The sequence below is a fragment of the Aethalodelphis obliquidens genome, unplaced genomic scaffold, assembly GCF_003676395.1.
Source record: "Aethalodelphis obliquidens isolate GAN/ISIS:26980383/991018 unplaced genomic scaffold, ASM367639v1 scaffold25, whole genome shotgun sequence".
NCBI lineage: Eukaryota > Metazoa > Chordata > Mammalia > Artiodactyla > Delphinidae > Aethalodelphis > Aethalodelphis obliquidens.
Genome location: NW_020837969.1, coordinates 29074690 through 29144591, shown reverse-complemented (window position 1 = coordinate 29144591; position 69902 = coordinate 29074690). Strand labels below are relative to the sequence as shown.

At 48.1% G+C, this 69902-nt stretch overlaps 2 protein-coding genes across 7 annotated transcripts; both read right to left on the bottom strand.

Moving 5' to 3' along the window:
* Positions 1 to 14024: 14024 nt before the first annotated feature.
* Positions 14025 to 25131, bottom strand: PLPBP (pyridoxal phosphate binding protein). 2 transcript variants are annotated; one of them, XM_027122822.1, is made up of 9 exons: positions 24986 to 25125; positions 24540 to 24686; positions 22908 to 23015; positions 22794 to 22829; positions 22220 to 22295; positions 18958 to 19092; positions 17161 to 17303; positions 16272 to 16370; positions 14025 to 15414 (listed from the first exon to the last, which is right to left on the bottom strand). In XM_027122822.1, the coding sequence occupies exons 1-9, from the start codon at positions 25082 to 25084 to the stop codon at positions 15280 to 15282; spliced, it is 978 nt and encodes a 325-aa protein (XP_026978623.1). In that variant the 5' UTR covers positions 25085 to 25125; the 3' UTR covers positions 14025 to 15279. The 2 variants fall into 2 exon arrangements, with proteins under 2 accessions (XP_026978623.1, XP_026978625.1); XM_027122824.1 differs by lacking the exon at positions 24540 to 24686 and having other exon boundaries at positions 24986 to 25131.
* Positions 25132 to 26318: 1187 nt separating this feature from the next.
* Positions 26319 to 47290, bottom strand: ERLIN2 (ER lipid raft associated 2). Of its 5 annotated transcripts, none has more exons than XR_003436281.1 (13): positions 46395 to 47168; positions 45830 to 45951; positions 44462 to 44543; positions 43336 to 43382; positions 41556 to 41617; positions 41245 to 41370; positions 37612 to 37685; positions 37386 to 37444; positions 36766 to 36857; positions 35939 to 36028; positions 34173 to 34252; positions 33381 to 33771; positions 26319 to 26499 (listed from the first exon to the last, which is right to left on the bottom strand). XR_003436281.1 is itself a non-coding variant. In XM_027122819.1 (12 exons), the coding sequence occupies exons 1-12, from the start codon at positions 46464 to 46466 to the stop codon at positions 33571 to 33573; spliced, it is 1107 nt and encodes a 368-aa protein (XP_026978620.1). In that variant the 5' UTR covers positions 46467 to 47168; the 3' UTR covers positions 30265 to 33570. The 5 variants fall into 5 exon arrangements, 3 of the variants coding, with proteins under 3 accessions (XP_026978620.1, XP_026978622.1, XP_026978621.1); XR_003436280.1 differs by lacking the exon at positions 26319 to 26499 and adding an exon at positions 30265 to 32816; XM_027122819.1 differs by lacking the exon at positions 26319 to 26499 and having other exon boundaries at positions 30265 to 33771.
* Positions 47291 to 69902: the final 22612 nt, after the last annotated feature.

The following is a 69902-nucleotide window of genomic DNA, read 5'->3' as shown; positions in this document are numbered from 1 at the left end:
AGATCATGTTGGGTACTGAAGACCACAGGAAGGATGTGGATTTTATTCTGAATGAGAAGAGAAGCCTAGAGGGTTTGAAAAGAGAAGTGGTCCGATCTGAATTGGACTTCTACATCTCCTCTCTGCCTCCTGGGTGGAGGATGATTCTGGCGGGAGGAGCACGGCGACTGGGAGACCACGTCCGAGGCCAGTGCGACAGTGCAGTGGACGAGGAGGTGAAAGGGGAGCAGGGGAGGCTGGGTCCTGGATGTGGGTGGAAAGTGAGTCCGGCGGGATCCCTGACACAGAGAGCGGGGTGAGAAAAATTTGTCCAGAATGACCCCTAGGTGTGTGGCTTGGGCTGTGGGAATGGAATCCCCACTAAGGAGGCTGGAGAGGACTCAGGAAGGATCAGATCTGGGGAACGAATCAAGAGTTCGGCCCATCACTGTGCTCGGGGCTGGGGGTCCAGCTTGCTGGGTCATGGAGTTGATAGTCCAGCAGGAGAGGCCGGGATGGAACAAAGCAGGACACAGATGAGTCTATAATGACACACCGTGATGAGAGCCGTGAAGGGAAGGGGGCCGCTAGGGGGAATAATGGGGGTGGAAGGCCCTTAGTGTCCACTGGCGATCAGGACAGGCCTCTGAGGAGGTAGTGGCTAAGCTGCCCAGAGGATAATCAGGCCTCGGCCAGGCCGGGAGGGAGGCTGGGAGACGACAGGCCTCTGTCACTGGAGGGAGTCGGAGGGAGGCTGGGAGGGGTGAGGGTGCGCCTTCTGCCCCTGCCTCTCCCTGGCCAGCCCCTGAAGCCCCGCGGTGAGCTGCCTGGCTGCTCTGAGCTCAGGACGGTTGCGTCTCTCTTGCTCCGGGTCTCCCAGGTGGATCAGGACCCAGAAGGCCTCTCGTCAGGGCATGGAGGGAGGGGCTCTTCTGTTGGGCTGGGGCGGCCGTGCCCATCATGACCTGGCTTCCCATCTGGCTCCAGGGCTCCTTGGGGTCTGTGATCTGTTCTTCTAGGACCTCCCCCCGCGACCCAGGGGCTGCTCCATCCTTTTTTTTTTTTTGTCCCTGCCATCAGGAAACTTATATTCTTTTAAAAACAGAAGTTATACATATGCATGGCTTAAAGAAATAACAAGTATTATAAGGTTTTTTATGAAAACAGAAGGCAGTCCACTACCTTTTCCCCCATTTCTGCTTTCGCAGAGGCATCTATTTTCAACTCTTTTAGCTGACTGTATTTTAGATTTATCTCCATTATCTCTAAGTAATCTTTTTTTTTGCTTTGAATTTTAATTTATTTTTTTATATAGCAGGTTCTTACTAGTTATCTATTATATACATATCAGTGTATACATGTCAATCCCAATCTCCCAATTCATCCCAGCACCACCAACCCCCTCTCCACTTTCCCCCTTGGTGTCCATGTGTTTGTTCTCTACATCTGTGTCTCTATTTCTGCCCTGCAAACCGATTCATCTGTACCATTTTTCTAGGCACCACATATATGCGTTAATATACGATGTTTCTTTTTCTGTTTCTGACTTAGTTCAGTCTGTATGACAGTCTCTAGATCCATCCATGTCTCTACAAATGCCCCAATTTCATTCCTTTTTACGGCTGAGTAATATTCCATTGTATATATGTACCACATCTTCTTTATCCATTCATCTGTCAATGGACACTTAGGTTGCTTCCATGTCCTGGCTATTGTAAATAGAGCTTCAATGAACATTGTAGTACATGACTCTATTTGAGTTATGGTTTTCTCAGGGTATGTGCCCAGTAGTGGGATTGCTGGGTCTTATGGTAATTCTATTTTTAGTTTTTTAAGGAACCTCCATACTGTTCTCCATAGTGGCTGTATCAATTTACATTCCGACCAACAGTGCAAGAGGGTTCCCTTTTCTCCACACCCTCTCCAGCATTTGTTGTTTGTAGATTTTCTGATGATGTCCATTCTAACTGGTGTGAGGTGATACCTCATTGTAGTTTTGATTTGCATTTCTCTAATAATTAGTGATGTTGAGCAGCTTTTCATGTGCTTCTTGGCCATCTGTATGTCTTCTTTGGAGAAATGTCTATTTAGGTCTTCTGCCCATTTTTGGATTGGGTTGTTTTTTTAAATATTGAGCTGCATGAACTGTTTATATATTTTGGAGATTAATCTTTTATCTGTTGATTCGTTTGCAAATATTTTCTCCCATTCTGAGGGTTGTCTTTTCGTCTTGTTTGTAGTTTCCTTTGCTTTGCAAAAGCTTCTAAGTTTCATTAGGTCCCATTTGTTAATTTTTGTTTTTATTTCCATTACTCTAGGAGGTGGATCAAAAAAGATCTTGCTGTGATTTATGTCAAAGAGTGTTCTTCCTATATTTTCCTCTAAGAGTTTTATAGTGTCTGGACTTACATTTAGGTCTCTAATCCATTTTGAGTTTATTTTCATGTATGGTGTTAGGGAATGTTTTTTTTAAATTTAATTTTATTAACTTTTTTATACAGCATGTTCTTATTAGTCATCAATTTTATACACATCAGTGTATACATGTCAATCCCAATCGCCCAATTTAGGGAGTGTTCTAATTTCATTCTTTTACATGTAGCTGTCCAGTTTTCCCAGCACCACTTATTGAAGAGGCTGTCTTTTCTCCATTGTACATCCTTGCCTCCTTTGTCATAGTTTAGTTGACCATAGGTGAATGGGTTTATCTCTGGGGTTTCTATCCTCTTCCACTGATCTATATTTCTGTTTTTGTGCCAGTATCATATTGTCTTGATTACTGTAGCTTTGTAGTATAGTCCGAAGTTAGTGGGTCTGATTCTTCCAGCTCCGTTTTTTTCCCTCAAGACTGCTTTGGCTATTCGGGGTCTTTTGTGTCTCCATACAAATTTTAAGATTTTTTGTTCTAGTTTTGTAAAAGATGCCACTGGTAATTTGATAGGGATTGCACTGAATCTGTAGATTGCTTTGGGTAGTATAGTTATTTTCACAATATTGATTCTTCCAATCAAAGAACATGGTATTTCTCTCCATCTGTTTGTGTCATCTTTGATTTCTTTCATCAGTGTCTTATAGTTTTCTGAGTACAGGTCTTTTGTCTCCCTAGGTAGGTTTATTCCTAGGTATTTTATTCTTTTTGTTGCAATGGTGAATGGGATTGTTTCCTTAATTTCTCTTTCTGATTTTTGGTGTTAGTGTATAGGAATGCAAGAGATTTCTGTGCATTAATTTTGTATCCTGCAACTTTACCAAATTCATTGATTAGCTCTAGTAGTTTTCTGGTGGCATCTTTAGGATTCTCTATGTATAGTATAATGTTATCTGCAAACAGTGACAGTTTTACTTCTTCTTTTCCAATTTGTATTTCTTTTATTTCTTTTTCTTCTCTGATTGCCGTGGCTAGGACTTCCAAAACTATGTTGAATAATAGTGGCAAGAGTGGACACCCTTGTCTTGTTCCTGATCTTAGAGGAAATGCTTTCAGTTTTCCACCATTGAGAATGATGTTTGCTGTGGGTTTGTCATATATGGCCTTTATTATGTTGAGGTAGGTTCCCTTTATGCCCACTTTCTATAGAGTTTTTATCATAAGTTGGTGTTGAATTTTGTCAAAAGCTTTTTCTGTATCTATTGAGAAGATCATATGGTTTTTATTCTTCAATTTGTTAATATGGTGTATCACATTGATTGATTTGCGTATATTGAAGAATCCTTGCATCCCTGGGATAAATCTCACTTGATCACGGTGTATGATTCTTTTAATGTGTTGTTGGATTCTGTTTGCTAGTATTTTGTTGAGGATTTTTGCATCTATATTCATCAGTGATATTGGTCTGTCATCTTTTTTTGTAGTATCTTTCTCTGGTTTTGGTATCAGGGCAATGGTGGTCTCATAGAATGAGTTTGGGAGTGTTCCTTCCTCTGCAATTTTTTGGAAGAATTTGGGAAGGATGGGTGTTAGCTCTTCTCTAAATGTTTGATAAAATTCACCTGTGAAGCCATTTGGTCCTGGACTTTTGTTTGTTGGAAGATTTTTTTAAAATTATTTATTTATTTATTTATTTTTGGGTGCGTTGGGTCTTCGCTGCTGCTTGCGAGCTTTCTCTAGTTGTGGTGGGCAGGATCTACTCTTCATTGCAGTGCACGGGCTTCTCATTGCGGTGGCTTCCCTTGTTTTGGAACACGGGCTCTAGGCATGCAGGCTTCAGTAGTTGCAGCACACGGGCTCAGTAGTTGTGGCTCAAGGACTCTAGAGCACAGACTCAGTAGTTGTGGCACACAGGCTTAGTTGCTCTGCGGCATGTGGGATCTTCCAGGACCAGGGCTTGAACCCGTGTCCCCTGCATTGGCAGGCGGATATTTAACCACTGCGCCACCAGGAAGCCCTGGAAGATTTTTAATTAGTTTCAATTTCATTACTTGTGATTGGTCAGTTCATATTTTCTTTTTCTTCCTGGTTCAGTCTTGGAAGGTTATGCCTTTTTTAGCATTTGTCCATTTCTTCCAGGTTGTCCATTATTGGCATAGAGTTGCTTGTAGTAGTCTCTTAGGATGCTTTGTATTTTTGCGGTGTCTGTTGTAACTTCTCCTTTCTCATTTCTAATTTTATTGATTTGAGTCCTCTCCCTCTTTTTCTTGATGAGCCTGGCTAAAGTTTTATCAATTTTGTTTATCTTCTCAAAGAAGCAGCTTTTAGTTTTATTGATCTTTGCTATTTCTTTGTTTCTATTTTTTGTTTGTTTCTATTATTTGTTTCTATTTGTTTCTATTTCATTTATTTTTGCTCTGATCTTTATGATTTCTTTCCTTCTACTAACTTTGGGTTTTGTTTCTTCTTCTTTCTCTAGTTCCTTTAGGTGTAAGGTTAGATTGTTTACTTGAGATTTTTCTTGTTTCTTGAGGTAGGCTTGTATTGATATAAACTTCCCTCTTAGAACTGCTTCTGCTGCATCCCATAGGTTTTGGATCGTCGTGTTTTTGTTATCTATTTGTCTCTAGGTATTTTTTGATTTCCTCTTTGATTTCTTCAGTTATCTCTTGGTTATTTAGTAATGTATTGTCTAGCCTCCATGTGTTTGTATTTTTTACGTTTTTTTCCCTGTAATTGATTTATTATCTCATAGCGTCATGGTTGGAAAAGATGCTTGATATGATTTCCATTTTCTTAAATTTACTGAGGCTTGATTTGTGACCCAAGATGTGATCTATCCTGGAGAATGTTCCATGTGCACTTGAGAAAAAAGTGTAACCTGTTGTTTTTGGATGGAATGTCCTATAAATATCAATTAAATCTATCTGGTCTATTGTGTCATTTAAAGCTTGTGTTTCCTATTAATTTTCTGTTTGGATGATCTGTCCATTGGTGTAAGTGAGGTGTTAAAGTCCTCCACTATTATTGTGTTACTGTGGATTTCCTCTTTTATAGCTGTTAGCAGTTGCCTTATGTACTCAGGTGCTCCTATGTTGGGTGCATATGTATTTATAATTGTTTTATCTTCTTCTTGGATTGTCCCTTGATCATTATGTAGTGTCCTTCCTTGTCTCTTGTAACATTTTTTAGTTTAAAGTCTATTTTATCTGATATGAGTATTGCTACTCCAGCTTTCTTTTGATTTCCATTTGCATGGGATATCTTTTTCCATTCCCTCACTTTCAGTCTGCATGTGTCCGTAGGTCTGAAGTGGGTCTCTTGTAGACAGCATATATATGGGTCTTGTTTTTGTATCCATTCAGCGAGCCTGTGTCTTTTGGTTGGAGCATTTAATCCATTCACGTTTAAGGTAATTATCGATATGTATGTTCCTATTACCATTTTCTTAATTGTTATGGGTTTGTTTTTGTATGTCCTTTTCTTCTCTTGTGTTTCCCACTTAGAGAAGTTCCTTTAGCATTTGTTGTAGAGCTGGTTTGGTGGTGCTGAATTCTCTTAGCTTTTGCTTGTCTGTAAAGCTTTTGATTTGTCCGTCAAATCTGAATGAGATCCTTGTCGGGTAATCTTGGTTGTAGGTTCTTCCCTTTCATCACTTTAAGTATATCATGCCACTCCCTTCTGGCTTGTAGAGTTTCTGCTGAGAAATCAGCTGTTAACCTTATGGGAGTTCTCTTTTATGTTATTTGTTGTTTTTCTCTTGTGGCTTTCAATAATTTTTCTTTGTCTTTAATTGTTGTCAGTTTGATTACTATGTGTCTCAGTGTGTTTCTCCTTGGATTTATCCTGCCTGGGGCTCTGCACTTCCTAGATTTGGGTGGCTATTTCCTTTCCCATGTTAGGGAAGTTTTCAACTATAATCTCTTCAAATATTTTCTCGGGTCCTTTCTCTCTCTCTTCTCCTTCTGGGACCCCTATAATGCAAATGTTATTGCATTTAATGTTGTCCCAGAGGTCTCTTAGGCTGTCTTCATTTCTTTTCATTCTTTTTTTTTCTTTATTCTGTTCTGCGGCAGTGAATTCCACCATTCTGTCTTCCAGGTCACTTATCCGTTCTTCTGCCTCAGTTATTCTGCTATTGATTCCTTCTAGTGTATTTTTCATTTCAGTTACTGTATTGCTCACCTGTTTGTTTGTTCTTTAATTCTTCTAGGTGTTTGTTCTTTAATTCTTCTAGGTGTTTGTTAAACATTTCTTGCATCTTCTCAATCTTTGCCTCCATTCTTTTTCTGAGGTCCTGGATCATCTTCACCATCATTATTCTGAATTCTTTTTCTGGAAGGTTTCCTATCTCCACTTCATTTAGTTGTTTTTCTGGGGTTTTATCTTGTTCCTTCATCTGGTACATAGTCCTCTGCCTTTTCATTTTGTCTCTCTTTCTGTGAATGTGGTTGTCCTTTCATGGGCTGCAGAATTGTAGTTATTCTTGCTTCTGCTCTGCTCCATCCATAGCCTTTTGTTTCCAGAGGCAGCTGAGAGGATGGGGCCCAGTTGCAGGCCAGCACCCCTCTCCCTGAGCCCCACTGGGGTCAGAGTATTCAGGCCCTGGAGGGAGGAGAAGCAGCTCTGGCCAAAAGAAGAGTTTGTGTGTGTGTGTGTGTGTGTGTGTGTGTGTGTGTGTGTGGCGGGAGGGCTCGCTGGTCTTCTTCCTTTCTGTGCTGTAACAGGGGTGCTCACTGGAGCAGCCTGGCTGGGCCCCAGCTCTCCGGACACCCCTCTCACTGCACCTGCCGCACCTGCCCCCGTGCACTGTGGTGGATGAGTTGCATGGATGTCAGTCTCTGGTCTCCCTGCCCCAGCACCGAGGCTCACACATCTGTGCCCATCACACCCCAGGGAGGCCTGAAGCGGCGCTGAAGAAAACAGAAGAGGAGCCAAAAGCTGCTGGAGGAGGTCGCGGGCATTATTCTGGGTGGCTGGAGAGGTGGAGGACGACCCAGACTAGCCTGGAGTGTTTGGGGTCACCCTGGGGCACTAGGCCAGGTGGAGGCTCTCCCTCTGCAAAGCATGAGGCAGGGAGCCTGAGGTCAAGGCAAACCTCAAGCATTTGTCTAGAGCTGAGCCTGCTTCCAGCCCTCACCACTATTTACAAAAATTATTTTTATCAAAGGGATACACGCATATGGTGAAAAAATGAAATGGCACGGAAGAGCTTATAATGAAAAACAAGGGCCTCTTTCCAGTCCTGCTGCCAGAGGCAGCTGTTACCCAGTCCTGCTTTTAGTTCTCTGCTCTTTGTAGGAGCAGCTGGGGCAGGAGGCCTCAGACCTGGGAGAGCATCCTTGCGTGACCGTGGGTTTGCAAATCCAGTTTCAGGAGCTTCCCCACCCAGTGTCTGATGCTCTGGGCCACTGTTGCCCTCTCCCAAAACTACTGCTCCCTTCCCATGGGTCACTCCCCACCGCTTGCAGCACGGGGGAAGCCCCTCCAGTCACAGGGGAGCCTCAGAGAAACGTTACTCACACACAGCCTGGCAGAGTGGATTTCCAGTTTGCTGGAAAAGTCAGTCTTTGCGTGGAACCCCAGTTCCCTGCGGCAGCTGTCCTCTTGGCGCCTGGCTGGCCCGTGGTGGGGCAGGGCCTGGGGGTTCTGGAGCTGGCCCTTTGCCGTTTGTCTTGTCACCTCCCTCTGCTTCTTTCCCCCTCTCTGTGCTTTTCTTTCTCCTTTCCTCTCCTGTCCTCTTGTACATCCAATCTCTCTTTCTCTCTGGAAGGCCAAGGTCAGGCTTCTTTGCAGGAGGTGGGCTCTATTCCCTAAGACCTGTCAGGCTGCCTTGGGGCCCCGCAAGGCCCATGGGAGGGGTGGAGGGGAGAAATGCAGTAGCAGGACCCTCGCTCTGGGCCTCCTGTCCAGGGGCTGCACTCAGAGAGCAAGGGTGTGTGGCTAGAGCCTTGACGCCCAGAGTGTGTGAGCCAGTGTCTAGTTTTGGTTTCACTCTGGGCTGATTTTGCTGTTTTTGTGCCCCAGTCTCCAGCTGGGCCTTTCCTTTCAAGCTAGGGGGACTGGAAGGGAGGCTTGGGTTTCCGTGCTCGGCCAGCCTGTGAAGGGGAAGCTGCCCTTTCCACTGCCCCCATCCAGCCTCCTATGTCAGCAGGACTTGGTGAGAGACCCACGAGGGAAGCTTGCCGGGCACTCCGAGCTTTAATTGCCTGTCAGAGGGTCCCCCTCCTCCTCGGCCTCAGAGGCTCGTGTTTCATTTCTGAAGGAAGGAGGCAGTTTTCCCGACAGTCCTTATCTGCTCCGTCCATCAGCGCTCTGCCCCGATGCTCCGTGGAGATTGCAACAGACTGCAAAGCCCAGCCGGCTGGGTCCAGTGCTGGTCCCTGATGCTTCCTGAGCGCCTACGATGTGCCAGGTTCGGTCACAAGGACACCGTGAGGCCCTATTTACAGATGAGGGAACCAAGGCACCAAGGGGGTTAGTCTTTGGCCCACGGGAATTTGGCTGGCGAGGACCAGATTTGGGATTCAGACACAGACAGATGGGTGTCAGTCTTGGAGCAAGCCTCGTGGCCATGCGTGTGCGTGCGTGTGCGTGTGCGTGCGCCCACAGCTCTCCGGCCCCAGCGTGGTTCCTCTGCACGTCTTCCCGCAGCTCCTCTCCCTGGGCGTATGTTCCCAAACTCACTGCATAAAATCCTTTTGATGCCCGGGTTCCTTGCAGCGGACACAGTGAGAGCCCTGTTCCCGCTTCCCCAGCCCTGCCAGAGGGAGGCTCTGGGCCTCAGTTCAGAGCGCCAGACGGCACAGTGGCTGCCAGCGGGCCTGGACCTCACAGGTGAGCGGAGCACGCCGGGGACGGCGCCCACCTCGGCTGGGCCACGTGCTCAGTGATGGAGACAGGCCCTCGACCCGTCACACAGGCACACACAGATGCTGTGAGGCCCGGGGAGGGGAAGAACGTGGCTCTCCTGTGGACCTTCTGGTCGCAAATCTGGAACGGGAAGCGGGCTGTACCCGGGCAGAAGCCTCTTCCCGCCAGAGGGGCTGCCCTCCACCATCCGCGCGGGCCCCAAAGTCCCGGCACCCGCAGCAGCAGGCTCCTGCCCATGGATGGCTATAGCAGTAAAGCAAAGACACTCAAGAGTCCTCAGTCTCAGGGTCCTTCCCATCACCAGTGGTTTGTGGGGGAAACGTGGGCAGGGGGATCCGAGGGAAAGATAGATGTAGGATGCAGGGAGGAAAAAAGGGAGAGAGTGAACTGGCTGGGCTCACCCAGAGGCCCCCCAATGGAGGAACACCCTCTCTTTCTGCGAGGGAGGAGGTGCCCCCTTTGGAAGGCAGCGGGAGGCAGGAAGCCAGCACTGGAGGGTAGATCAATGTGGCTGGCGCTCCAGACACCAAACGGCTGCTGTCTGGGCACAAAGGTGTCTGTGGAGAGCCCTGGGGGATCGGCAGCAGCCCCGAGGGCCTGTGGCCCAGCTGGCCAGCCCCTCCCCAGAGCCTGCCAGCCCAGCTGAGGAGTGCCGTTGGCAGGGCCCCCTCTGCAGATCTGGCTGTATCTTCTCCACACATTGAAACCATCAGGCCTGGCCCTCCGAGCAGCCTGCCTAGCCTCGTCAGCTAGAGACACTGAGCTTTCATCCAAACCAGACCTTCCCTCCTCCAGGTCCCCACTTGGGGGAAGGGGGGCAGAGAGCACAGCCCTGGAGCCAATTTCAGAACTTTTTAAACCTTTGTCCCCTATTTTGCTCTCTCTTCTGAAATGTCCACGAGGCCACCTTCCACTCTGGGTCCCCCTCACTCCACCCTCGTCCTCCAAAGGGCATTTTTGTTGCTACTGCAGAAACAGGGAGTTCGGGGGACCCCGAAGTACGGAGCAGCTCCACCAAAGCAGCAAGGGCTCTTCTGTGCCTCCAGTTCTGGAGAAGCCAAATCAAAGGCAAAGCCTGAATGCCTCTTGCTCGCGGCCAATAAAAACCTTGCTCCAGTGCCGGCTTCCTCTGCTGAAATCAGATATCCCAGCAATAAACAAGTCCGAAAGGCAGGGGAAAGCTCTTATTTTTTTCTTCTTATTAGTTTTTCTTCCTTATAAAAAAAAAAAAAAAAAAAAGCCCTCTCCTATAACAGGATGCCTGCCCCAGAAACTTGAGTGCAGAACTGTGCTCTCTCCCGCTCTGCACCCCCGACTCCAGAATCCTAACCCCCAGGCTCCTGCAGGCAAGGGCGGGGCTTTGAACACTTGAAGGCTTTGCTCAAAGGCAGGTCAAAGGGGGTTGGGGGGACAGGCCTTGCAGCCTGGGTAGCTGGCTGCCAGCTTACAGGGAGAGCTGGGTTCTCGGCCTTTGGCTGCTGGTGGCAGTCAGAAACGAGACGTGGAGTTAGGACAAATTGGGCCCACTTTTTCCTAAGGTAATCCTTCTGAAGTCCCCTCAATGCAACGCAGGCTGTGCAAAGCCCAGCACCGTGGGGTTTTGTGTTGAGTGCACAGTTGAGAAATCCAGGCAAGGGGGGTCGTGTGGCATCAGAGGGGCTGGGAGGGCAGAGGACTTGGGGTTTTGCTTCCCCACCAGCTCGCTCCTGGGCACTCCCTCCCATGCCTGTCTGTCCCAGGGCGAGTGGTCCTCTGCATGTGGCCTGCTGAGGAGCGCCCTCTCCTAAGAGCTGACATCTCTCCCCCATCCCCACCCCCAAATAGGTTTTTAAGTGACTTTGCTGTCAGAGATGCTATTCTGTTTGTTTTTCCTTCTGACACTATCTCTCTGGAGAGTTTCTGGTCAAGAGAATTATGTCGAGGCTGCAGATTGCAAGAGAATTGCGCCTAATGGGGAACAGACAGACAAGACACCTTTCATGTCCAGCCAAGGTTTTTCTTCCCCCCTCCTCTTTCTCTCTCTCTCTCCCAACTTCTCATCTTCCCTTTTTGGCTTCAAAGTTGGCCCTAGTTTGAGTTAGTTTCTTCGGTACAGCTGGTGAATAAGGTCACACATTGATTTTATTTTGGAGATTGGCAGCTGGGTCAAGCTTAGCTCTGAAGCTGGGGAGCGGCGTGCCTCTGCTGGTGCAGGGGTAGGGGAGCCCCAGCAGGAGCGCAGTAAGCCAGCTCACGGAAAGAACCTTCGAGAAGGCCGTCGGCACTCCAAGGATGCCTTTTGCTCCTTTGTGGTCTCAAATCAGGAGCCGGAGCTTGTGTTCATTTTAAATACAAGAGTGTTGCCGAAAACACCCCTCACCTCTGTCCCCACTGCGTGCCATGTCAGCTCACTGTGCTGCAGTTGATAGAAAAAAAGAGTGTTAGTTCTGAGGTCCCCTGGGACCTTGAGGTGGTTCTAGGAGAACTCTACCTTGTGAATAGCTGCTCAGCCACACGCAGCCCGAGTATCTACAAACTGGGTGCAAGTTGGGTGCTGCTGGGTGTGGTGGGAGCAACGTGGGTGGGAAAGAAGGACCCTCTCTTTACCTCAAACAAGCTTCTTGAGGGGGGAGCAGATTAGCAAAACATCTTGTGGATGGCTGGATTCTTTCGCTCTTAGTCACGAGGCTGATGTAATAGCATTCAACTGATTTCATGGTAAAGACAGCCGCAGTTCCCGGAGCAAATCAGTTCAATTGCACCACTGCACACCCATCCTCATAGAAGCCCTCCAGGGACTGGGGGCGAGGCCTTCCTCCTCCAGTGCTTTGGTGGGAAGCCCAGGGCCATTTCTTGTCTGAAGAACTAGGATGTCTTGGATTTTCAGAATGTCCCATTTGACCTCCTTCCTCCCGGCCCAGCCTTGGGGAACAGAATTCACTGCCCATTTGGCTCTGGGGGCAGGAGGACACAGTCCGGCACACCCTGAGCCCTGCAGCCTGTGGCACAGTTTGAATCTGTTTGGGGGGAAATAGGGTAAAAGAAGGGGAAGGCTGATTTCACTCAGGCTGCGTTTAATTCTCTGTTTCCTTCTCATCCCCTCTACTTGTGGTTTCAAAGTTTGTTCTGCATCAAGATGTGTTAGTTCTCAACAATGACTGCAGGCTGGAAAACATACATTTCTATCATGGTAAGAAGGTTCTCTCTTTTTTTTTTAAGAAGGTTCTCTTAAATGAAGCTTACAGGGAGTTCCCTGGCAATCCAGTGGTGGCCCGGGTTCGATCCCTGGTCAGGGAACTAAGATCCCGCGAGCTGTGTGGCACTGCCGAAAAAAAAAAGCAAAAAAAAAAAAAAAAAACCTAAAACCAAAACCAAAACCAAAAACCAAAAAAACCCTAAACTAAATGAAGCTTATAAATCTAAGAATATGCCGCTTACTAACTATTAAAGCCTGAGACAACAGAAGAGACCAATGTGGTGTGGTGTGGTGACCAAGCTCTGGAACAGGAATCAAAGGTCTTGAGTTTATTTCTTGTCCTGCCACCAACCCACTCTGACCTCAGGCAGGGAGCACACTGAACCTTCTCTGGGCCTCTGAGCCGTCTGCGAAGGGACACCGCCCAACAGCCTAAATCACCCTACCCGCTGCCGTGAGGGCAAAACGAGCGGATGTAGGGGATGGTGCTTTATGTGCCATGAATGATTAAAAAAGCGGGGAGAGGAGTACAGTTGGACTATTAAGAGGTTGCTTTGTTAAGAGGTGCAATGAGTCTGGGAGGAACTTCCAGAGGACAGAGCCTTGATGGGTTACTGGGAGGCTCTGAGTGGCACCAAGCAGAGTGGGGCCCAGGAGGTTGACAGTATCGTCACAGAGACAGGCTGCCTGGGTGGGTCTGACCCAGGACAGCGTGCTCTTGTCACTCCGGAAACCTGCTGTGGATACTGTCACGGCTTTGATGCAAATCTGTGAGTACTCATGCCCGGCCCGTGTAACAAAAGACAAAGTCACAACTTTGCTGTTTTCTCTCTGCAAAAGGTCCCGGCCTGTGGTGGGCACACCAGACAGACATACTTTGGTTTCCTTTCCTGAACTGGGTTTGAGTCCGTCTCTCCGGGCTCCCCTGCTTCGTTGTTCTTGATTTCCAGGCACAGGCCAGAGGGCTCTCTTGCTCAGACCCGTTTCTCACCCAAAGGTTCCACAGCCACCCTCAGGACCCTCAGCTGAGTTCGAAAAGAAACGCTGTATCTGGAAGAACCTTGTGACTCTGCATGAGTCGGCCATATCGCTTGGGAGAATCGTGTCCTCCCTGCCTTCTGTTTCTGCCTTAAAAGAAGGGGTGACGGGCGGCAGCGTCTGACTGGAGAACCGGGAGGGCAGCCTGGAGGAGGTGGCGGATGCTGTGAGCAGTGGGCGGGGCGCACTCTTGGGCTCCCGGGCCCCCTACCCTGTACCCACTCCCAGGCAAATTTGAAAAAAAAAAAAAGGGGTGAGACTTCGGATGACAGCCTCTTCTAGAGTAGTCTGGGGACAGTGGCGCGCCAAAGCTCGCCCCTCAGGTTAGCCAATGTCGCCACCTAGAGGCAGTTTTAAGATTTTCTTACAGCAAGAGGCAACCTCTTTATTCTTGCAGTTCCTGAAATGCCAACATTTCACTTTCTTGCTCTTAGAAGTTCAGAATCCCTCTTTCATCCGCAGTCTGGCTTTGGCTGTATCTGTGACCCACAGGAAGCCCTTCTCCAAAGCTGTACGATGCCAGTGACGGGCACAGTGGCTTCCTATTGGGTCCAAGGCCCCCCTCCTGTTATACTCACTCACTACACCAGATGGAGAAAATAAATCTTTTAATCGCTTTGTAATTGGCATAGATGGCATAATTCAAACTCACATTTTTATTTAATAGACTGAAATATCACACTATAGCTTTGATTGAAACAGTACAGGAATCATAATGGTTTAAGTTTTACAAAATTTCATTTCGGCAGGAGCTTAATGGAAGTTGTTTCATAAAATTAGAGACTGGGGCTTGAATAAGTACGAAAAACCCACCTAGAAAACAAACAACGACCCAGACTACAGTTGTCTGTTGTGACTATCCGAGAATTGTGCTTTCTGGGTTTTGAAGAGCTAGCTACTCCATTAATGTCAAGACTTGCAAAATTCTGCCTTATAAACATGGTTGGGAGGGGAGGCTATAAATATGCCTAAAAAGTGCTCCCAGGAACAGGAACCTCAAAGCCAGGCTTTGTTGAAACTGTGAGCCTGAACTGGCTTTGAGGGAATCTTTCATATCTGGGGAGCTATGAGATAAGAAATCATCATAACGGGGACTATGGTGGCGGAAAAATCGTATCATTTGATGGTCATCACCGTAGGGCCCAGGGCAAAAGCTCAAAGTCCTGTCTCTGGAGGAGGACGTTAGAAAGGCCCAAGGACCGCTTATGTTAGTTGCCCTGTAATTTTCAGGGTCAGCACCGCACGGCGGCTGAGGACACAGCTCTCATCAGCCACAATGTGGGTCTGGAGGACTAACTCAAGGCAGGTCCTGAAGTACCTGTACTGCCATTCCAGAGTGGAGACCAGCGTTTACTGGCTGGGGTGGAGACTGGGGGCAGAAACCACGCTGCTCCAGAGCAGCAGAGATGGCTACTCAGTGGGGTCTGTACGGAGTTGGTAACAGGGAACTTTCTATTGAAGTGGACGACAAGTGAGAATCCCTCTGACTTTGGTGATTATAGGCATCGACAGTCAGCAAGTTTGAACCTGGGAAAGGCATTCATGGGTTGGTTGGTGCTCCTGGGCAATGTTCAAGCCTGAACTCAACTCCTGACTAGTGCCCAGGTACCTGTTCTGCAGAAAAGTCTGGATTCCTCAAATCCAATCCAAAGTCACTGCTTGAAGTGAGCTTCCTGCGTCAGACGCTAAGTCAGATGGTTTCCATCGACGCACATAATGGTCAGCGTGCTCTTTCCAGGTCCCGAGGAGGGTGTGGTCGTGCTGTGACGTGGGGCACGTGGAAGCGAAAGCCCAGAGTAGTGCGTAGTCAGTCTTCCTGGACCCGGCCCTTGGGCTGGGCCGCTGCTCAGTGTGCCCGGGCCACCTCCGCCGCCGGGGCCTTCAGCTCTGCTGCAGCCTTGTCGGGGGCAGCTTTCTTGGAGTAATCTCGCTCTCCAAAAATGGTGCTTCCTATTCGGACATTCGTAGATCCCACTTCAATCTGTGGGAAAGGAGTACCGAGGGCTGAGTTTAACGTAATGAAACGCAGCAGACGCTGAAGCTGCGCCTCATCTGAGGGGCTTCTCGGAAGGACAACGATGACGCAGCTGCAGAGGACTATGGGGCAGTGGTTCACCAGGAGAGGGTGTTTAAGAAATAAGTAAGGGGACTTCCCTGGTGGTCCAGCGGTTAGGACTCCGTGCTTCCACTGCAGGGGGCCGGGTTCGATCCCTGCTCAGGGGACTAAGATGTTGCAAGCTACGGGGCGCGGCTTAGATCCTCCTGAGCACAGGATCTAATTCCATTTTACTTATAAACACAAAGTATTTTTGCATTGCTCTAGTATATTCTATTTTCCACACGAGCTCCTACTGTGTACCTGGAGGAAAGTTTATAGTGTGATTTTTGGAACACTTAATCAAGTTATTCACTGCCCCAGAAGATCACGTATGAGCTGTTAATACAGCACACCTGTCAGAACGTACTTAGAGCTGCTGCCGTCGTGGTGAATCTACACGTATGACGAGGCATCAGACTACTTCGTCATGACTTACTGTCATGTAGCCACGCCCAAGCATGAACACAGTGAAATGCCTTTTTAAGAAGCTGTAGTTTAATTTCTTCTTATTTTCCTTTAGATTCCACTTAGGGAATTAATTTTAAAAATTATGTGTGGGGCTATAATTCCTATACACTTCATTTCAAAAAAGAAGCGGCTGGGGATGCTAGTATAGGTGAGAGCCAGCACTCCTGGGCACCTAACGCTACAACGAGGTTTTTCTATAGCAAAAACACATTCTTGCTGGGGGCCTTTGGACCCGAACTTGAGGCACTGAGGGCGCCGGGGAGGACACTCACCGCATGCTGGAAGTCCATGGACATGCCCATGCTCAGCTCCACCTGGTCGGCAGGAATGCTCAGCTTCCTGCACAGCTCCTCCCGGAGGGACAGTAACACCTGACAGAGAGACGAGCGTGACATCCATTTATCCCTGCCTTCTCCGAGGATGCCTGAAAGCGGCTGAATCTCAACATCTCTGACAGAGATTCTTTATTCCTCATGGTTTCAAGGCCTGTTAAAATTGCTGGAAGTGGACTTCCCTGGCGGCGCAGAGGTTAAGCAACCGCCTGCCAATGCAGGGGACATGGGTTCGATCCCTGGTCTGGGAGGATCCCATGTGCTGCAGAGCAACTAAGCCCGCGCACCACAACTACTGAAGCCCGTGCGCCTAGAGCCCGTGCTCCGCAACAAGAGAAGCCACGGCAATGAGAAGCCCGCGCACCGCAACGAAGAGTAGCCCCCGCTCACCACAACTAGGGAAAGCCCGCACGCAGCAATGAACGCCCCATGCAGCCAAAAATAAATAAATAAAATAAAATTTTTTAAAAAGATAGAAAAAAAATGTTTTAAAAAAATTGCCAGAAGTTACTGAAAGGTTTTTTTTTTTTTTTTTAGCAAATTCTCCTCCTTTTCAAGAAAGCTGTCAGTCGCTGGGGAGGAAGTCAGAGCTCATTTTCTCTAAAGACCGTGTCAGGCAGGTTCACACTGAGCCGAGAAGGGTCTCTGTAGGTTTGGGGACCTGTTCTGTGTCCCGTATGAGGAGAGTTCCAGAAGAGGGTAATCATATGACATGACAGGCAACGCCCGGGATGTCTGTGGAGTTGACGGCAGCGGCCAGCCCTGCTCCAGCACCTCACCGGATGCTTGCTTGGCACGTGAGCAGTGCCCCACCCCGGGCCCCGAGTACCTGGAAGTCTGGGTTCGGTCCTCGACTAAGATCATGCCCTAAGCTCCCGATGGTCATCAGCCCCACGAACTCCAGGCTGGGGCACTTGGCGCTTATGTGTTCCACCACGGCCACCATCTCTGCAGGGGGCAGGCCGTGTTTGCCTTCACAAAAAGAAACAGAAGACACATAGAACATACCAAGATGTTCCAGGAAGCCAGAGGAGAGCCCCCTTCTCACCCCTTCCTTATGACGGAGGAGGTGGCTCTCAGACAAGAGGACTTCTTGGAAGAACTTGTTCTCAAGACCAAAAGAGTGACTTTACATTGAGGTCTCCGTGTGTGTTACTCCCCTTCTGACCTGGTTCTGAGTTTCTCCAGGGAAGAGCTCTAAACTGGATTCTCTTTATTCTATCTCAGCATCTGAGAACAGCTAGAGTAGAAGGAAAAGAAAAAACACTGCTTTTCTTGAGACACCAAGAAGATTCACATCGCCAAAATGCCAGATTAATCCGAGAATTATTTTTCCAAATCTGGTATTTCTACCGTTTTATTAATTTATTAGAATTGTAAAAAAATAAAAAATGAAGTATATATTACATAGTTTTGACTATAACTTGCAAAATTTAACTGAACTCGCTAATTAACAAGCAGAGGAGGAGTCTGCAGCAAATGATTATTTGTTACACAGTTATGAGGATGGATACTGTCCTTCTCTAATTTAACAAATGGAGATGCTAACATCCACCAATCTTTAATTGGGGCAAAGGACAGCCACTGATCAGGAAATGATGTAACAGACTTGATCTGGAGTCAATTTCAGATTTACCCATATTGATAATGTATTGTAGAATCCAGGTACATGTACATATAACGATAATTGTTAAAATTTACTGAACACTTCTGTGCCAGGCACATGTGCCAAGTCCTTAGAGCTTTTCATTTAATGCAGTAACTGGATGAAGTAAGTACTCTTACTTTCTCCATTCTAAAGAGGGGGAGACTGAGGCACCGGGAAACCAAGTACCTTTCCCAAGGTCACACAACCAGGAAATGTGGAACTGGGATGTGGACCCAGGTAGCCTGACTCTAGGCCCCATGCTTGTTCCTTCAGCCTAAGCTTTGTAGGCAAATGACTGGTCTGTAAGCACTTATTCTTAACAAAGAGCTAACAGGTAAGACGCTCAGGGCTCTATAGCAACAGCTTTACCTCCATTTCCACATTCAAGATTCACAACACCCTTGGGAGTACTGCCCTGCTTGCACTGCCAGATAAGGCAGTGGAGTGCGGAGAGGTTAGGTACGTTACTCAAGGTTACAACGCTGCAAGTGGTGGAGCTCAGACTCCAGGTCTGTCTGATTTCAGAGCCCAGGTTCTGTTTACTATTTTACATTGTTAACCCAAGCCCCATAAACATATTCACTGATTGGTACTCAGTGATATTTCTTCGATTTTCTCCTAATGTAACATTAAATAGTTTTGTTAGGTCCTGAGAAGTATTATACATGTAAAACTGCAATCTCTTTCAGGAGGGATGGTGACCTCTGAGAATTTTCAGGATCAAAGTCACAATGCCCTTCTCGATTCCCCTTGCCCACCTCCTCAAAAATTAGGAAATAACAAACCATGATGTATTAAAGAATTACACGTGGACAGGTTTGGATGTCACTGTGCCGAGACCCTACATACAACAGTTTCCTTAAAGGCCTGTGACTTCTTTCTGTAACCTTAGGTATCAGATGCTTAGGCCTGCCATTCTTCCTGAGGTACAACCATCCTAAGGGGAGAAAAGTCTGCAGTCCAGGTCTGATCACTTACTCTCCTCTCCGCTGGTGTTAATCTGGACCATAACCTTTAACCTTTCGGGAGAACCTTTTTTCTGCCACGCACTGTTCACTTTGTCTGCCAGCTTCACAGAATCCACTGTTTCCAGCATGAAGAGATTGGGGACAGCTGTAACGAGAAAGAGGCCAGGTCATTCTTCACTCACCTGACCGCAGCAAGCAACACACCACAAAGCTTTTCTTGGTAGACAGGAAAATAATTTCCCAGGAAAAGGACAGTTAAGTCTCAGTTCTGCTAAGACTTACGCGACAGTTTACTAGATATTAAGTTCGAATGTCAGCCCATTGCTGTCTAATCGGAAAACACGAATAAGGAAAGGGAGGTGATGACGTGCTACAATCAGGCGGCACACTAATAGTTTATAAATTAGGAGTTTGGGAGTAACATATACACACTACTATATATAAAACAGATAACCAACAACGACCTACTGTATAGCACAGGGAACTATACTCAACATTTTGCAAAAACCTATATGGGAAAAGAATCTGAAAAAGAATCTATCTATCTATCTATCTATCTATCTTAATCACTTTGCTTTACATCTGAAACTAACACAACATTGAAAATCAACTATACTTAGGGACTTCCCTCATGGTCCAGTGGTTAAGAATCCACCTTCCAATGCAGGGGACGTGAGTTCGATCCCTGGTTAGGGAACTAAGATACCACATGCCGTGGGGCAACTAAGCCCACACGCCACAACTATTGAGCCCATGCGCCACAACCAGAGAGCTCGTGTGCTGCAACTACAGAGCCCACGTGCTCTGGAGCCTGCACGTCACAACTACAGAGCCCACGTGCCACAACTAGAGAGCCTGCATGCCACAACTAGAGAGAAGCCCACACACTGCAACTAAGACCTGACGCAGCCAAAAATAAATAAATATTAAAAAAAAGAAAATAAACTATACTTCAATAAAAAAAATAAAAATTAAAAAAAACAATAAACAGTGAAAAAAAAAAGAAGCTGATAATTGTAGAGATTCTGAATGGCAGGCTTGATCTGATTAAATCTCAGTTCAAACTGAGAGAAACAGGCCAAGATGACAATAAGGAAAGGTTAAACAGTGAAAGCTAAAGTGCTCCCTGGGCCTGATATCTCCATGTCTTTAAACTTCCTGGGATGGGGATGCTCTTATTCAACAAGGACATTAGAATGACCACTGACAGCTAAGGGAGATACTTAGCTGTCATCAAAACCAACTTCTTTCCCAAAGATGCATTGAGTCTTGCCTCAGATAAAAAACAACAAGACAGAAGCAACATCAGCAGCTTACGTTTATTAAACACTGAAATCCTCCAGGTAATATGCTAATCAACTTATTTGCATTGTTCTTTTTAAATTGAAGTATAGTTGATTTACAATATTGTGTTAGTTTCAGGTATAGAGCAAAGTGATTCAGCTACATATATTCTGATTTTTTTCCCATAAAAGTTATTACAAGATACTGAATATAGTTCCCTGTGCTACGCAGTAGGACCTTGTTGTTTATCTATTTTATACATAGTGGTGTGTATCTGTTAATCTCACACTCCTGATTTACCTCTCCCCCTACCCCTTTCCCTTTTGGTAACCATAAGTTTGTTTCCTGTGAGTCTGATGCTGTTTTGTAAATAAGTTCATTTTGTCCTTTTTTTTTTAGATTCCACATATAAGTGATAGCACATATTTGTCTTTCTCAGCCTTACTTCACTTAGTATGATAATCTCTAGGTCCATCTATGCTGCTGCAAATGGCAGAATTTCATTCATTTTTATGGCTGAGTAATATTCCATTGTGTATATGTACCACATCTTCTTTATCCATTCATCTGTTGATGGACACTCAGGATGCTTCCATGTTCTGGCTATTGTAAACAGTGCTGCTATGAATACTGGGGTGCTTGTATCTTTTCGAATTAGAGTTTTCATCTTTTCTGGATATATGTGCAGGAGTGGGATTGCTGGATCATATGTCAGTTCTATTTTTAGTTTAAGGAACCTCCATCCTGTTCTCCGTAGTAGCTATATCAATTTACATTCCCATCAACAGTGTAGGAGGGTTCCCTTTTCTCCACACCCTCTCCAGCATTTATTATTTGTATAATTTTTGATGATGGCCATTCTGAATATGTTTAAGACCATGATTCTTGTGATGGTTTCATAAGTGCAAACATATGTCAAAACTTATCAAATTAAATATGTGCAATTTATTGTATGTCAATTATACTTCAATAAGGCTGTTTTAAAAAATCAGTACAGGTTACTTTAATTTTGACACCTTGAGAGAAGTAAGTATTCAGTTATTCAGGAAGATTTCCACATGTCATTTTCACACAGTTAAGTCTTTCTATAGTTAATTCTTAATTTTACTTTATTTACTGTATGTTACTGTATATTGTATTTTATTATTATATACTTTACTTGTAGTATTGTATATTATTGCACTTTATTTACTATAGCCTTTCATTTAAAGGGAAAAGGACAAAAGTGTCTCCTTTGCCAGCTGAAAAATTTTATGGGCTTTAATTCCTTATAATTTATTTCAAAGACCACCAAAAAATACCTAATGTGAGGTAGGGTAGGTTTCCAAGTATATATTACCCAGTCAATTGTGAGTTCATTCTTTTCTTACAGGTTTTCCCTTATATTAAGAAGGAAGATTTCCTAATGCCATCTGCAGCAACACAGATGCAACTAGAGATGATTATACTGAGTGAAGTAAGTCAGAAAGACAAATACCATATGATATCACTTATGTGTGGAATCTAAAATATGGCACAAATGAACCTATCTATAAAACAGAAACAGACTCACAGACACAGAGAACAGACTTGTGGTTGCCAAGGGGGGCGGGGGAGGGAGAGGGACAGACTGGGAGTTTGGGGTTAGTAGATGCAAACTACTATATATAGAATGGATAAGCAACAAGGTCCTACTGTACAGCACAGGGAACTATATTCAACATCCTGTAATAAACCATAATGGAAAAGAATATAAAAAGAGAATGCATATATGTGTATAACTGAGTCACTTTGCTGCACAGCAGAGATGGGCACAACATTGTAAATCAGCTATACTTCAATTGAAAAAACAAAATTGAAAAAAGAACTAAGATTTCTTTCCCCAAAGAAACTCCAAAGCACAAATGGTGAATCAGGAATACTCTAAAATCTTCTCTCTTCCACAGAAGGTACCGTAAGTGATACAATGATGAAAAAATTGTGTCTTCATATTTAGAGTTTTATCTTACCCATCAACTTGTTGACATTTTGTTTCTGTAGATGGCCAATGAAGTGCCATTTGATCTCAGGACACGAAGACAGAATCTGAAGAGAAAGAGGTGACCGTGTTTGACTTAGACTGTGCGGAGGCCTTGCCCGCCCACATACCTTGCACGCTGCCTTCTGACCTTTCCCCTCTATGCAATAAACCACTACTGTCATCTTCCGTCAGGCTCCTAAGGATACTTAGAGAAAACCTGAAGCCTTCTGTTCTATTTCTCTTCCTTGTTCCCATCCACTCTCTCCTTCTTTCAGATATTGCCCATTGAGAATGAACTGATTAAAGCTTTCAAATCTCAAAAGGATCCAAGATTACAGCAAGCTCCTAAAAATCACCATTTTCAAAAAGCCACAAAGGAAAAAACTATGATCTTAAGAAAGAAAGAAAATCTAGATGAGAAATGTTTAGGGCTCAAGGTGAACGCAGACATTTCTACCGCCAGCCCGACCTCCAGCTCTAAAACTCAACCACCGACGTGGGTCTAATTTTCAACTGAACAGCCAAGACTGAGATACAAACTAAAGAATTCAGATTCCACTTACTTTAGGATTTGATGCTTTTTCAAGCAGTTCCTGAACCTAGAGGGTAAAAACAGAGCAAGTCAGAAGCCTGGCATACGTGACTCTTCCGAGGGCAGCGTGGAAAAGGGTTCTTACATAGTTCTCCCCGAAAGTGCGCTGCCCGTGACTGTAGGCCTCGATCACCATGTCTGCAGGTTTGGTTTTGCTGACCGCTACTAGCCGGGGCTGGATGGCTGGGAGTTCCTGCCAAGAGGAAAAGACCCAGATGAATCAAAGGTTGGAAATATTATCCCAATAAGCCCTGTAGGACATCCTGTAGAAGAGACTGGCAGAGATCTTTAACTTGGCATTCTGGAAGATCCATTTTTCCAATACTGCAGGGAGATCAGTGTCAAATGATGTTGATCAAATGTCTTTTGTATGCGTGGCATCTAACTCTAATACGCTAGCTACCTTAACATCTAGCAGAAGACCTTTCTCTCTCAGGAGAGCTGGGCAGGTAAGTAAGAGCAGGATTTCTGTAGAGCCTGGTCTTTGACCGACAGTATCAGCATCACCTGGGTCCTGCTCCAGACCCACTGGATCTGAATCTCAGTCTGGAGTCTGCGAATCTCCTTTAAATCAAGCTCTCCGGATGAGTCTCTTGCATGCCAAGGTTGGAGGTTTAAGAATCACTTTGTCAAGAGAAGGCATTGCTCTCTGACTAGAAGGGAGGCCACTTCTGGCTTCTGAAACCCCGAGGTCAACAGTCTTGGAAACTCATCTGGGTCCTGGTGTAATTATCAGTATTGCCCACAGGCACTCTCAAAAGCAGCCTGCTTAGGGCAACTCTGTAACTTATTGTACCATCTAATCAAGAACCAGCGGCAGAACTGAGCCAAGGACACAGAAGGCTCTGGACTCAGGATTAGACCTAGCTGACCTCCCTGTCATGGCCATTACCTAAAGAGTGGCTTCCCTGGACTCTGCTATAACCAAATCCACACAGGGAAGAGATTCACCTATCCCCATATGGCTCAGTTTTCAGGTACCCCATCACCCTCTGGAATTTTTACAGAATCACAGAGTTCTCAAAGGGCCTGAAAAGTTACAATGATTAGCAAAGAGTTTTCCCCTCCTTCTGAGGGCTGCACTGCCAACCTTTTGAGACCATGTCATAACTCCTAGGATTATGCGGATGAATCGACAGTTTCTAGAGAAAAAAGTGGAATAGGCAGCCCATCTGCCTGAGAGTTATACTGGGAGCACCCCCTAGCGTGATTATTTATTAGGGGAATCTCTAGCTTTTTCTTGGAGAATCACAAAAAAATTAATGCTGGAAGGGAGCTTAGAGCTTTCCATTGCCTGTACATATGAGGAAACTGACAGCCCGAGCAGTTAAGTGATTTGTTCAAGGTAACGTCTAAGTAACAGCCAAGTAAAGGCTACACTAATACAGGTCTTCTGTCTCCAGGCCAGCATTCTCAGCTCTAACACCGTAAATGCTTGATCAGAGAAAACTTTGACCTCTCTATTCAAGCCTGTCTTACTCCACACGATTCAGCTTAAACTTGCACTGAGGGGGGAAGATACTGACCTTTGGTTTAGTGAACTTCCAACAGGAGAGGAAATATATATAAGGAAAAAAAAAAATCTCCCCGTAAACTGCTTCGGATTGGAGGTCAATTTCCTCCTGCCCCAAACGCGCAAGTGCAGCTCTGGTGCCTCCCTCCCAAGTCGGGCCAATCCACCCTGTCCTGCGCCAGCGAGGGGGGTGGGGGGACTGACATTTACTGAGCATCTACTAGCTGAGACGCTGCCACACACATCTCCGGCAGACCTGGCCTCCTTTGGCTGCTCTGGTAGTGGTCGTCTTCTCCTGCGGCCTCTGGGCACAGGCCTGGCCCCTCTCCCATCCGCCAAGGCTGCTGACCCCTAACACGAAGCGGGATGGAGAATGATCGCGCTGCCTGGAGACTGGTCATTTTCCCGGGATACCGACACCTTCTGCTCCGACCAAGCCAACCTCCAGAAAACCTGACGTAAGCTGAGGAACCCCTTCGCTAGCCTTTTGGGGGCTCTGCAACCCGCGCCAATGCCAAGGCGGCGAGCAGGTCCCGCCCCTCCGGGAGACCCCTCTGCGTCACTGTGACGACCCATTCACACGCAGGTGTTTCCCCCCCACCCCGCCTCAAAGCGGCCGCCCACCGTCACCGCGCGGTCCCCTTCCTCACCTGCGGCCGCCGCGTCACCGCCTGCTGCACGCGCTCGTTCACCGCCCTCAGGGCGAAGCCGAGCCCCAGCTCTGCGGACATGCCGCCAGCTCTCCACATCCCCCAGGGCCTAATGTCCAGCCCGGACCCCCGCTCCCCAGGCTGAGACCCCTTCCGGTCCCGCCCAGCTCACGTCTTCTTGTGCCCAATCACCGCTCACCACCGAGTCGTCTCAGCCAATCGTCAGCACGGGGCGGGACGGGGACGGTGCGGCTGGCGGCCCCGGCCCCGGCCCCTCGGCGGCGCCATCTTGGGAAGGTCTCCGAGGAAGCCCGGCGGGGCTCCTGGGTGCGGAGTCGCTGCTGGCGTCGTTCCCGGGCCGGGGGGAAAAACGAGGGGCGGGCCTTCTGCGTCCGTCGTCTCTGTCGCCCCCGCGGAACCGAAGGGACGCAGAAAACATGGCCTATGCCCGAGGTCCTCTTCCCGGGGTCCTTTGCTAGCGGATCAGCAGGAGAAGCTGCTGGGGCGGGAGACATGCCTTTTATCTCAGATGATTCTCGGGAGGAACCGTTAAGAGATATAAAAGAAAACTGCAAAGAACATGGCAGGATTCAAATGTACGGTTATTTTCCTCTGGTCATCCTTTAGCCCAGTACTGCCCAGTGTAAGACACATATGTAATTTAAAGTTTTCTAATAGGCACATTAAAAAAATACATTTTATATAGCCCAATATATCCAGAGTAAGGTTTCAATATGTAACCAATAGAAAAACTTAATGAGATCTTTGAATTCTTATTGTATTGATACTTAATTTACAAAACCCGGTGTGTAGTTTGGACAAGCCTCAACTCAGACTGTCCACGCCGCAGTCCCCCCGGTGGCAGGTGCCGCCTTCTGGGAGGAGAGCACAGGCAGCTTTAGACAGTCCAGCCTGGGCTCCCCACACATTCAGCCCAGTTCTTGAGTCTCCTATGTGTGTAGCTCTGGGCCATATGAAGATCACAAACAGGATGAGGGGCGCGGTAGGAGCTTCCCTAGTGGCGCAGTGGTTGGGAATCTGCCTGCCAATGCAGGGGACACGGGTTCGAGCCCTGGTCTGGGAAGATCCCACATGCCGCGGAGCAATTAGGCCCGTGAACCGCAACTACTGAGCCTGTGCGTCTGGAGCCTGGGCTCGGCAATTAGGGAGGCCCGCGCACCGCGATGAAGAGTGGCCCCTGCTTGCCGCAACTAGAGAAAGCCCTCGCGCAGAAACGAAGACCCAAGACAGCCATAAATAAATAAACAAATAAATAAATTAAAAAAGAAGATTAGCGCAGTAAAATACTAAGTTTAATAGTCGGATGGTGAAATGGTAGGTGGTGAGGCAAATAGAGATGGATTTTGCTGCAGAAAACATTCTTGGCTGTACTGCTGTACTGTTGAAAGACTCTCAAGCATTAATTCAGCTTCATGAATGAGATGCTATTACGTTGGGGAAAGGGCTAAAGTTTGCTCTCCATGTTGTCTTGAGGTGACTGGGCTTCGAGCCTTCTGGAAAGAAAGGGCAACGTTCGTACTTTCTTCTCTCACCGTCTTCCCAGACCCTGGGAACTGAGGTAGAATTTCACATGTCTGCCCTGGGAAAATCACTTTGAGCAGAACCTAGGGTCTTTGTCATCAAGGACTTCTTTTGGGGAAGTTTCCATCTACCACGAACACAAAACTGGGTTATCTGTAAACTAGGGTTGCAGTGTGTTCAAGTAAAATGTCTCTGGACTTGATAATTTCTACTCCTGCCAAAGTGATAAAGATTAAAAAATGACTAGACTAGCCCTTCATGGTGTGAATATACTAATAGATGCTTGTGGTAGAGGTGCAAGGTTGGAAGGCGCTAGCGGGCAGTCAGTGGTGGAAGGAACAAAGGGATCATGGTGAAGGGCTGTATAGCGGAAGGATTGGGTGAGCATGACATACTTCAACGGATATGCTATATAGAAAACATTTTAAAGACCATAAATACTTAACAGAACTAAGGGATGTATAATCCAGGTGATAGCTCACTATGACAATAAGTAGAAGTACCTTCATTTAATAAGTCAGGTCATTTCTTTGAATTACAAGGTCAACCTCCCACCCCAATGGTGTGAGTGTGGCTCCCCAAAAAGTATCAGAAGAGTGATTTAAGCGTTCAAGTTAATAAGGATAGTGGCGGCAAGATTGGGTGGTGGTGGGCATAGGACTGACACAAGTTGAATCTTGGTTTCATCACTAAACTGTAACTGAACTTCTCAGTTTTTCATTTATAAAATGGAGTCCGTCAACATCTCCTTCAGACTTGCAGTAAGGATCAATCAAGGTAGCATGTGACACACACTTAGCAGAGTGCTCCCCAAAGCAAGTGTTCAGTGAACACTAGTCCCTCCATTAGTCAACATTTATTGAGACGTTTTCTCTGTAAAGGAACCAGGGGAGACCAAGATGAGTAGGACAGGATTTATTGTGGATTCACTTCTAAGATACTTTTCATCTCTAACATTCTATGACCTTATAAAAACGGAAATAAAGGCAAAAAGATCATGGGGACCCCAGTCTCATTATGATTTCCCATTTTCCAATTTTTTTTTAGCGTCTTAGCTGTACTTTTGAATGAATTTTATTCCACTTTTCCCTCCTTATTTTCATTTTTAGTTTCTTCCTCTTCCTGGGACATCAACCATCTAATTTAACCTTTCATCCTTCCATACTACTTAATCCTTGAAAAATGCAAGTCTGAAATCACCTCATCCCTAGTAATTGTCTTTAAATTGCTCCAACAGTTTGCAAGGACAAAGAAGAAAAGAGATTAGAAAGCCAAATACCCAGAGGAACCGGTTTCATAAACAATTTTATAAAAATCTAGTATACTTACCATAAATGCCATCAAACTTTTAAAATATACACCTCTGTAGTCTAAGGCCCTGAATTATGAGAAAAACATTTATGGATTTAAAAATTATTTCCTTTAGGGAATCCCCTGGCCGTCCAGTGGTTAGGACTCTGCACTTTCACTGCCAAGGGCGTGGGTGTCATCCCTGTTGGGATTAAGATCCCACATGCTGCGCGGTGTGGCCAAAAATAAAAGTTTGCTTTTGAGTTTACTGTGATTCTTTCAGGGGGATTAAAAAAAAAAAGATAAAATAATAAAAAATTACTGTTGCCTGGTTACTTGGCTCTGAAGAGAAATGGAAAAATAATGCCCATGTTCCAGTTTAAATGAATTCAGGTAGAGAAGCCATGTCAGCAATCCCTCAGCAAACATACTGTCACATTTGGCTTTTGAAATGTCAATATAGATTCTAGAACCCTAGACCTGGTGAGGACCTTTAGAGATCATTTGATACTTCATATAGAGAGGATGACATTTAAACCATCCCAAACAGCACAGAATCTCCCCAAGACCATCAGAGAAGAAAATGTTATCTGTGATAATCCCTGGATTTATTTTCTATTTGCAGATAACCACTTCTCCCTATTTCAAATTTTAGCCAGTCTTAAAGTAAAATCTTTCAAAATGCTCTATTCTGCGAGCCCATTTCCTCTTCTTTGGTCTCTGAGGAGCTAGACTATCTAGCTGACCATGATGCAACTTTTTTTTTTTTTGGCTGTGCCATGAGGCGGGCGGGATCTTGGTTCCCTGACCAGGGATCGAACCCGTGCCCGCTGCAGTGGAAGTGTGGAGTCTTAACCACTGGACCACCAGGGAAAACCCGCAACTTTTTAAAAAAATTGAAGTATAGTTGATGGACAATATTATACGTTACAGGTGCACAATATAGTGATTCACAGTTTTTAAAGGTTATGCTCCATTTATGGCTATTTTAAAATAGTGGATATATTCCCTGTGTTGTACGATCATGCAAGTTTTATAAAAGTGAAGTTGCTGAACTCCCCTTCTGCCTTTTCTGGGGTCAACCCATGAGATTTAGCTTTTAACTACTTTTTTTCTTTTGGTTTTAACATTTTTTCTTTCTAGCCTCTACAAGTCTTTTTAAATTTTAATTGGAGCCCAGAAGTGGGCAATTAATTTCAACAGGGCCAAACTGGCTAATTTTCTACCTGTCTACTGCATTGCTGGAAGTACGAATTCTCAATACTGCGTTTGCTGAATTGCAGTGTTGTTCCTTTCTTCCTCTATGTGCTGCTATCCTACCTGTAATCTTATTCCATGTTATCACATCTGTTTGATTTCCCACTTAGTTACCTGTGTGTTTTCTAGCCTGTTTTTCCAGATGACTGAAAATAAGTTATTTTTGAACACTTATGCACCGTGCTAACCCCTTCACATGCGTTTCATTTCACAATGCGTTTTCATTTCATCCACTCAACCCATTTTATAGATGAAGAAACTGAGGCTCAGACAGGTTAAAGAATTTATTCAAGACCATACATCTAAGAAGTGGTAGAGAAGGGATTTGAATCTTGGCAGTCTAACTCTAGAAACTACATTCTTAATTTACCTATTCAGTTGTAAATCCGTAGTATTTGTGTTGGGCTCTCCAACCAACAGAGAAAGTTTGGGAGCACCATTGAAAAACCTGAGAAAGCATGGGCTAGGGTTGCCAGATTTAGCAAATAAAAATACAGTTGATCCTTGAACAATGCAGGTGTTAGAGGCACTGACCCCGGCTGGCATTGACAAAAATCTGCCTATAACTTTATAGCAGGCCCTCGTATCTGTGGTTCTGCACCTGCGAAGGCAACCAACCGCAGATTGAATAGTCCTGTAGTATGCGTTTATTGAAAAAAATCCGTGTAAGAGCGGACCCGTGCTGTTCAAGGGTCAACTGTTCAGGATGCTCAGTTAAATGTGAATTTCATATAAACAACGAATACTTTTTTAGTATGTCTCATGCAATATTTGGGACATACTTATACTAAAAATTACTCGTTATTTATATGAAAATCACATTTAACTGGGCATCCTGTATTTTATTCGGCAACTCTAGGCTGGGCATATTTCCCAGACAGAGACTGCGACTTTCTTACCGAATTGATATCAAATATATTTTGGGTCAGTTGAAAGTACCTCTGCTCTTTTGGAGCAGAATTGCAGCAGTGTTTGGAGTATTTTACGATAAATCTCCGTAGCACCTACCAAGAATTATGCCATTTTCACAAATAAGCTGTTTATTATTTCTACATTGATAATGGGAATAGATATTCATCTGAATATATTTTTGGGGCTCGACTTAACTCACTAGGCAAAAATGTTTTATCTCTTTATATCACCTAATCTAATATTAGCTATTGCTAAATTTCACTGTAATAAAAAAATACAAAGACTCATTTTATTTAGCGAGACTGAAAATAAAACTAAGACATCAAATCACATCTTTAGAGTTGTCTAAAACAGTTCTTCCATCTATCAGCCCAAGGCAATTAATCCAGCATATCATTTGTAGAGTGATTAATATAACAACAATCATTTCTCAGTTTCAAAGGGGGTCATTCAGTCCTCGGGGCTCTTTGCAAGTAGAATTAGTTTTGAGTATTCAATCACCAGCTTGCACAAAAGCAGAAATAGAGAGGAATGGAAATACAAACACAAAATGATTGGCTATTACCTCTTTTAAAAGGAAACACCAGAAATAGTGGCTAGAACCCTACTGAATAGAACTAAAGAAGCAGTGGTTAAGTCCATAGAGGCAGAGTGACCCCTAGTCAGGATACAACGTATCCTCGATCAAACTTAAATAGGTAGTCAGTAAATATGAAGCTCTTACTTTCACTGTTTATAAATGGTGAAGTTATCTGTGTTGAAAGATAGAGACTCATAGAAACTGCAACAGATCATTTATAAAACATCCACTTTTTTCGGATCAATATAGTCGGCCCTTTGTATCTGTGGATGTGGAACCCGCGGATACAGAGGCAGCTATACTAGGCCATTTTATATAAGGGACTTGAGCATCCACGGATTTTGCTATGGGGTCGGGGGGAGTGTCCTGGAACCAGTCCCCTGCAGATGCCGAGGGATGACTATATTGCTAAAATTCTTTCAGTGATTTTTTTCCCCTCTCTCAACTTAATATGATCGCAGATCCCTCCGAATTTATTTTAGTCATATAAAAATTAACAAACTGTGGCTTCCTTTCAAATATTCTGTCCTGATATTAAAAAAAGTGATTAAAAACAGTACTGAATATAGATCACTTCTGCAAAGTTTAATGAGTGAGAGACATTCAACCAAGGTGATTTTTCCTGGGAAAGTCCTACGAAAACTGACTTTTATAAACAGTTCCTTATTTTGATAGAGGTTCCGTTTATCAGTAGCAGCCATGACTTTACTGCCTACAGAATTGCAGGCTGTCACAGTTTACATGTTTAGAATTCAAATGTTTTCAGATCAGGTTTTCTAGTAAGTGTTACAGAAACGAAGTCACACAGACAGACTGGTTAGTTGTCCCAAGCTAAGAAAACAGCCCATTTCCATGATTTTCCTATTCAGGCAGGTACAGACAACATTGGAGTTAAACGAATGGGTACTACAACAGTTATATTTTTGGCTTAAAGAAGAAGTGACATTGACATTGAAGGGGGGCAGGTGTAGCAGGACTTCACCGAGGCTCCTTTGTGATCTAGTGCAAGGGACAAGCCATCACAGGATGCTAGTATTAGAGAGAAGTTCCGGTTAAGAATCTGAGCAAGCTTGCTATTCAGAGAGGCTGAGATGTCCTTGCTGCGTATTCCACTGGAGAGAAGTAGTGTTTTCTGAGGCTTAGGCAGCCGGTCTCAGAGCAGAGGAGCCGACAAATATGTAAATCAGGGATGCTGGCTGTGACGTGGTACTCCTAACAAGTGATTAATGGCACTGAAGTGGGAGGAGGGTGAGTGTATCTTAATGATGGATACCTTATGTTGGTCTTAGACTAATTGCCTTCTGCAAGGCCTTCTGAGCACATTAAAATCCATCACTCCCAGGAACATCTGGCTGCCTGCACAGAGTGTGACCAGGAATGGTGGTTTGAGAATTCTAAGTCCCACAAATTAGAACAGAGAAGGGCAACATTTAAATTAAGAGGGATTAACCCTTTGTGTATTCCTAGGCCGGCTGCATGCTCCCCCAACTCCCAAAGAGCCTGGTGCTACTTAGAAGCAAGGTAGCCCGACTTTTGGGGCCATTCGATTAATCAGAAGTCTGGGTGTGGGATCAAAAATGAGATGGAAATCTGTGCCAGAAAGTATCATTTGTAGTTTCACCGAGAAAAGAGGGGTACAGTGCGAGTTCTTCTTGGAGGGGGGCAGCTAATAACAAATCCTCAGCCAGGGCTTGTCGTGGACGACACCAACAGGCTTGCAAGTTCACTCCAGACAGCTGCCCTCCACTTAGCGACCTGGTACACACTCCTGCCCCCAACTCCAACTTCAGGACACAAGAAAACCTTTTTTTCATGTTTGTGTTCCCCCCCCCCACACCTCCCAATTAGTAATGAAACAACATTTGAGTGGATTCTGATGCAGGCCTGGCCCAGGGACTAGGGCATGGACTCGCACCCACACAGCTGTCTCTGGAGATTTAACACTCGGTGTGGCCCCTGGGGCCCTGGATTTAAAGACACCGGCCGCTTAGCGAACGGGCTCCCCCTTATCACTACATCAGACAGACCCCAGCACAAGTCACAGGCACCGAGATTGGGGAACCTTTGGGACGAGCCCTTCTTCCTCCCCCAGAGGAGGTCTTCAACCGTAGGATCCCCACAGCAATGAAAAGACACTTGACCTCAAGGAACGCGCACAGTTTGCCAAGCAGGTACCACAGTGGCTAACAGCACGGTCCCACTTCAGCAGCTTTGAAGACACCTGAGTTCTTCATTCCTGTCTTCTTGATGCTGAGTGGAACCAACGAACAGGTTAAGAGGAGAAAAAAACCAAATCACAGAATAGGTGAAAAGTTTTAAAAAGAATTGTGTGGTGGCAGCCAAACCCTGACCCTGGAAATGTGGTCGGAAGCCACCACGCTTTCAGCCCTGGGGCAAGGAGGGTGGTGTGTAGAAAAGCCTGCAAAACCTATAGCACCAGCTCTTCCTTACCAGGGCTCCAGAGAGCGGGCCTCGGCAGTAACCCACGGGCTCACGGCCAGGAGTGCCAGGAAAGCCAACATCCATCGCAGCCGTTTCTCCACAGCTCTGCTGGCAAACTTACAAGCACGTATTTGCTCGGTAGCTGGGCCTCACCCACGGGCATCTCCCACCTTGGAGGCAGGTAGAGAACACTGGACTGCCTTTCCCCAAATAAGGGCAGTCCGATCGGAGGCGACACCCTGCATTTCTCCCACTCCTTATTAATAGCATCCCTAATTAAGCCAGCTTCAAAAGGGCGAAAATCAGTGCCTGGAACTCAAAGGTCTAGCCCATGGTTTCCAAATCTTAACAGAAGCCACGTAACCTACTTACCTGAAGAAAACCCCAATTCATCAGTCCCTACCCCCGCTTCCCAGGAAGGGGAATAGGTTTAAGTCCGTTTCTTCTTTTTTCACCACAGTACGTGGAAGAGAGTCAAAGAAGGTAGTGTGGAAGGGAGGGCTGGTTCATCATTAAAAAATAAAGATCTCTTTGAGGGTCATGTGCGGCTGGGGACAAACATTCAGTTCTCCTCCGCGTCTGCCTCCGAGGGCTCCTCTTCCAAGCCAAAGCTCGGCTTGTCAGCTAGCGCCTCCAAGTGCTTGCCCAGGCTGCCCGCAGCGTCCACGAACATGTCAGGGATGTCTTTGCCAAAGTAAATCTTGCTGTTGGAAGCGATGGCCTTGTACTTCATCAGCTGCAAATACTCAGGGGTCAGCTTCAGCTGGAAGAAAAATGAGGAAGGAAGACTCTGATGGGGCCAGATTAGGGAAAGTCTGGGCGGCATTCCTTTACTTTCGCGAGGAGAGGGTCTCCGTGAGAACCACGCCCCCTGCGCCTCTTCCTGGTCTCAATGTTAACGTTAGTAACCGTGAAACCCCTTCTCTGGGAGAGAGTAATCTCAGGTCCTCAAGGTGAGAACTGCGAGAGTTTCTCTGTTTACCAGCAAAATCAAACTTCTCTCAGGGTCCAGCTAAGGGAAAGGGAAAGCGCTGGCCCACACGGCCCAGGAGTCCTCGCTCGCGACCAGGAGGGGCTGGGGCAGACGCCATGTTCTTACAACCACCCGGCTACTCTCAAGCCGGGCGCACGCCCTCTGGCGGCCAGGCGGCGCTGGGCCTTTACCTTATTTGCTTCGGCTATTTTCATGGCAGTGTAGCACTCGGCGTCCGCCTTGGCCTTCTCCCGGGCCAGAAACGCAGCATCTTAAGAGAAGAACGCAGTGAAGTGAAGGGCAGAGGCTATCAGAAGGCTAGTCCCCGCCACTTTCCCCGACTGCCTCCGTGACCCTGGGCACACCGCTCTGGCTTCTCTGTGCTCTGATTTCCTCATTTATGAAACTGGGGAAAAGGCATTTTTCTCCTGTTTCACAAGTGGTTGTGAAAATCGACCAAGATGAAGGAGTGCTCTGACAGCATCTCCCGGTGGTGGGGCCTAGCTAACTCTGAGTAAGTCTGCCGCTGTGCCCGACAGTGTCTTTTCTGATAGCATCGTGGAGACACATCCTCTTTCTAGCCGCTTACTCCTTCTGTGGCCTGTGAGGAGAGGGACGGGACCCGCCTCAACCTCCTGTCTCCGAGCTCTCCACCCCGGCGCTCTCCCCTCCTAGTACACAGCAAGACCAAGGGAAGCCCGAAGAAGGCTCTGGATACGGCCCGAGGTGGATCTGCCCTGAAACCGACTACCATAAACAAAACAGCTCAGCCCCTCTCCAACTTCAGGTCCCTTTTCATTTCCATCAATCATTTCAGAAAGGCTCCAATTAGCAGCGCTTAAGCTGGCACAACTTGAAGGGCATGACATGCCATGGTCTAGACTAACACCTGTTTGGACTAAGACACATTTAAACTTCTACTTTGCAATCTGCTTCCTTAATCTGCTCAGACCAGCTTTCGGTCAAGCTGATGCAAAATTTTTGATATTTACTCCCTGGCCTTGGGAATGAGGCCAGCCTTGCACGAGCAACAGCTGTAGCAAAAGCCTGGGAAGCAAGCGGGGACTGGGGGTGGGTTCTTACTGCACAGCCTCAGCAAGGCCCTGGGTGGTGGAAGCCTGCAGGCTGGCTGGGGTGCATGCGGCCAACTCGACTGGCCTTAGCGCCTGGTGACCTGCGTTTATAATAAAAATGTGCTGTTCGGCTAAGAGCTCCCCAGTGAGGAGCCGCTGATCCGTAAAGGCCTAACTGGCTCCTCCACGGGCACCTGCAAAGCCCGAGAGGCCCCATCGCGGGTACTACTGGACACAGCACTGTGCAGCCTGAAGCTGGGCCCTGAGGTCTTGTTTTTGGCCTAGAATTTCCTTGATATAAAGGCACCACACGGAGGAGAAGGTGGGTGGTGGGAATGAGGTGAGAGCTGAGGGGCAGGGGACTGAAGGTGAGTGAGATTCAGAGAAGCTGGCAAAGACAACACCTCTCTCCAGCTCGTGGTGTCGGTATTGAAAGGTGTCTTCTTCACACCCAGCTTAACATCCACAGGGACCCTGAGAGGCCAAAACGATGGTGTTCACGGGCTTCTGAGGAGGGGGGCGGGTAAGGCAGGGGGGAGAAAGCTGCTGTCTGGACCTAGCTTCTTGGTTTACTTCCAATGCCAGACTGTGAGCCCAAGACAGCAGGGACCACGTGACCTCCCTTTTTCTTAAGCCTGGCAGAAGAGTCCTGGTGGCACCCAACTAAAATCTGATGAATGACTGAAACTCTCTGAAGTGCAAAATTAATGCCAGCCTGGACCGAATCTCCCCAAAACTCAAGTCAGAGCATAGAGAACAAGGGATGTTCCAAAGAAACCATAACATCTGAGCACAGAGATTACAGAGCAGAAGAAATGACCCCCCCCCCCCGACCCGGCCCCAGAGCGGGGTTTGAGGAAAAGGCAGGCGGGAATCTCGCTCACCTTCGATTTCCGAAATTCTCTTCTCCGTCTCCTTCTCCATCACCTTCTGCCCATAGGTGATTTCTGCCACCTGAGCCACTTTCTCTGCCTCTGTATTAATGAAGTTGAGAAAGGCTTAGAGCCCCGACACGTCCAGAGTTTGACGGCATTGCACCTTCCACCTGATCTGAGGCCCTGATGCAGGGCAGCGGGTGGGCTCGGGTGAAGGGCCACTGGCCCAGAGGCAGCCATGGCAGGCTCCCTCTCCCAAGTCACAGGATATTTCTCCCAAAGGAATGTTTTAAGGGTTGAGGTACAGGTTTCCTCCTGCCACTGCACTTTAGGAAGTGGCCAGGGCTGTGGCTGGTCGTCTGGTGCAGTGGTAAAGAAGCCGGGTTCAGGGGCAGAGTCCCTGGATTTGAACCCCGTTTCCATCACTTCTCTGCCATGTGACCGTGGGCAGCAATCTAGCCTCCGTGTGCTTCAGCTCAGTGAGAGGAGGTTAAGGATGCTGCCTTCCTCACCCGGCAGGGGTGGGTGTGTGAGGAGCGAGATGATTCACCCGCGAGCATTTAGAAAAGCCCACGGCTCGTAGTAAGGGCCCAATCGGTGTTATTATTATTGTGAATGAGGAATTTACTGGAAGGGCTCCTTTCATTTAAGAGATGTGTGGAAACTCAGAACTCAGGATCCCTGGCTGTGATCTGACAATTTCAGCTGTCTCCGGGGGATGCAGGCCGACCCCGCGTGTGGCAGGGCTTCGGAGGACCGAGCCCCAGGCTTCCTGAATCTCTCCACCCTCCCCAGCCTGTCTGCTCTGAAAGGGGACCCCACAAGCACAGTCAGACCAATGAGGGCCTTCTTCCGCTCTGTCTCGGCTTCCTTCTCCACCACCTTCTGCTTCTGGGCTGCAATCAGAAGCTTCGTCTTCTCGCTTTCCCTGAAGGGGAGAAAAATGCACAGCTGTGAGGCCGCTGGGGACCAGCTTCTGCGGAGATTCACTGCGCCCTGGAGAAGACAAGCTGCCCCCGCCCCGGGGGACGCAAGCTGTCATTCCTTCCTCTCTCCTGGCAGGCTCTGTAACGTCCCAGGTGAAAGCGGCTCTGCTGCAGGCAGTAACATGGCTTGCCTTCTCCTCCATAACTCATTGGTAGGAAATAAAGCATAACTGACTTCAGTAAAAGGCACCTGCCTGCCCACGCAATCGCCGCTCCCCGTCTTCTTTGGAACGAGCCGTGAAATGCCACACGCCTCCCCCCGCCCCCGCCCCGGCCCTCTGAAGAGCATCCCTGCCCTGTCATTGCGGAGCCCAGGGGAGCGTCCTGACATGCCCGCCCCATCTTCCAGGGCGGTGCGCTGTGACAAATACTCAAGAGGGGATGCCTGGCCCGGCGTCGACCGACCCGGGATGGGATGAACGGGAGGCAGGGGAGCGCGGTGGTTACCGCCGGGGCACCGGCACACTCACATCAGCTCGTAGTTCCTGCGGATGGCTTCAGGTATGTTGGGCTTTGTCACCCGCACAGCCTGGAGAGGGATAAAAACAGCACCTGATGGGGAGGTGAGGGGCTGAGGGACCAGCTCCCACCGGTCCTTGATCTTCCTGCACAGACAGGACAGCCTCTGGAAGAGGGGATGCACCTTCCTCGGGGGTCGGGGGGCGATGGCAGGCCTCCCACCAGGGCGGTGCTTACTTGGATGACGAGCCCGGGGGCCATGGAGGTCAGGTCCTGTTGCAGAGCCAGTTTGAGATTTTCATCAATCTGATCTGGAATCAAGACAGATAGAAAAGGGAGCTGTTACACTTTTCAGGCGGGGAGGAGGGAAGAACGGTGGTAGAGTGCAAGGCAAGACACCGGCTCACGAATGCACCCGACAGGCAAAAGGTCTTCCCAAGGCAGAGTGCTCATCAGGGCCCGGATGTCTAAAGACGCCCTGCAAGGCTCTCACAGCGGGAGGCCCACTCGGTCCTCTACGTGAGCCAGCCGTGAGCGTGTCCTTTCCCTGGGGCCTCAAGAAGACATCAGCCTCGCCCAGAAGGGAGCTAAGCTTTAAAAGGACAAACAACTCGAGCACAGTTTTTGAGTCAGGCAGCAGCCTTTCCCTAGAAACAGCAGCAACAGAAGGTGGCCGCCTGGCTTTCACGAAGAAGGAAGGTGGAATGGCCAAGTTAGGTATTTTGAAAAAGCCAAGCACACTAAATCTAGTAATTTTAGAGGTTTCTAAAAGAAAAACAGACTCTGATGTCAAGGAAAGCCCCAAGGAAGACTAATTCCATTAGGAACTCCATCAAATAACACAAGGAGAAGAATGACAATTTACAGCTCTGGAAACGAGCCCAAGTGGTCTGATGTGTTGTTTGCTTTGGTCCTGATTCTCTGTCTGAAACATGACACGTGAGTCACTTCACGGACAAGGGTTGGAAGAGCTGTAACCGACTGTCCCTCTAGCTGTGGCCCTAGAACAGCGGCGCCCAGGCTGCCTGCTCTGACCTGGGCCTTCCCTGCCCTGCCCCCCGCCCATGAGATCCTCAGTAAGATCCTGGAAGAGCACTGAGAAAAGGACCCACGAAACCAGGCTGGGACATCTTCACGGAACCATCTCCCTACTGTCAGCTGCCATCTGCTTTAAGTGGCCATTCGTGATCCAGGAGCCTTTGAGGAACAGTAAGTCTAACTCCTTGCCTGTTATAGATGCTCAAACTGAGGCCCACAGAGGTTCAGTGATGTGCTCAAGCTAGTCAGGACCCAAAATAAAGAACCTGTTTAATTATTATGCTTTGGTTGTTAGGGTTGAGAACAGTACTTTCTTCAACTGTCATATCGCTAAGCAAGGGGTTTTAATACTTCGACATATCAGATACGTTCCCAGCAGCCTCTCAGCACTGAGAGAAATGCCCATAAGGGCAGCACCTCCCACCTGACATGGGTCTAACAATTTGACGGCTAGAGATAAACATTACATTCCACATTTTCTATTTTAAATAGGAGACCGACCAAACTTTAAGGGAGATGCCCTATACCCTCCATAAGTTAATAACACAGTTGTTTATCAGATTAAATTCTGTCTGAGTCAAGGCAGAAAATTGTGACCCGGGGCTAGTGATTTTCTAGGAAAATCTGGAAGAAATGTTTTGCATGGTGGTTTACTACCAAAGTAACACCAGTACTAAGTTGTTTATAGGTGATGGTTATGCTGACAGATGCAGATTAAGTTATGTTATTACGTGAACACAAAGAGGGTCTTCAGACAAACTTCTTAACAAGTACTGGATAACATTTTAATAAAACAGGCAAAGAGGATGCATCAGAGCAAGCAGTGATAAAAACTGCAGTCAAGCTGAAAGTCAGGGCTATGCGTCCTGAGAGGAGGGGACCAGAGAAAAACTTTCCAACTTCAAGGAACAGGATTAGAGACTTGAATTTCTCCTTTGCAGATGCAAATGGATTCTAAACAAAACAGTGCTTGCTGGCAAGAATGATGTTAAAAGATATTTCAAAGCAAACACACTTCCCCAGCTCCTCTGTACAAGAAGTTTTACTTTACTAGGACGCCAAGTTCATCTGCAAGATAGTGAGAAGTTCTCTAATGCAGAATAATTTCACATTTTAATTCCCTCTACATGGGAATTAGAGCTCTTCTGTCTTTTGTTGTTTCAAATGCTTTGGAACGTTCATTTAATGGCACAAGTTCTAAAACAATGGCTAGAGGGAAAACTAAGATATTTTATGAAATTATATCAGTTTGAGGTTAAAAAAAAATCAACAGCAGATTTACTGAACTGTTCTTAACAGCACACTGAATCCAAACCCCACAAGAGAATCCAAAGCCTATAAAGTGAATTTAGATTCATTTTCTTCTGCAGAAAAGTCAAAAGTGCTTCTGATGATTTCCCAAATCTGAAACACAGTGCAAAAGGCTGTTTGCTTAATTAAGACGACTGGTGTCGCCAACGATTCCGCCTCTGTCTACTCTACAGAATGTTCTCACTCAGGGTCCTTTTAATGAAGATTCCTGGGAAAAATCACTGTTCAGTCCTGATGTCAAGAATAGCTGTTACCACTGATTGCAAAGTTCATTTGCTTTTTTTTTTTTAATACATTTATTTATTTTATTTTTGGCTGTGTTGGGTCTGTGTTGCTGCGCGCGGGCTTTCTCTAGTTGCGGTGAGCGGGGGCTACTCGTTTTTTTTTTTTTTTTTTGGCAATACACGGGCCTCTCACTGTTGTGGTCTCTCCCGTTGCAGAGCACAGGCTCCGGACACGCAGGCTCAGCGGCCATGGCTCACGGGCCCAGCCACTCCGCGGCATGTGGGATCTTCCCGGACCGGGGCACAAACCCGTGTCCCCTGCATTGGCAGGTGGACTCTCAACCACTGCGCCACCAGGGAAGCCCGGGGGCTACTCTTTGTCGTGGTGCGCGGGCTTCTCATTGCAGTGGCTTCTCTTGTTGCAGAGGACGGGCTCTGGGCGCGCGGGCTTCAGTAGTTGCGATGTGTGCGCCCAGTAGCTGTGGCACGTGGGCTCAGGAGTTGTGACTCGCGGGCTCTAGAGCGCAGGCTCAGAAGTTGTGGAGCACGGGCTTAGTTGCTCCATGGCATATGGGATCTTCCCGGCCCAGGGCTCAAACCCGTGTCCCCTGCACTGGCAGGCGGATTCTTAACCACTGCGCCACCAGGGAAGTCCCACGTGGGTCCTTTCTGTTCTAAGCATTTCCCTATTCCTCTCTACAGGTATAGGGTAAAAACAACAACCAAAACCCACAGAGGTTCTAGGAACTGTAAGAGCTATGGTCCTTGTCCCACTTCTAGAATTAAACGTGACCCTTGCTGTTCTCATCACTCGGTCCTGGTGCCCTTCATCCAGGGTGGCATGGATGAAGCCAGAAGCCAGGGGAGGGAGGTCTGAGCTTCAGCTCTGCTACTAGCCAGCTCTGGCACTTTCTCCCTTTGGGCCTTAGTACCCTTATCTTGATAGGAGGATGCTGGGTAATCTCTAAGTTTCTTCTAGAACTGACCCCTCTTCATTACAAAACGATGCTTAGGGACAGTGGGAACACACTTCCATCCCAGGCCTCTGATTCAGCGCAGGAGCGAGTCCTCGCATCCACTATTACTCCTGTGCCCAACGCTCAACCACTCTCACGAGCTTCTTCCACCGGCATCAGCATTTCCCAGGAATGCCCTGTGTGACCGCCTGCTTCCCGGGCACTGGATCTTCAACACTTCCGGGCCTTTGGTACCCATCCCGCCCTGTGGGCAGCTCAGAAGTAGGCAGCGGGGAAGCAGGGCTGCTTGAGCAGGTGATCATCCCAAGAGGCTTTCTTACCGAAGAGCTCGATGTAGACCTCCTGAAGCGTGTGGACACTGCAGAACTGGTTCAGCTCGTGGTGGATCTTGTTGAAGATGAGCGCCTTGTCGTAGTCGGCAGTGTAGTTCTTCACTATATCATACACTGGGAGGAAGGAGAGATTCAGGATGAGGACGGGCGGGACTCACCACATCCCCGGACACAGCGGCTGTCCCTTTCCGGGGCGCTGCTGCTGCAGACACGGGGCAGGCGTGGGGCCGGTGGTGGGGCGGGGGGAGTGGGCTGCAGGGGAGGGGCTGGGCTGGGGGAGGGGCACGGCAAGCACACACCTGCGTGTGGGACCAGGAAGTTCACCACCTCGATTCTGTCGAAGTAGATCATCACGCCACCGCTGTCGGAAGAGGGACGGACACAGCAGTCAAGGCTAAGCTCTGGAATATGGTGCCTCTCCTAGGGGGTGGCGGGAGGTGTGTGACTTGACAGGAAAAGAGGAGAGGGCGGGGGGGGGGGGGGGGGGGGGGCGGTGAGAGGTCAGAGGCAGGAGGCTCTCCAGGCAGGAGTCCTTCCGAGCTGCTAGCGAGAACGCAATCTCGTGAGAAATCACACCTCCTAAAAATACCTCCGCGAAGAAAAAAACGAAACTTTGGCGGTAAGACAAGAGTAGTCCATCTCCTTTTAATCTGCAGTGCCTTTTGATTAAAGCAATCAATCGAAAGGAAGAGACTAAAGAAGGTAACGGAGTTCTCAGAACTTAAAAATGTGGGGTTTTATGGTCACTGTTTCTCACTTTGTTTTCACCATCACTTTAGTTCAGTCCTCCCTGCCCTGACATTCATTAGAAAACAATTTCAAACATACAGAAAAGCTGAAAGAATAGTACAACTAACACTCATATATCAACACCTAAATTTAACAATTGTTAACATTTTACCTATCGATTGATCTACTTTTTTTTTTTTTGCTGAACATTTCAAAGCAAGCTGCGGCCAGGATACCTTAGCCCTTAACACCTGTCAAGCATCAATCACCTAAGAATAATGACAGTCTCCTACAGAGTCACAATACCATTCCCAAACCTAAGGAAATTAGCAATAATTCCTTACCATCTAATACCCAGTCTTTCTCCAAATTTCCCCAGAAGTTCCTGTCATGGACTGAATTGTGTGCTCTCCAAAATCCCTATGCTGAAACTCTAATCCCCAATGCGACTGTATTTGGAAGCAGGGCCTTTACACGGGTAATTAAGGTTAAATGAGGTTATAATGGTGGGGCCCTGATCTGACTGGACTGGTAAAGGAAAGAAGAAAAAGACACCAGAGATCTTTCTCTCTCTCCACACGTGCATAGAGGAAAGGCCACGTGAGGACACAGCAAAGCAGCCACTTGCAGGCCAGGAACCAACCTTGCTGCCACCTTGACCTTGGACTTTGAGCTTCTAGAACCGTGAGAAAATAAGTGGCTGTTGTTTAAGCCACCCAGTCTGCGGCATTCTGTTACGGCAGCCCAAAATGACTAACACAGTTTCTGTAACGTCTTTAATAGCTGTTATTTTGGAACCAAGTTCTAAGCAAGGTTCACCATTACATTTGCTTATATCTTTACGTCTCCTTTTTGACCCAAGGCCCCTCCAAATACAATGACTTTGTGATGAAATAGGGCCAGTCATTCTGTGGGATGTTCTGATTCTGTGTTTGTCCGAGTGTTCCCTTATGGTGTGGTTTACTTTGTTACTCTGTCCCTGTTCAGACCTTCCTGACTTTTCAGCTGGACCACCATATTGGTGGTGAATTTCCGGCCCCTGAGTTCTCCGCCTACCACCTTTCCAACATTCTCCATAGCTAGTTCTGCTAAAGTGATCTTCCTCTAGCAAGTTATTTGTGAGCTAAAAGCCTTTATCATGGCATTCGAGGCCCTTCCAAACTTGTCTCCCTTCTGTGATCTTCTCTACTGCACTCCACCACCTACTCAACTCAGAACATAGGGAGCTTGGGGGCAGAGAACTTGGTGAAAGCACCAAGTGGTACGTCCCTTTTCACTGTCTCTTACTGTAGCCAGCCAGATGGCCTTGCCTCTTATTTGGGCTTCACAGCTTTATTCTGGGCACCTTACCTTGTCCCACAAGGTACGTTCTTCACCTCATCTGTCTGGAGTGTGGTCTGGAATTAGGGGAGACATAAGATGCTGTAAGGTGAGCAGTGACAAACAAAGTGAGTTCTTTTGGGAAACCCAAACAGCCTTTGCCTTGAATACTTATTTGGGTTAAACTTGGCCTCTGTGAAATGTGAACACCCCCAATGAGTGCTCCTCACTTACAGAGTGTGAGACTAAACCAAGCAAAGGTACCCACCCCGCTTCCCTGTAAGTGAACCACCCCATGAATAGGCTGAGCAATGATGGTTCAGTGAAAAAGACCCTGGATTAGGAGTCCTAAGACCCGTGCTTACTTCCGTTTCTTCCATTTACTAGTCTTGAAACAGCAGATTCTTTATTTAACCTCATAGCCTCTAAAACCTGCTCGGCCCATTCTCAGGATTACTGTGAGACTCAAATGAGATAATGTGCACGGAAGGCACTTTGAAAACCATCAAGCACAGTAAATGGCAGAAGAAACCTACAGGGCAGATGCTGACGAGGTATCCCAGGATATTTCCCTGCGTTAGTTTAAAAGTCATTCTCTGAATCTTCTTATTCCTCTTAGCTGGACATACTTCAAAGATGACTAGTCTAACTTAGCCTGGCTTTGGGTCTGTCATAACTAATCCTACACCTATTTTAGATATCGTTTCCCTTCTCCAAGTTCACCCCCCCCCCCAATTATGTTCACATCTCTGAAATTCAAAAAAAGAACCAGCAAAATTACCATGTTTTATTTCCATCTATCTTGGTAGCCTGTGGTTTAAAACATACAGATGCACAAACATCCTATTTTTCCTTCTGCGTATTCAGAACAGATTCTTCTCTGGTTTTGTCTTGAAGTGAAGCCATATTTCCCAGCTGGGAATGACGGGCCAAGGCAATGACCCCGTTCAGCTATTTCAACAATCAAGTAAAACTCCAGAAGTAAGTGGCTCATGGAGGCTCATACTTTATATTATATATAGGACTTATTCTTAAGTGGTTCCTTGAAAAGGCATTATACTCATCCACTCATCCAATGGCTAAATCATTCCAAATCATGCACTAATCACCACCCAAGTCTGCAGTCGTCCAGCCCTGCCCCACAAGCCGAGTGTACCTGCACAGACTTATAGGATGTGATGAATGGGAGCATGAGATGGAAGCCAGGGCCGCTGGTGGAAGTCAGCAGGGCACCGCCTCTGCAGAGGAGGGAGAGAGAGGCAGGTTTGGTTTAGCAAAGGGGTGTCTGTTACATCAATACTGTTTGGGCCCACTTTCTCTGCAGCCCCATAAACATTTAATATAGAGTGACATGTGCCAGAGCCATGCGCACAGATCCCTGTCTTCCTCTCAGCTTGACCCTAATATTCTAGGAAGCCTGACGCTAAAACCTAAAACCGCTATTCATGCTTTTGCAGTGAGAAAAACGGGCACACAGACAAAGTGGAATAAAGACAGCAGAATCCTTGGCTATACTTGAGATAAGAGAGGAGAGCTGTTTTGTTGTATCTGTCGGGCTTGTGGCGATCCACAAGGGCAGTTAAATCCGGGAATATAGTGACCAATTAATGGTACTAGTGTTGGAGTCCAGTGACACAAAGAACCAAAAGGATAATTTTAAGTACACTTGATAAACCATCTAAATATTTTTTTGGCAGTAGTTACTTTTCTAATCAAGTTATATGTAAATGGTAATAAAATTAAAAGCCATTTTGGGGGACATAGAAACAGATGGTGGGAAGAAATAATTAAAGGGAGAGGGGAACCCAATCAGACTTCTAGAACTCGCTACTGGCATCCAGAGAAAAAGCATTACGGGGTACATATAAGAAAGGGCTCATAAAGACTTACAGCACATAACTTGGTTATGGAGGTGACTCAAAGGAAAGCAACCCAAGATTTATATTAAATGCTTTTTTGCTGTATATTAAGTCACAGATACATTTTTTTTTTAAAAAAAGAGCAATAAAAATAAAGTGACATAATGGGTTATTGTAAGAACCACTATCCTAGAGCTTGCCTTGATGGATACAAGTCAACCTGCAGGCTCTTCCATTCTTCCTGAAATGTTAATTTTAAAGAGTGGGTCCACATGACATCTCCTCAGGTTGCCATCAAGAACCGGTACTTGTCAGAGGTAAGCTCGTGGCACCGAGACGCCCAGAGGCAAGTAGGAGAAAACAGTGTTTCAGAGATGATCTTCAAGGGGCATGATTGCCTTTAGGTTTTCTCTCTAAATCTCTCTACACGTTTATCGATTATCATCCATGGCATCAGACTACTAGGTTTTATATTTACATTTATATATGTATTTACGTGTGTGTGTATTCCCCTCCCCACGGTCACTGACACAAAAGCTCAATCTAAAAGGCTCCCCTATTCAACAAAATATAAACACAGTTGGTCAGCAGAATCTGTTAAACATTGACTAGGAAAGCCAGTCATTGAACAGGAAGTTGCAAGCTACGCCGTGTCACTGCCTTACCTGTAATACACCCCAATATGTCCCTCTTCTATCTTGTGCACAGCTGAGAAGAGAGATGCACACAAGAAACTGGCAGCCACAGCCAAAACTGCTCCCAACTGAGCCATCAGTGAGCGTTCACCCTGGGGGAAAAGATACAGCAAGACGTGTGCGCTCTGACTTGCGGGAGAAAAGCTCTGACAGCGAGAGCACCTCCCCAAGCTGAGCTCCAGAAAGTGGCTCACGTCCAGTCTGTAGTAGTATGAACACAAGGCTAGATCTACAACTCTCTTCCTCCTTGCTCTCACTTGGCACCACCATTCCTTAACTGGCTCCAGATACAGCCGTGGCCCAAGGAAGAACCAGTGCCAATTGGGCAGCGTTCAGGACACAGCCTTCCCTTCCTGTGAACACGAACGGCCTGTCACCGGAGCCACTCATATTAGTAAAAGGGAAGCAAGGCAGCTGCAGTACGTTGGCCCAAATTACAGAGGATGTCAGATGACAGGCAGTTGTGGCTGTGTAATTCTGGTCAGAGCCTCCCAGTCCTTAATTGCCTGCCACTTCAAAGGAAACCATTATTTACTCCTTTCAGAGGCTGGAGCGACACAGACAGCATGCGAGCCGAGTTCCATGGCGGGATTCTCTGGCCTTTCATCCACCTTCCCCGTTATTCCTTTGGCCCTAAACAATATAGGTATCTAAGCAGCACTGAAGCCACACTCCCTCCCATATGCTTGACTAGCACTTTGCAACTGACAGGTTCCCCAAGCCCATGGTTAGAGGGGAAAGGGGGTTCCCCAGGCTGGGTAGACTCTGGGGCTCCTGGGTTCAACTGTATTCGGGCACCAGGACGCGAAGGAGTTGGCATCCAGAGACTCATTTCCTGAACACTGAATGATCTGGAAAAACTACGGTAACTGTCAGCGAGGTTCCCAATCGGGCGCGCCTGGGCCCACGCGTCCAGCGCGTGGATTTCTGTCTCCCGGGTCTAACTTAACTCGGGCGCAGACGTCTGCGAGGCGCTTATTTCACCGTGCGGCCTCCAGCTACCGATCTGCAGCTGCGTCCTATGTGCAAAAACCCTTTCCTCCCCGAAGTCACCCCCGCTCCACCTCGCGCTCCTTCCCTGCCCTCTTCTGAGAGAGGGTCGCGAGTCCCAGGAGCCCTGGTTCGGGGCTGGAGGCTCCAAGACCCTCCGCTCCGTCCCGTCTAGAGGCTCGCGGGGAAGGGACGGGACAGAAAGGGGTTGCTTTCCCGCTCCCGAGGGAGAAAGGATGCTGTGCTGGGGGCCGGGGGGAACCGTCGATCAGCTCCTGCCGGGAGCCTCACCGAGGCCCAAACGCGCGCGCTAAGGGGCGGGGGCCGCGTACCAGGCTGTCCCTCCAGGCGCTCCGTACTCGTCCGAACCCCTGTGCAACCGCAGAAACCGCCACACCTCTCCGCACGCTACTTCCTTCCGGGCCCGTCGCTTCGATGACGCCATTAGTTCACGCGAGAAGACCACGCCCCTTCTCTCCCTAGTTCGCCAGTGCCGTTCCCGCGCCCCGAGCGGGGGGTGGCCGCGGGTGGCCGCCAGGAGGCGCCCGCGACGCGGTCCGGGCGGTCAGGACCGCGGTCTGGGATTTCCGGGGTGGGGGTGGTGCGGGCGCCTGGAGAGTGACCCCGGGGACGAGGTGAGTGGCGGCGGGTTCTCAGGCCGACGTGTCACCTTCCGAGGATTTGACTTTGGAGTTTGCTCCGGATTCCCCTCCACGTTAGGTCAAGCCTGTTTTTTTGTTTGTTTTGTTTTGCTTTTTTTCGGAGCAGGTACCAGCGACTTGCAAGCCTTCTAGCCCTCTGTTCCGCTTTCCTGTAGCACCACTGAATGAAACATCCTTTAAATGTGCAGATTAGCACCGTTACGTAACTAATCAACAGTCTCTACTTTGAATTGCCCTTTATGCTTTTCTACGAGCTTTGGCCTTTGAGGTCCCTACAGCACCGTAAAGTAGATTAAGAAGGAATTATCTCAATTTTAGTGAACAAAATCTAGATTCAGTGAGGTGCGAGGGTAGCAGTGGATGAAAGCCTGCTTTGCTCTTCCTTAACGTCAGGAGTTTAACTGCCTCGTAACTGATGCCGCTCCGCACAGGGGCTTGCGCTTGTCAGTGTCTCCCCGCTAGACTGTAAGTTCCCTGAGGGTGGGGACTGCGTCTTCCTCAGCATCCCGGGCCCTGAAGTGCCCAGTAAAAACAAACCGCAGCACGGTGGCCGAGAACCAGCATCCAGACCTTGTGTCTCCCAGTCCGCAGCCTTCACTGGTCCGCAGCATCACACTAGGGCATTTCTAATTCAGCCACTGAAGTTACTGTGTTCACAGAAGAGAGTCCACTTAACTACAGCCTTCGGTACTTGGAAAGCGTTTACACAGGGAAGATGGCAAGCTGGTGGTGCTGGACAGACTGAGGACACTGGAAAAGGAAAGTGTAGGTTTTCCAGGCATGGAACTGGCCCATTTCCAACCCCCTCCCCATCTCCTGGGGGTTTGCTCTGGGTGAGTTTGTGTTGAGATAGTTCATTATATGTTAAGCCCACAAGTGGGCGCTGCCGGGGAGCTCTGTGCCCACCTCCACAAAAGAGGGTTTCTCCTCTCCCCACCCTGTCACTGCAAATCTCCCCCTCCCCCAACACACGCATTTTGCACACAAACTTGACCAATTTCCTGATTGATCCTATCAGAACCTGAGAGCTTTTTCTCCACATGTTCAGTGACAGAACTGGCCCCGACACACTTAATAAAGGTTTCTTTAATGGTTCACACTTAGTAAATGTTTACTCAATAGTTGAGTGAATGAATAAGAGAAATGGAAATATTGGGGTTTATCAGCCCAAGGAATGGGGCTTAGCGTGCAGATAAAGGAATTAAATTAGTTGTCATTTAAGAATTTCCTGACTATTAAACTTTGAAGTAAACTATGAACGGAAGTGGTGGGATTTCGTTCTCAGGAGGCTTTTTACCAGGTGTCTGTTGTTTAGTTATGGCCCTGCCTAGAGCCATAACTAAATGATAATCTAACATTTCTGAAAACTCTTTCCTTAAGAGACCCGTGATTGTCATGACTCAATATCCAAAATTACCTCGGAGGTAAGTCTGTGATGATTTGTTTAACAAAAGTCAAACAAATGTGTTTAAAAATCCATTTTAAAAAAAACTTGCAGGGCTTCCCTGGTGGCGAAGTGGTTAGGAATCCACCTGCCAATTCAGGGGACACGGGTTCGAGCCCTGGTCTGGGAAGATCCCACATGCCGCGGAACAGCTAAGCCCGTGCGCCACAACTACTGAAGCCTGTGCACATAGAGCCCGTGCTCTGCAGCAAGAGAAGCCACGGCAATGAGAAGCCCGTGCACCGCAACGAAGAGTAGCCCTCGCTCACTGTAACTAGAGAAAGCCCGCGCGCAGCAACGAAGACCCAACACAGCCAAAAATAAAACAAATAAAATAAATAAATTTATAAAAAGCTTGCAGTAGATAGTAGTGGTTAAGTGCAGATACCCCATGGTCAGATTGCATGGATTTAAATCCTGGGCCATCACCTGGGCCCCCCAGCCTCTTATTAGCTGTGTGACCTTGGGAAAAAGACTTTATCTGTGCCTCAGTTTCTTCATCTGTAAAATGGGGATCATGGTATGAACTTTATAGGACTGTTGTGAGGATTAAATGACAAACCAAGAAAATGATGTACAACAATGTTTGGCACATTTTTTTTTTTTTTTGCGGTACGCAGGCCTCTCACTGTTGTGGCCTCTCCTGTTGCGGAGCACAGGCTCCAGATGCGCAAGCTCAGTGGCCATGGCTCACGGGCCCAGCCGCTCCGCGGCATGTGGGATCCTCCCAGACCAGGGCACGAACTCGCATCCCCTGCATCGGCAGGTGGACTCTCAACCACTGCGCCACCAGGGAAGCCCAATCTTTGGCACATTTTAAGTGTTCAATAAGCTTTAGCTGTTGCTGTTTTAAATAGGGAATGCCATTAATGTGTTCTTGCCCTTTTGTGGATTCCAGTTATTAATGTGACGGAAGGTGAGAGAACGATGAGCTGTAAGTTGCGTGGTTTTGAGTCGTAACCAGATGAAGGCTTATCAGAGGAAGAGATGTGAGACTCCAAAACGACACCCCCATAGATATTTACAATACAGATTTCATAAAGCGTTACTGAATGTTTTCCATGTACCAGGCCCTGTGCCTTTCTCGTTTTGTAGAATTTTCAGCTCAGCTCTTTGAGTTCAGCTCCATTTTAGGGAGGAAGTTGAAGCTTACAGAAGTTAAGGGATTGTCCAAGATCACAAAGCTTGTAAGTTGCTAAGGCAGAATTCAAATGACCCCAAGTCTCTTTCTTCATTATAGTAAATGAATTAGAGAATGATGATGCAACTTAAAACACATACACACACACACTTACCACATTTATTTCATATGTAACCTTTCAGGAATGTAGATCAGTGGTCAGAAGTTGCAAAACTTTAAATTGGGCTGGTTCATTTTGCAGTTGGAAGTTGAAACAGGATTTAAAAAAAATATTCCCGCCACAGCCATCCGCATCTCCCAATCTCTGGATTGCTGTTTAGTCTTCCAACAAACTAATTGTTGGTGAGGGTGTCACTCCAATGCTGAAAGAGACCCCTTCTTTCACATTTAGAGCCCTTTTCATCAACAACCATGTTAGCCCCAAAGGAGTCAGGCAACTCTTAAAATCTTTGGCTTCAGTTCATTTGTATCACAAGAGTGGAAGATGGTGGAAAAAGTTTTTGTTTGATTTTGATTTTTCTTCTTTACTTAATGCCCTACACAGAGAATAGAGGTCATCATTTAGGACATTTGATCCCAGTAAGATTTTGGTGAGCTTGGGGGGGAAGAGAAGTAAAGAACTGTATCCTTAATTATTGAGGGTTACTCAGAATTTTTCCAGCTGGCAAACCTAGGACTGGTGCCTTGTAACAACACAAGGATATTTACTTGGGGCTAATGATGTTTCTTGAAGAGAGTTCTGTAAAGGGATCAAAGAGGGATCATGAAAACAAAATTGAGTTGGAAATCAGTTGGAAGTCCCTAGAGATCATTTTGTGATTATATGTTTGTACAGCTTTGTTGAGGAATAATTGACATACAATAAAAAGCACATAAAGTGCACAAGTTGATAAGTTTTGCCATCCATATATATCTGTGAAACCATGACCACAGTCGAGATAACGAACACATGCATCGTGCCCCCAAACTTCCTCATGCCCCTGTGTAATCTTTCCCTCCAAGTCCTCTCTGTGACCCCCACTCCCTAATTCCCAAGCAACAACTTGTCTGCTTGTCATTCTAGCTTACTTTGCATTTGTAGAATTTTATATAAATGGAATCATGCAGTATTTACTCTTTTGGGGGGAGGGGGTTGTCTGGCTTTTATTTTTTTACCCAGAATGATTATTTGGCGAGTCATCTATGTTGTTGAATAGAGTTCATTCCTTTTCATTGCTGTGTAATATTCCGTTGTACAGCTGTACAACAATTTGTTTCACCTGCTCAGCTGTTGATGGACATATACACTGTTGGCTGTGATTTTAATCCAACCCTTTTATTTCACTCATGGAAAAACAGAGGGCAAAGGGGAGGAAGTCTTCAGAGAGGGGGCTTGGTCAAGGTCCACACTGCATTTGGGGAGTGATGAGGAAGCAGCCAGCTACCCTGAGAAGCTATGCCAGGGGGCCTGGTGGTGTGAGGTGTGGCTTGGTTTGGTTTGCCTGGGATGCCCTTTCACTTGAATCCATAACAATATTAGGAATTATAAAAAAGATTGTATGGCATTTTGTCTGTGTGTATCTATCCATACATCTCTCTATATCATTGATAGACTCCTTTCTGCCATACCCGCCTGGTTTTCCTCCTCCATGTCAGAATGTTCCTTCTGTAGTCTCCATCGTGAGTGCATCCTCACTGATTCCCCAGAACTCTCTCCTTGAACCCCTGCTCTTCCCTTCTCCTTCTGGAGGGTCTCTTGTGTTCTCAGTCTTCTAATTATGGGGTTGTTGATGACTCCCCCAAATGCATATTGATAGCCGTGAGTTACACACTAGCACGCCATCTCATTAGATGTCGGATGGAGGGAAACCAATTGTATCTCAGCCTGAACTCGAGGTTTCCCTCCAACATGCTCCTTCATTAAAGGTATCACCATGCACTCAACCAACCAAGCCAGACGCTCTGCCTCTATCTTAATCTGCCCCATCCATTTAGCTATGAAGTTCTGGTTACTCCTTGACCCTGTACCCTCTTCTCTGTGCATTGCCCTCGTTCCGGCTTCATCACTTCTCACTTGGATTGTTGTAAGAATCTAATGTTCATGACCTTCTTACTCCACCTTTTAGCTTAAATCAGTGCCCCATGTGTTCTTAAAAACCCAATCATAGGTTTCCTAGAGAAAAAAAATTCAAATCTCTTAATGATGTGATCCCCTACCTACCCCTCCAGCTTTTTTTGTTGTTGTTGTGGTACGCGGGCCTCTCACTGCTGTGGCCTCTCCCGTTGTGGAACACAGCCTCCGGACATGCAGGCTCAGCGGCCATGGCTTTCGGGCCCAGCCGCTCCGCAGCATGTGGGATTTTCCCGGACCAGGGCACGAACCCGTGTCCCCTGCATTGGCAGGCGGACGCTCAACCACTGCGCCACTAGGGAAACCCACCCTTCCACCTTTCATTCTGCTTTTTGGGTTTTAATAGACCAACTCTTACTCATCCTTCAAGACCCTTCTAAGTGCTTCTCCTCTCTGTTTCCATAGTATCCTGAGCCTTCTTCCTGTGTGGCACTCACTCTAACATACTGAAATAGGCTGGTTGTATGTCAGTACTTCTCCTAAGAATGTATGCTCCTGGAGGGCAGGGGTTTCATTTTATTTACCTTTGTGTCGCCCACCCCAGGGGTGCTAAATTATTCCTAGCACATAATCAGCACTCTCTAAGTGTTTGTTGAATAACATAATAAATTACATTAGCTCATTTGATCCTCATAATAGTCCATGAGGATAGTTTCACAATCAGCCCATTTTACAGATGAGGGCATGCAGGTTAGAGGGTTAAGTCACTTCCTCAAGGTCATGGGCAGATCCCTCTGATGGTCAACGCAACGTACTTCCTCCCTCTATTTGTGAATTTGGAAAATGTCAGTGTATCAGGAGAGAAATTTAGTTCAATTCAACAAACATTTTATTGACCATCTACTAGCTGTACGTCACAATCCTAAGTGATGAAAGCACAGAAGAAGGCGGAGACCACTTACACCTGTTAAGGTTCCACAGCTGGGTTTCTTAACCTTTCCACCAGGACGTTTTAGGCTGGATAATTCTTTGTTTTTGTTCGTTTGTTGCTCTGCTGTTGCGGGCGGTCCTGTGCATTTTGCAGGATGTTTAGCAGCGTCTCTGGCCTTTACCCCTTGACGCCAGTGGCAATCCTTTCCCCTCCCCTGCCAGTTGTCAGAACTAAATATATCTCCAGACGTTGCCAAATGTCCCCTGGTGTGTGTGTGTGTGTGTGTGTGGTGACAAAGTTGTCCCCAGCTGAGAACCACTGTTGTATATAGCAAGACTTAAAAAAGGGGGGGGGGGATTGAGAACGAGACAGCAAGCTCTCCAGGCATCCCAAAGTGTGATGGATGTTGTATCCAGGACGTGCTGTTCAGGCTGAGAGAACCAGGGGAGTAGAAAATGGGGTAGATGCCGTGAGTGTGGATGAATGAAAGCAGAGCCCAGGAGGGGTTCTGGAGGAAGATGGAAGATGGGGGGGGAGGTTATTGCTGGTGGGTCCTGGAGAAGCTTTGCGGATAAAAACCCCTGGCTGTGGGACAGGAGAGGCAGAAACATTTGTGTATATGTTTGGAATGTAGATCTCAGCTCATCCTCCTGAAATGACCTCCAATGACTTGTTCTTGAGAATATCAGACATGGGGAGAGGCCGGGCTGTAAATCCTGGAGGGGAGAACTTTAATGCCACTTAGAAATCAGGCCTGAAACACCCATAATGTTTGTCAGTTCACATTTTAGTGTTCTTGAGTAAGTGTGCAGGGTGTGGGGGATGAAATATGGCAGGTACTTGATTTAAAAAGCCTGCCCAGATTTAATGTCCTGATAAAATGTATTAAATCTTTTAAGGTTTTAATGAATCTAGTATGCATTTCATAAATCAAGAACTCTGCTAAGCCATCTCCTGGTTTAATAAGAGTAAACTGGAAAATTGCTCTGAGCAGAAGCAAAATACATTTACATCACATCGAAAAATAATAGATTTTTAAGCTGAGGGGGGTCTTTCTGGGCCTTTTAAGCTGTTTGCTTATTACATTGGTCCGACTCCTTCAAATATTAAACCCCAGGCAAACACGTGCTAAACCGTATCAAGATACGAACCCGCACGAAGGTAAAGATTATTTGGAAGAGAGCAGAAAACAAAGCCGGTATTTCCTGACCCAGAGACCTTGGACCAAGTTGGTTTTTGCACTGAAACCTGGCTTTGTGTAACTAGGCTTAAGGTGGTGGTTAAAAATCATTAGTAACTGTTATTAAACCTCCCTTCCTAAATTCCCTCACTCCTCCACCCTCACCCCCTCAACATATTTGCTGGACTCAAGTGGTGAGTGTGGAACAAACACACTTCTCGGGTTTTACAGCTGTTGGGGGAATGGCTTGTGAAGGTCGCTGTTCAGATTATCTAGAGCAGGCATCAGAAGCCTCTTCCCCTTGTCTTCAGCCTAAACTCCCTAAGGTTTGCTTTTGTTCCTTTCCCTTCCTTTTTTTCCACCAGTGCCCCCAATGCCACGGCTCCAGCTCCTGCAGGGGTGGGGAGAGGGCTCTTAGGGGAGTGGGTGTAACAGATGGGTCTCTCTGAGCAGGCTGGGGATGGGAAACCCCTGGTACCAGCTTCCTTTGTGGATGGGGCAGGTTCTGGGTGAGATGGTGCTTCAGGGCCTTGGGGGGAGGTGGTATTGGAAGAATGAAGTGGGGCTGGTGGGGCTGGAACATTCCAGCGCACAAAAGCTGGCAGGGCTTGTGAGCTCTGCAGGGGAGGGAGCCGGCCCCATAAGGCTCAGCGAGGAGAAGCCTGTCCAACCTCATTAGCTGTCACGGGCAACAATACTGATCTGGCAATAAAGGCGATTCCAAACCTGTTGGTCATTAATCACCCGCCTGACAGTTGCGAATGGAAGTGGAAAAACCTCTCCCCCCTCCCCTCCCCCTCCTCCCCTGGCCCAGCTCTGGGGTTTCGAGTTACCTCTCGGTATATATGGGGTTCGCTGCTGGGGGCTAGTCTCTTCCCCCTTCACTTTTCAAGAGGCCGCGTTCAGCGTGGACAGGCCACAGGTTGGCCAGAGCAGATTCCAGCACAGGGACCAGGGGGCGAGAAGGTGCCAGGAGGCGCCCCCGAGGTCGGCCCCCTGGGATCCAGGCTGGGACTTGGCCAGCGCGAGCGTGGGGTTGGGGAGACTTGTCAGCGCCCCAGCCTCGTCTTTATACACCCTCCCCCTCACTCTCTGCACCCCATCTCTCCCTCCTTCAGCTACCAAGTGCCAACATATTTCCCTTTCTGTTCCTCTCCTACTCTTCCCATCCCCTACCGGAGCCCCCCCTCCCGCCCCCACATCTCTCCTAAGCAGATCTCAGCTCGGGAAAAGCTTTCATCTCAATCCTTTACTCCCTGCTCCGAATGTAAGCCCCGTATCCTTTCCCACAGGCACATGTACTGTCAGCCTCATCCCTAACCGTAACATTTGGCGACAGGCGACTTTGGGTGACAGTGGTAGTTTGCGTGTGGGAGGCGCAGGCAGTGGGTAGAGTGGGAGGGCGGGCCGGTCTGCACTGGCGGCCCCTGAAGGCAGCTCGCGGGAAGTGCAGCTGGGTCTCCTGGTCCGCAGAGGCAAGGAGGGACCAGCGGAGAAAGGTGACGCACCAGTCCAGGCGAGATCTCGCTGGCTCTTCAAGTTACTGGCCTGCTCTTCAATGCACTTGAGCCATGTGACCTTTTAGAGCGAGAAGGTGCAACTTAACTTCTGCTCCATTTCAGAGGATGTGGAGAGAAGAGCGGCGCTTAGAATTAGCCAGGAATTTCGGAAATGGTAGCCTGACTGTAATTTGCATACTTCTTTTGGCTCTTTGGATGGGCAGGCATAAGAGAGAGTCAACCGAATGCTAAAACCTAGCACGGGGAGAAATTGTAACATAAAATTTCGAGTGGTCTAAACGGATCCTCTAGTTTCCCCGAACTTTTCTGAATCCCGCGGGTGCAGATTGACCGTAGCCTGGCCCGCGTTAGCTGGTGCTGTCTGTTCTCCCCATGGCAGAGAATAGGAGCGTCTGTCTCCAGCTGATCCATCCAGACTCCTCTGACCAAGATGAATTCCCATGACCGACTCGTAGGAACAAAATGGAAAAGGACAGCTTTTTAGGTCTGTTTTGTAATTTTCTTTACATTCCTTTTTCTTTTACTTCCTTCTGTTTTTTTCTAATACTATGGTTGTTCTTACCTCTACCTACACATTAGAAACACTTGGGGAGCTTTTAAAAAATAGTGATGCTTAAGCCACATTCCCTGATACTCTTATCGATAAGATTGGTCTCGGGTAGGGGTCCCCACATGGCGATACCTTCAGGTGATTCAAATCTCGGGTGGGCTGAGAACTATGGGTGTAATATCTTTACACCCATCACGTCAATTCCCACCACGGTATCTTTGCTTTTGAGTTTTCTCTGCCTGGAATGCCCCCCTCTGTTCTGTCTGCCTGTTGACGGACCAACTGTGCCACTCATGTCAATTGCTTCTACTGCACAGTACAGTCTTATTAAAAAGAGGGAAGAAGCAGAAGATGTGGTCCTGAACTGGGGACATTTTTAGAACATAGTGTTTCTATTTAAAGACTAAATGGTCTGATACCTGATGTAGGTGCTATCGGAGCTCAGAAGAGAGAGAAGTCAGGGAGGGCTGGAGCAATTGCGGAAAGTTGTGTGGAGGAGGGGGCTGGGCTGAGTGTTGATAGGTGGTGGGGTTTGGGGAAGGGGGCAGGGAGGATAGAGGACTTCAGGCAGAGGGATGACATGAGCATATGAGTAGAGGCTGAAATGATTGGGGTATGTGCTGGGGACAAGAAGAAGATTTGCTTGGCTAGATAGAAAGCTCAGCCCTTCCCCCTCCTTCAGCCTTGCACACATCCCTGCCACACTTCCTACAGCTTCACTATGGATTCCACACCGTCGTCAGTGGTTTTGTACTGTCGGTCACTTTCATGTGTGTGTCTCCAGGTCTCACCATCAGATTTGTAAGCAACTGGACACAGGGACTATACTTTATATAAGTTGGGACCTATCATTCAATTCAATTCAATTCAGTTCAATTCAACATCTATTTACCGAGTGCCAGCTCTGTGTCAGTTCTAGGCTTTTGGGATTCAATCAAACAGACAAAGACACTAGCCCTTCTGAGCCTGGATTCTAGCCAGGGGATACAGACAACAAAAAACACTATAAATAATATATCGATAAATTATATAGTCTAGTAAAAGTACCACAGATAAAAGAAAAAGGAGAACGGGGTAAGGGGTATCAGGAGTGAGTGTGTGTAGGTGAGTGTGCATGTGTGTCTGTGTGTGCATATAGAGTTATTGAATGGAAGATATTAAATACAAGGCATTATTATTATTTTTTAAAAATAATTTTATTTATTTATTTATTTTTGGTGGCCCTGGGTCTTCAATGCTGCGTGCGGGCTTTCTCTAGCTGAGGTGAGCGGGGGCTACTCTTCATTGAGGTGCACGGGCTTCTCACTGCGGTGGCTTCTCTTGTTGCGGAGCACGGGCTCTAGGCACGCGGGCTTCAGTAGTTGTGGCACGTGGGCTCAGTAGTTGTGGCTCGTGGGCTCTAGAGAGCAGGCTCAGTAGTTGTGGCGCACTGGCTTAGTTGCTCCGCGGCATGTGGGAGCTCCCTGGACCAGGGCTCGAAACTGTGTCCCCTGAATTGGCAGGTGGATTCTTAACCACTGTGCCACCAGGGAAATCCCCAAGGCATTATTAATAGAGGTATTAAATACAAGGCGAAATGAGGTCTCATTGAGAAGGTGAGCACTGAAAAAAGACTTGAAGGAAATGAGGCATTTGCCCAAGTGGATCTCTGGGAGAAAAGATCTTTAGACAGAGAAAAGATTTCTAGAACAAAGCTGCTACGTTGCAGCATGCCTGGCATTTTGAGGAGCAGCAAGGAGGCCATGTGGATGGAGGCCAGTGACAGAGGAGACAGCGGTGCAAGAGGAGGCCAGAGAGGGAGCAGGGAGCTGGACCACGTCGGGTCTCAGAGCCACCCTATGGACTTTGGCCTCTACTCTTAGTAAGACAGGAGCTCTTGCAGAGTTTCAAGCAGATGAGTGACATGATCTGAGTGATGGTTTTAAAAGACCTCTTGGGCTGCTGGATTGAGAACAGCCGATGGGGGTTGGGGGTAGAAGCCAGGAAGTCCATCATGAGATCAGGTTTTACAGACACAGCTGAGCTCATGCAAGTCAGTGAAAGAGGACATTCAAAGCGTTCACATGGGAAGGGGGCACATTATTCCTATGTGCGATTAACAGCATCATTATAAGATGCCCATTATTTAGATTCTTGACCTGACTGAATAAGCCTGACCATCCAGCTCGGCTTCAAGAGACATTTCTGTCCCCTAATCAACACACAGCTTCGTCATTGCCAATAAAGTATGTGACGGGCTTTGACGATGGTTTTTAAAGAGTTCCAAAGAGTTTCAAGTAAGGTAAGAGAATAGAATAAATGTATGTCATTCCAAATTAACCATTTTGAGTGGGTCAGGGTTTATTTTGATGTCTAAGTCCTAAGTCTGTTAAAAAATTCTGTTACTTTACAGTATTTTGGGACAGGATTTATTTTGATGTCTAAGTCCTATGTCTGTTAAAAAATTCTGTTACTTTATAGTATTTTGGGATAGGATTTATTTTGATGTCTAAGTCCTATGTCTGTTAAAAAATTCTGTTACTTTATAGTATTTCTTCTGTATTCCCCCTTCTCCTGAGCAGAGGCTTGGCTCTCAGCACACCGTACGCTCAGTCAGTACTTGGGGAATGGAGTTAAGCTTTGGGCATGCTGGTATGTGCTCGTTTGCAAGGCAGTATTAAAAATTCCATTTGAATTTCCAAATCCAGCTAATTTTAAGGGGGCAAACTATTTTTTTCCCCTTAAGAGAAGTGAGACATGCATATTTAAAAGAGGTTCTTTACCTTCCCCCGCTGAGAAGCAAAGGTGACCAGTTTTTGTTCAGTTTCTTACAGGTCCATTTAAATGAACACGCAGCTAGGAGGGTAATCAGGCTGTCACCTAGTCAGCAACGTCGTTGAGTGGCTTCTCTGAGGGTTAGTCACCGAGAAAGGGTACAAAAGAAATAAAAACCGTCAACTTTGCCCTCATGTTTCTCCCAATCTGTCCAGGAAACCACGAACCATGAAGACAACGGGACATTTACAAAGACACAGGCTGGTGGGCCATTCCAGGAAGGGAGATTCCTTATTGCCAAATGCGTGTGTATCATTGTAAACTCCTCAATGTAGTGTAACATTGGTGATCCTTGTTCCCACGATAATCCTCTGAATAAAATCAGTGTTACACTGAAAAGAACCCTCGAGATTATCCATTTTATCCAGTCCCCTCCCTCTGTGAGCAGGAAATCGAGGCACAGGTATCTGAAGTGCTTCACCCCGGGCCACTCAGGGAGCAGGGGAGCTAGAACTAGGTCTCTGGGCTCCCAGTTCTTTCCTACAAGTTCAGAGTGGGGTCTGCCTCCAGGATCAAGGTCACAGGAGCATTTAGTGAGGCTGGGGGAAGCCTGATTTGGCAGGAGGAGAAAGAACAGGGCATCTAGGGGAAAAAGTCCATATACCCGTCTGTCGTTTCAAAGAGGAGGGACCGGGCTTCCCTGGTGGTGCAGTGGTTGAGAGTCCGCCTGCCGATGAAGGGGACACGAGTTCGTGCCCCGGTCCAGGAAGATCCCACATGCCGCGGAGCGGCTGGGCCTGTGAGCCATGGCCGCTGCGCCTGCGCATCCGGAGCCTGTGCTCCGCAACGGGAGAGGCCACAGCAGTGAGAGGCGCGTATCGCAAAAAAAAAAAAAAAAAAAAAAAAAAGAGGAGGGACCAAGGCAGGGCAGATGTGCTGGTTCATCTAAGGGGTTTGGAAGGTGGGGTCACAGCAGGGGGCCCCCTAGGCCCAGAGTCACAAGAAAAAAAAACATTAGCTTTTGATTATTATTTTCTGAGGCTGACCCTCCCACAGCTAGGGTGGCTGGAGCAGGGCGGTCGGGGAGGTTAGGAATGCCCGACAGAGTGAAGGCCGGCCAGGTGGCCTCAGTGATGAACGGAATTCCTCAGCATGGGGCATTTCTGTCCCAACCCCTGGGCTGGAGCAAAGACCCCAGACCCGGGACACTCACAGGAGAGAGTCCCCTGCTCCTGTGACCCACTCCCTTCAGTCCCCAGGGGGGATCAGCCGGAAGTGAGCTCTGCAAAGCCACCTGGCCGGGGCCTGCCCGTTGTAGCAAAGCCTAAAAACCGAGTCGGGCCGGCTGTCCAGCTGGGTCCGTGCTCCACATGGAAGAAAGCAACAGGCCCCACACTGATGATTCTCTGCAGCGTTCCGGCCGTGGTTCACAGGGCCCCAGGGAGTGAGACGGGGACTATGTGGGGAGCCCGTGTCTCCTTTGTGGTGAGCAGCCCTGTGGGCAAATGTCAGGGGACTTGCAGACACCAGGCCCTTGGGTCAAGCCTGCTTCTGCCTGTGGTTTCCTGGGCAGGGCATTTAGAGCAGTGCTTCTCAAACTTGACGGTGCAGCAGAGCCCTAGGGATCTAGTTCAAATGAGGACTTAGAGCCACAGGTCTGGGCTGGGGCCTGAGATTCTGCATTTCTAACAGGCTCGCAGCCCATGGTGATGCTTCTGGTCTTATGCCCACACTTGGAGGAACGAGGCTTTAAAGGGGAATTCAACTTTTCAAAACCCTCACCTGGAGAACGGCTTTCCCAGCTCTTTCCACCTGAGGGCTGCCATCTTTCAGACCGCTTTGCATATTCCCTGTCTTTTCTAGACATTTCCAGCCCCTCCTCAGAACCCACCTCTGCTCTGAATGACGGTGGCACTGAGTATCAGTGCTGCTCACCTGGCCTCAGCATTGCTGTCCAGGCTGTCCTTCTCTATCTACTTGTTGTTTCCCCAACTTGATTGCCAGCTACCTGGGTTTCCCCTCCCTCCCTCTGTCCCGGTAAGGCCGGGATTCCGTGGATACGGATTCCTTGAATTGATCTCCTCTCCTGTGCCCTCTGACACCTTGCTTAGTGGGCCCCGAGAATCCTTGCTGGGCACTGTCTTTCTGTCCCTGTTGCCCGGGACTCTGTTTCTAGAACAATAGGCTGGATTCTGTTCCTCTCCTAAGAGAGGGTTGAGTTCCGCAACGGGGGGGGGGGCAGAGTTCTCTCTTGGCAGTGGAGGGCTGGCCCAGTCAGGCGGCCAAAGGACCATTGATCTGAGTTCAGTGAAAAAGTGGCTTCTCAGGAGCCCTGGATCCTGGCCCACTTCTAGACAACTTCTTCTTTCAATGCACTCTCATGTGCTTTAACTTCACAAACATGCCGGTTTCCCAGCTGCCCCTGAGAGACAGCGGTGGTGGTGGTGACCACAGCAGGGGTCAGATGGTGTGGCCAGTGCGGAGGGCGGGCTGGAGGGTATCGCTGTGTCCGAGACCTTTCCGTTGGGGTTGATATTGTGGGTCTGCAGATACGGTTACATGGACTCTCTCCCCAACTCGTGGGACAACACGGTGACACATGTTAAAATATAGACGTGTGCGTAGGGCGAATTCACACATAGACGTCTCACCTCTTTCTTCTGCCCTTTATACCTCCCTCTCTCTTTCGCGCGCACACACACACACACACACACACAAACACTTAACCAATTAAGTCCGTCGAGTGCTATTTGAGGATGGTGGTGTGGAATTGTGCTGGAGTCGTGTCCGGCATCATTAAATGTCAGCATTAACAATACGGCACTTGGCAATCACGGCCGCTCTGTGGCTGTTGGTCATTAATCACCATCTGACAGTCCTGAATTGGAAACGAGGAGCCTGTTCACATGTGCTCCGTGTGCCCAGTTACCCTCTCGGTAATCAGTCTCGGAAAACTTTTCTTCGACTCCCTGCCTGTGAGGGCCTCTGTCCTGGTGAGGGGGCGGGGGTCCTTAGGCTGAGTCCCTCCTCCCCTGTGCTGTGGAAAGAAGCCCAGGTCTAAAAAAATAGGGGAAAGAGGAGCGTATTTTTTTTGGCCTACCCTTTCCCTCCTAGGGCTGTTTTATGTAGCCTTGTTTTTCTATTCTGGCCCAATGGCCAGGAAAATTCTTTTTCTCCCTGAAGAAATTCTGCAAGACAGCAGGGAGCTCAGTTCTGTTTCAGAAGCTGGTGGGGTAAGTTTGTCAAGTGCGTCCTCAGGTGTGGACCTGTGTCTGCTAGCTGGGGGACTTGACTAATTTCAGGGATCGCTTCCAGGAATGTGGGTCTGAACTTCCACTGGTCTTCTGGGTCCCTTTGCTGAACAGAGAGGAAGGACTATTTCTCCTTGGGGTCCAATCTCAGCACCTCTCTATAGCCGTATTAATTCATTCATTTATTCCAGAACTATCTCCTGAGGGCCCGTTGGACTGGACACTGGGGCTGCAGCGATGGACACAGGCCCAGGTCCCTCCCTTGTGGTGGTGGCTTTGAGTGGGTGGGACGAGGGTCAGAGAGAGAAGCTGTGTTGCCCCAGGCTTGCTCTCTGAAGGGGAGTCCTCTTCCTTTGCATCCTTGGTACGTGTGCTGCCCAGCTGCCAGCTCTTCCAAGGGGCACGAGCATGTGGGAGAACGGTCATTTCCAGAAGCTTTCCTGACCTGGCTCCTTCACCCCTCTGATGTCTCATGCCCTGCAGACCCTGCCCTCTGCCTACCCGGGTGGAGACTGTCCCCGAACAGGTGAGCACTGCTGTCTGTCTCCAGAGGGTTGACTTCTCCCTCCATCCCTTTCACGCACACATTTTATAATGTTTTTACGGGACTTTGTTCTTTAACTCCAAGGAATGAGTTGAGTGGGGGGATTTCAGCCACCCCTGTGAGTTGGTAGAGGACACAGGCCACTGACAGCTCCGTCCCCAAGTGCATCTCCTCTGCCTACCTCAAGAGTTTGCCACTCCAGCCAGAGTCCCCAGGGTGACCGCCTCGCCCCCGGGACCACCCCTCCTGCTCTGCACTGATGAGAAGGAAAGTCTTCTGGAACAGCTGGTCACTGGGCATCGCTGGAGGGCATACCTTCTTTCTCTCTTCCCTGGTGGCTCTGTCTTTTGTCCCTCCTCTGAGTTTCACCCCCGGGTCTCTTCTCTCACCCAACTAAGGACTTCAGTTCAAAGACATTGACAAATATTTTAGCCCTTTCGCTGTTTTCCAATTAAGTAGAATTCAGCAAACTTCCACTGACTGTCCACCATGTACCTGGCGCTGTCCCAGGCACGCAGGGGACATGAAGATGAATAAAAGATCCTTCTCACCTTTAAGGAATTTATGGGCGGGTGAAGGGCAACGAGGGGTCCTCACATAGAGAAGGACTAGACAGAAGATAAAATAAGGGGCTCAAGGGATTCAGAGCGAGGGAAAACCACAAGTGGTCATGGTAAAAAGACCAGTGAACTTGTGAGGAGGAGTGAGAAGGAAGAACGTGATGGACTGGTCTCTGTGGACCAGTTAGTGATGGACTTGAACGTGGGGTTACAGGTTTGACCTTGGGTACATAAGGCCTATGAGTTTCCAAGAGTTAGAAACACACCCTTGCGTATTTCATTAAAAATGTTTCTTTCAGGAAGAGAGAAGGCTGAGGTTGCCCTCAAGCTTCACACTCCCGGCAAGAACCCTGGAATTATAGGTTGATTTGAGTGATCACCAGTTTAATTTTTGTCTCCATCAGCAGCTGTCCTCGCCACAGCTCTGGGAGCTGGAAGAACCTCCAAGCTCTGTCCCAGGGTGTCCCTGTGACTCCCTGGACAGGTCCCGGCAGCACCGGATCTTCCTTCATCTCCCTCTGGCTCGTGCTGGTTTGTAGCCCTGCCTTGCTTCTGTGGCTGGCGGTCCCTGGATGGTGATGCTCTCTCTCCGCACCCTCGGCGGCATCCCTTCCCCTCCCAGCTCGTCCCGCTCCGGGTTCTTCCAGGGCTCAGGCTGAATTTTTGTCCTTCTCTGGAGGCACAGCTCCAAGGGAAAGTTCCTTCACGACGGGAGAATCCGGCCGCCGTTCGGGTGTGGATTTTCCAGCCTGAGACACAGTCCCCGCCTCACCTGTTTGATCCCACTCATCCTTCAGGCTTGGCTGCAAAGGTCACGTAACCAGAGATTCTCCCTGACCTTAGTTCTAAACGATGGTTCCTTGTTACCCGCCGTGTACGCGCTGTGAAACAATTTCTGTCATTGCTGCTACCGCAGTTTTTAATTATATATTGGTTTGTTTAGTTTTTCCCTCCATATTAGTCTGCAAGCTTTATGAAGGCAGGCGCTGAGTGTCTTTTTGCCCACGATCGTGTGCCTGGAGTCTAGCCGCATGCCTGGTGTGCAGTAGCTGCTCAGGAGATGTTATGGAATGCATGAGCTGTGTCCAGCTGGTGGCTGGATGATCTCAGAGCTGGTTGGGCATTTACCCAGTGGCCTGGGGATAGGTAGACTATGGGACTTCTCTCTCTTTTTCAGAAGGAAAGGGAAAGCAGAAAATGGGGAGTGAGTAGCCATGAAAAAGAATGAAATGATGCCATTTGCAGCAACACGGGAGGACCTAGAGATGATCGTACTGAGTGAAGTAAGTCAGACAGAGAAAGACAAATATCTGAGGAATCTAAAAAAAAACAATACAAGTCAACTTATTTACAAAACAGAAACAGACTCACAGACCTAGAAAACAAACTTATGGTTACCAAAGGGGAAGGAGGGGAAGGGTAAATTGGAAGTTTGGGATTAACAGATACAAGCTACTATATATAAAATAGATAAACTACTAGGACCTACTGTATAGCACAGGGAACTATATTCAATATCTTGTAATAACCTGTAATGAAAAAGAATCTGAAAAAGAATATGCATATTCTGAATCACTTTGCTGTACACCTGAAGCTAGCACAACATTGTAAAGCAACTATATTTCAATTAAAAAAATGGGGAGTGGGCTTCCCTGGTGGCGCAGGGGTTGAGAGTCCGCCTGCCGATGCAGGGGACACGGGTTCGTGCCCCGGTCCGGGAAGATCCCACATGCCGTGGAGCGGCTGGGCCCGTGAGCCATGGCCGCTGCGCCTGCGCATCCGGAGCCTGTGCTCCGCAACGGGAGAGGCCACAACAGTGAGAGGCCCGCGTACGGCAAAAAAAAAAAAAAAGGGAGGAAGTGAGGAGAGTAGGCATGGCGTGGCATTCTTGGGCGCCCTCCCTCATGGTCTGGCCCTGTGGAAGGTGCTTAGCCTGCCCCACAAGAGATCCTGAGTGACAGCCCTGGTTCCAGGGACCAGCTTCTCCTCTGATGGAGTCCCCAGACCTAGGAGCCTGTTTGAAAAAGAAATAAATGGATGTTCCAGAAAGAACCAAACAGCCCATTCCCAATCCCAGCTGCCCACCACCAGCCTGTTCCTGAAGGATTCTGCGCTTGGAAATCCCACAGAAGTTTCGGGGACCCTTCTCTTCCCTGACGCGTGGAGGAGCCAGAGTCTGCTGGGGAGACAGGAGAGCAGAAGAAGAGGGAAGAAAATAGAGTTTAGAGCGGGGCTGGCCTGAGGTGAGCGGCAAAGGGGGAGCACTAGTGTTATGGGGAGTGAGAGCACACCCCACCTCCTCTTTCCTGACTTTCAAGGGGTCTCCTCTCTGAGTGGGCTTGAGGATGTGAGAGCTGTAGGAGACAGGGGAGTGGACGAGGTCCTCGAGGCACGAGGGATGGAGGGGAGGCTCTTGACCTCAATGGTGGTCCTCAACCACCAGGTACCAGGGCTGGTACCACCCCCAGGGGCGCTGCGATTGTAGAGGATATTTTGGGGTCGTCTCCACGACTGGGGAGGAGCTACCAGCAAGTAGTGCCTTGAGACCAAGGATGCTAAACCTTCTGCCCTGCGTGGGAGAGTCCTGCCCGATAAAGAATTGTCTTGTTCCAAATGTCCCCTCCGTGCAACACTGAAATGAGAGAAAAATAAGGCCTTTGATGCTCGACTCTCTGGGGTGTAAGATGCCCCATGGCTTCTGTCCCCAGAGCTCCTGAGATCCATGGGAAAAAAGTAGACAGGCCCACGCTTGACCATGGGGGCGTGTGACACGGCGCTCAAGGAGAACTTGGGTCACTGCCTCTTCACCCCCTCTCGGTGCCCCCTCCGCGCCCCACAGGCCTGCAAAGCTCCCCAGCGGGCCCTGCGCGCCCAGCCAGGCCTCACCGAGCTGCGAGCTCTGACTTTTTTCCATCTGCCGGGCTGCTTCAGCATGGGCCGGAGAGATGCGGGGCCGGAGGTGGGTGTGGGCGGAGGTGAGGCGTGGTGGGGGGGATGTCTGAGGGTTCGGGGAAAGGCTTTTTGGGGGGTGTTGCTGGAAGGGAGCAGTGCTGGGGGAAGTCGACGGCCACAGGCTCTGGCCTGTCGGGAGGACGGCTGTTGGCACCCGGAGAAATCCATCCAGCGGAGCCAACCCTCATTAATCATCTGGGCGGCTGGACTGCCAGCTCCTTTCAAGATCTTTCAAGAAGGGTTTTCACCCAAAATAGAGTTGAAAATGTGCTGGGCCCTACTCAGAATCTCATCAGTCTGGGCATTATGGAAAGTGGCGGGCGGGCCATGACGGACAAGGCGTACTCTGTTCCAGGGGTCCTGACTCCTAGAGCCTGTCATATCAAGCGCCTCATCAGATTTGACAGCTCCGTTTGTACCTACAGAATAGATAAAAGGGGCTGTTCATTGACACAAATGGAGGGGGAGGGGTGGGGAGGAAGAGAGGGGAAGGGGGCAGGGCGCACGCGCACGTGTGTGTGTGTGGGGGGGGGGGGGGGTGGGGGGGGGAGGAATGGCATCGGGGAGGGATGGGGTGGGGGGGTGATGGTTGGGGCCAAGGGTGCCAAGAAGGATGCTTCCAAGAACAGTTTCTCCTCCAGTGCCCCCAGAGAAGGGTGCGGGGTCAGGGGAGACAGGTGAGGCTCAGGCTGTGGATGGCGCAGGTGACCCCACCGGTCACGGCCATTGTCAAGAGGCTCCCCAGCCCCTCTCTGTGCTCTGGGCCCCGAGGCTGTAAGTGGATCCAGGAAGGTGGGCCTGGAGCAGGAGAGCCTGGGGTAGGTGGCTGTCAAAAAGGTGACCCGGGCCAGCAAGTGGGAGGCATGTCTCAGTTCTGAGTCCTGAGCTGAAGTTTGCAAAGAGCCTTCCTTTCCTTCTGCTGCAGCCCCTTCACTGGACTGTGTCTGTACTGAGGCCATCGCCCCTTGGAGTAGGCTGCTGGGTGACCACACTTATGCTAGTGGCCCCAAGCAAAGACTCCCTTAAATTACGTTTGTAAGTGCCTTCCTGTTCCCAGCAGATGGCAGCTGGTTGGCGTGGGCTGGACGACGTCCTCAATACACCTTGCAAACTCCAGCTTTGGCTTTGCTCAGGCCACCCCACTGGCCTGGAAGGCCCCTCCTTCTTCCTCCGGGGGCTGAGTGAACAAGTGAGTCCTCCCAGCTCCTGGGCTGCTCCAAACGCCTGGCACTCTTCGCAGCTCCCGTTCATTTGTTAATGTCATACGTTATTTCATGTTATTGATATGTGTTTGTCCTGGTTCTCCTACTAGATTGCAAACAGTTGGATGTGCGGGCTCATGTCTTATGCATCTTCTGTCCTCTGATAACATTTAGAGAACTTCTCAGGTTCTCCAGAAATATCTCCACAGGAGATTCTACAAGGCTCAGTCGTGACTTCAGGAAGTGAGTCTGGGATCAGGGGATTTAATGTCCCTTTCTGACCCATGGTCTTTAGAGGAGAGGGTCAGAGGTCAGCAAGGCTCTGCCTATCCTGCCCCCACCCACCTGGGGCCTTTGGAGGACTCAGACAAACGCCCCCTTCCCAGCTAATGCAGCCCAGGCCAGGTGTCATGGGTGGCCGTGGAGCTCCCTCATGCTCCCTTGGCCGGATGGCTCTGGTGGCAGGAATATAGGTTTTTGGAATCGGATAGATTTGGTAGGGATCTTGCCTCTAATGCTTACTGACTTTGTGACATTGGGCAAAATGTGTTCAAGAGCAGACTTACTGCAGGGAATGGATGCCAGGATTAAATAAAACCTTGTATGGAAGTACTTAGCGCAGTGTCTAGCATACAGCAAGCACTCAGTAAATGTTAGAGAAGGAAGAAGGCCACGTCTGGTCCTGTTGCCCAGACCTTTTCCTTTGAACGTAAGCGGACATCCTGTTGATGGTACCTGTTTGTTGGTGACCATTGATCATTATCACGTTGAATCAATCCTTAGCTTTTTGTAAGTTTCACAGATGGAAGCTTTGCTAGAATCCAATACATAGAAGGTCCCTACCCTTCCTATAAGGAGGAGGTGTTAATACGCTGCCTCAGGACTACAAGCTATGCGGAAGGTCACGAACCTCTTTGAGCTTCAGGGTCTCAGAGCCCTGGGATGTCTGTCCCAACATGAGTGAGGTCAGCCGTGTCTGGCTAAAGGGTTCCATCCCTGCGCCTGTTTCCTACGATTTCAAATGTAAACTTCCTCCAGGTGAACAGGGCTCTGTGCGTTTGGAAGGGCTTCTGTTTGGGAAGGTCCGAGGAAGCAGGATGGAGGTGGGCTGGAGTGAAGGAGAGCTGGGTTCTGTCCTGGCTTCTCTCTGACCTACCGTGTGGCCCTTGGCAGTCACCACGTGCCTTCAACTTGCTACAAACTCAGTTTCGCCCTGAGCATGGGGAGGGCAAGATGGAAGCCGTCAGAGCACCCAGACAACGCCTGTGGGGGACCACCCTCCAGCTCCCCTCTCCTTGTGTGCACAAGGGAGGGTCAACATCTTGCACTTAGGAGGGGCCGTGTGACCAGTTCCAGCCAGAGGATTATGAGCATAGGTGACATGTATCACTTTTGGCCTGAGCTGTGTTCATGCAAGACCTCCAGCTCTCCCCCTGCTGTGACCACTGAGGATGTCAGGAGTCCTGATTAGTTATGTGCAACACCGTGATGCTTTCTGAGGTGTCACCTTGGTTAGACTGAACGAGAGTCCAGGGTATTTAATCAAACTCTGCTTCTGGGAAGGAACTTTGTGGATGTGATTGAAGTCCTTAATCAGTTGGCTTTAAGTGGCTCAAAAGGGAGATGATCCAGGGTGGGCCTGACCTAATCAGGTGAGCCCTTTCAAAGAGGCTTCCCTGAGCTCAGAGACTCCAAAGGGCTCATGCCAGTAGAGTTTCAGCCTGCTGTGGTCTTCTCTTCTTGCGTGTCTCCTTACGGACTTCCAACTTGCTTAGCTAGCCACCACGATTGTGTAAGCCAACACCTTACAATAAATGCCTTACTATATTATTGGTTCTGCTTCTCTGGTCAAATCCGGATTGATCCAGAGATCCCTGTCAGCCCACGATGGAGATGTAGTGTAAGTGAAAAACAAGATTTTGTTGTGTTAAGCTTCTGAGATTTCAGGGTTAATTTGTTACTGTAGCATAATCTAGCCTATACTGACTATTGCAACAGCATTAGTAAGCCCTTAGTCCATCATATCTTAATTAGCTTATACATCTATCTCCTAGTAGACTGAAGCTCCTTGAGGCAAGGGCCAGGGTCACTCTCACCTTTTTAGTGCCCAGAGGAGACAATTGTACCTGGTATGCAGGGGACATTCTGTAATGTTTAACAAATGAGTCAAACCCACTGTACTCAGTGGCATCTCAGCTCTTGGAAGGAAGGACCTAGGTACCTTCAACTGCATGGTGTCCAGCAAGGTCCCAACACATGTAGGCACACTGGCCAAGACATTCCGATGGGACAGTTCCCCTGATTCTATCCAT

Bases quoted from the DNA above. Each gene is read 5' to 3' on its own strand.
- PLPBP (XM_027122822.1), bottom strand. From the start codon at position 25,084: ATGTGGAGAGCTGGCGGCATGTCCGCAGAGCTGGGGCTCGGCTTCGCC. The intron at 22,830-22,907 runs GTAAGAACCCTT...TTTACCCTCTAG, and splicing joins GCACTTTCGGGGAGAACTAT to GTTCAGGAACTGCTTGAAAA. The intron at 19,093-22,219 runs GTAAGATAAAAC...TTCTCGTTACAG, and splicing joins AAATGTCAACAAGTTGATGG to CTGTCCCCAATCTCTTCATG.
- ERLIN2 (XM_027122819.1), bottom strand. From the start codon at position 46,466: ATGAAAGGCCAGAGAATCCCGCCATGGAACTCGGCTCGCATGCTGTCT. The intron at 34,253-35,938 runs GTGAGCGAGATT...TCTTCTCTTAAG, and splicing joins GAGAATTTCGGAAATCGAAG to ATGCTGCGTTTCTGGCCCGG. The intron at 33,772-34,172 runs GTAAAGGCCCAG...TTTTTCTTCCAG, and splicing joins AAATAGCCGAAGCAAATAAG to CTGAAGCTGACCCCTGAGTA.